The sequence below is a fragment of the Agelaius phoeniceus genome, chromosome 2 (assembly GCF_051311805.1).
Source record: "Agelaius phoeniceus isolate bAgePho1 chromosome 2, bAgePho1.hap1, whole genome shotgun sequence".
In the NCBI taxonomy this organism is placed as follows: domain Eukaryota; kingdom Metazoa; phylum Chordata; class Aves; order Passeriformes; family Icteridae; genus Agelaius; species Agelaius phoeniceus.
In genome coordinates this window covers 66,231,206-66,303,294 of record NC_135266.1, presented here as the reverse complement: position 1 = coordinate 66,303,294, position 72,089 = coordinate 66,231,206, and the positions used below count along the sequence as shown (strand labels likewise).

The window sequence follows — 72,089 nt, the reverse complement described above, 5'->3', positions numbered from 1 at the left end:
GAAACTAAATTATGAGAATAATACGCAATTACATGATTGAATACTTACATTTGAAAATTATTTTTTCCAGCATTTGCTAAATACATTAGCCAGAATGACTCTTCACAATTCAATATACACAGGGATTGCTCATTGATGTCAAATTATGAAGTGATTTTATGTTATTTTCTTTTCTTTTATGGATGAATGGAGTTATGAGAACAATTGCTCTTAAGAAAAAGTAGTGATTTTGACTTCCCCACACTCTTTCTTTCCCTATCAAAGTTTCTAGAACTGTTAAAAAATACATTGTTTTTTTTATGGCATTCACCAAAGCAGTCAAGACTTAAAATTGAACTCATGATGTGTTAAGGAAAATGACCAAGACCAGTAGTTCTCCCAGAAAATCTTGCATTATCAGAGCACTGCAGAACCATAGACAAAAGTATTTTAAAAAAATTTAGGAAAGGTATCCCTGCAATATGAAGTTCTGTGCAATTTGAAATGATCATTCCAGACAAAGAAGCTGTTCCCTTTATGAAAAAAACAATGCTTTCTACTATTTCATTTCATAAGTGAGTGGGGTTTATGTTTAAAAAAATGCAGTCTAGATTCTCTCTAATTCTTTTCTGTATTCCAGAACAAATTGAATTTTCTCTTGGTACCCCCACATTTGTTCTTGGTTCTCTGTACAGACAAAGCTAATTCCTGATAGAAGTCTTGTGCTGGAGATACCTCCAGAACACACTTTTACTATCACACTTTTGACTAACATTGGAGCCAAGTGTGAATCCACTCCTACTCTAATCATTTAAATTAGCAGTTAGGTGGGTTGATTATACATCAAAACTCTTCCTTATTTTTCTTTCTGTTATTACACCCTTGTCTCCTAGAACATAGATAAAGTGTTGAGTCTTGCAGCTTGTGTTTTGTAAGAATATTCTGTGATAGGTTAGGTATGTCTTTGGCACAGTTCTGTTTGCTCATAAATTTTGCATGAAGCTGTGTTTTCCAGACATTTTTGGTGAGAAAAAGCAAGAGTAAATAGTTCCTTCACTCACTGGTCTAAGATTCTTTCAGTAGGATTCCACCAAAATAGAGGAGGAAGTTTAGTTTTTTTCATGTCACCCTACAAGTGTTACCCTAATCATCATCACTGTCATCATTATTAGTTATCATCATCATCATTTTGAAAGGAAAATTTTGCCTCCCTAATGCAAAGGAACTGTTGTTGCCAGGGTTTTTGTTCAACTGCTAAACTTGATCTGGAATCCAGGTGGACAATGTTGGACATGAGGCATCTTGATACTTTTGGTTAATGGAAAACCCACCCCTAACATTCACCTATTGGCAATTAGGTATTACTGAAATCTAAATTATTTAGAATCTAAGCATAAGCATCTCTTTCAGAACACTGAAAGCTGCTGAATTTCTTCATATACTTTCCATTAACTGTTTCTCTATTTGCTTCCTTGCCGAATTAATTCCTTCAGGCAAATCTGCTTGAGGAAATATTGCTTTAAAATGTTATTAATACAACATCTACTTTGAGTTAAAAGGTGAACATAGCTACAAAAACACTTCCCTAAGATTTGGTATTCAATGCATGGTTGCTTTTTTTTCTTTATGTTCAAGAAGTTGTGTTCAGTTTGAAACCAGACCACCCAGACATTCTTTCTATTTATGTCTATTTATCTATATTTATTACTATCTCTCAATTTATTTCCAAATCTCTCCCACGGAAATTCCAGGGAGACAGGAATGGTGTCCCATGATCTTACTGGAAAAAGAGAAAAAAAAATACATTTAATGAACATGAGTTCCCTCCTTTACACAATACACTACGGAAAAATTACATGTATATTTTATAAAAGAAAACAAAATCCTTGGGGTCCATGAATTAAGAAGTGTTTGACTGTTTCTTGTAGAACTTAGAAGTTTATAACTGTGTTATAACTGTAAGCTGTAAAGTATCACTTCTGAATGACCAGTTCTGTTCCCAAGCTGAAAAAGTCCAGGTCTGTAGAGTGCAGTCTAAAATAATCCAGACAAGGAACCTTCAGAATCATTGCCATCATGTGAGAAGACTGAATGGCTGCCAGCCTGTATTTTTATTGTAGTAAGAGTTGTAACAATGTCTGATTGTAGTAGATAATGGCATTTTGTGATTTGAAGTAAATTGGGTGTGATTCATTTATCTCCTCTGAAAAGTGGCTCACAAAAAGTGTCATACACTAAAGAGCTACAGTTTTATGCATCATGTACACAGCTGGACTGGTTACTTCTGATGTGCACTTTCCTCCTCCAGTGAATTCTGGAATATGATGGGTATATCTTAAAGTTTAATTACAATTTAGGTAACTTCAGCTGTGGTTTAATCTAATCTCTTCTGAAAAGACTTCAAAAAAGTGGAAGAACATTATAAAAAATGATGCTCTAAAATAACAGCACGTCTTTCTAATTGCTGAATATTTTCAAGTTAAATTTCTCTCCGAAACACAAGGATTATGTGTCAGAAATAAACTGTTGTGGACTGAAGAATGGAGGAGATAAAGATCCTCACAGTATATAAATTTTAGGTGCTCTCCCACAAGACTTAAATTTCTAGCTAGAAATAATCTGATAACTTCTAAAAGAGAGATGTCCAGCAAAAATGGTTCCATGAAGAATTACATATGAAAAGAAATATTTGAAGTCTGTCAATCCTCGGCCTTCCAGGCCGCCTCCACCTCAACTCAAAGTGACTTTGGGACCTAATTTGCTTGTCCCAGTAGTGATGTGGATTAGCAGGGATGAGCTCTTGGGTTGTTTATTCATTGAAAGCCTCTGGTGAGTTCTTGACTTCAAATACTGCTCTGAGATACTGTCATTAAATCAATGATTAACAAACAAATGGGTCAGTATAACTGGAATCACATTGAGCAGAAAGATGCAGTAATGTAGAGAATTTGCTTTTTCTTAACGGCATGTACTTTTTAATAAGAAATTATTTTGCTTTATAGTTAGGCAAAAAAACCTCATGCTCTAGAAAATAGTTAGCAACAAAGATGTTCAAAGGTATAGCACAACAAAGCATGGAAGCCATTTTGCCTGGGGGAAATTAAGCTCACAATGGAATATGAGGAGCAGGCCTACCATAGCACGCCTCCGGAGTTGTCATGCTGTGCCTATCATTATCTGAGCATTGCCATGAGACATATCCAGCTGCCTCATCTGTCCATCCTCTTCACAAGATGATTCACATATCACACACATTGGGAGCAGTGTAAGTGCCTTTCTCCCATTTGGTTGACCTACTTTGTTCAGTATTTGTTTTCCAAGGTGATGTCTCAAAAGACTGGAAGAGGTTGTTTATTGTTAAATTTTTCTTCACCATTATTGCAATCTTTTTCATGCTAAAGAAACAGCACTTTATTAGAAGAAGGCTGCTATAGATTCCCCGAATAAGAAATGTTTGGTAGCGAGGATCCAGTGTTACTGCTGCACTACAATTCCACTTTCATGCAGACAACAGCAGACTTCAGAATTCCAGAGGAATCCCTCAACAAAGAAAGGAAGTCCAACTAAACAAGTACCTTCCCTGAATTAAGATAACTCCACCACATCTTCCACAGTTTTTGTTTTGGCAATTTAACCACCCAATTAAATTAATCCTTTCAAGTGGGAAGGGCAAATCCCACTGCCTCTGTGTTGCCTGTTATAACTTCCTTCTTCTTTTCCATCTTCCTGTTTCTTCTACCATGTGCCTTTTAAAATATTTTAAGCACTGCAGGATAGAAACCGATGCTGCTGTGAGACCCAGGGTCTACTTAGCTGACCTACTTAGTACAATCACTGCTAGCAACTAAATGTTGTTCCCATGAAAAATTCAGCGCTGAAGATTATCAAAGCAGATTTACTTCTTCTCGTATAGTAAATCCACATTTTCCTATAACATGCCTGGTCCCTCACAGACGGTACACGTGCCATTTCTAATGTATTTTAAAAGGCTTTTTTTTCTGTGCAAGCCTTAGGGTGCAATTAAATAAAACCAATACTACCAAGACTAGTGTATGAAAGCAATGCATTAAGCACTTTGTGTCCCAGAGCTGTACTACATATGAATACTTCTTTTCAAAATTCCCATATTTGCCATAAATATAAGTGGTTTTGACAGGAGGTAAATGCTTGAGCCTGTCCTTTTTTTGACCTGAGCATCCCTTGTTGTACAGAATATTCTTGCTGTGCAGAAATAAAGATAACTAATAATGCACAGGAGAAAAGAGAAGTTCTAGAAACTCTTCTGTATACAACTCAGAGAGGAAGAAATCTCTTGAAAAATTAAGGCTGAACTACCCACCCCAAAGTTATGAGCGCTTCTCTTTGAACACAATTATTTTTGCTCTTTTCTTCTGCTTTTCTTCTTCTTGGTCTTGGGAAATTCTCATGTCATCAATTCAGTAAATGTCCTGTAACTGTCAACAATTTTATTTACCCAAAGATGTTTTAAAGAGCAATTAGTTCTGCAAGAGGAAAAAAAAAATCCTTTCCATGTTCTTTTCAGCATCCCACTGATTTGACAGACAAGGTATGAAAGGTACATATATTAACTAAAAGTTGCAGAATGACAGACTATGTTGAGATAGTAGTGAGAAAGGCTGGTGAAAATTAGTAGGGTTTGGACACAGAAACATTGTGCTTGGAGCTCTTCTCAACAAATTTCTAGTCTAGAGTAATATTATCATCACACAAAAAGTGGCATCTTCCTTATATTCTTTGACTGCTGAGGCTATGCCACCAGAGTAAAAAAATCTAACAGTCAGTTGAAATCCAAGACTTGGATTGACATGGAACTGCTCAAGCTCTAGTGTGACCTAGAAGTTACACTGTACCTGGACATTGTTCCTCTGGCCCTATTCTCTGTCAGTTAACATCAGTCTGTTCTGCAGTGCCCTGGATGTATCACTGTGACCTTCCTCACTCCCACTCACCTGTAAACTCCAGGTAGAATAGGAATAGGAAAAAACTGGCATGGCCAAGGTTTTCTTCCAGATACCCATAGAAAGCACAGTAAACATAATTTACCCCTTCAGAAGGTAGGGTGAGAAAGACACTAAAAGACTACAGGGACTGAGTGTTTCCTAGTGTCCTCTCCCTGGAGGAGGCCTGATCTGAAGAGTGCTTGCCTTAGCAACGAGGATTAAGGATTTCTGAAATCCTTGTCAACTTTTCTCCTGTGTAAAAGACAGACGAAGAACAGTACTGGGCAAAGCCTAACTAAAAATTAGAGTTTAATGCACAATGCCTTTACAAGTGCTAAATTGATTCACTTCAGTAAGGAACAAAATGGTTCCAGCTCAATTGGTTGATTCACATTTAAAACTGAAAGTCCATGACTAGTCTAATTAAGCCCCAACTAAATACTTCTCCAGCTGACTTGACTCAGTTTAATGATGGAGAGAAATACTTTCAGAGGTGAAAATTTTCCTGTCCTGCTTTGTATGACTTTGTTTAAAAAAATAGTCTGGCCAGTTCCAGCTGAGCCAATTGCATGAGCTAACTTATGGTATTTCATTAGGACACAAAACAAGGGCTAACCTGAGTTTTTCTGAAGTTTTCTAGTGAGTCAGTTTTTGTTTTGAAAATATGACTCACATTATAAATACATAAATTCATCTTCACCCAAAATTTTGTGGAAGAAAAGGAATCCTCTCTAATGAGTTCAGCAAAAGAGCAAGTAGTTTCAGCATCCCACTGATTTAACAGACAAGGTATGAAAGGTACATATATTAACTAAAAGTTGCAGAATGACAGACTATGTTGAGATAGTAGTGAGAAAGGCTGGTGAAAATTAGTAGGGTTTGGACACAGAAACATTGTTGACTGTTTTCAAATGTTTTGACATGTTTTCACTTGAAGGTAAGGCAGAGGCCTTGTCTAGTATAAATCAGAGACTAGGCCTCGTAGCTACTAAAAGATCAGATGAGTTATTAGGGCCACATGGTAAAAACAGAGTGATTATGAAAGAGATTACTATGGTTTTACTAAGGAAATGTGTAACTTCACATTATAACCTTCAAAGCAGCAAAGCTGCTCCCAGCTCCTCTTCCTCCAATCATCTGCTATTTGTTGTGGAGTAGTTCTGTGTTTTACACTTTGGATTTGCTGGTAGAGAAATAAATCTCCTGTATCAATTCCTCATATAAGCCAATTTTCTTTGTGGGAAATTACTCTATTTGCAGAGGAAAAATGAGGATGACTTTTCCTTTCTTGCTTGCTTCTTTTTTCTGTTCAATAGTTCATTAATTTTCAGGAAAGATCAAAAGCTTGCTCAGTGTGCTGAAAAAAAACTGATGGGCACTGTCAAAACATCCATGAAATTACTTTTTTTTTCACATGGGTATAAAAAGAGCTCATCATGCTAAATTATGAAGATATATGAATCTGCCACTTACTCTAAGGTAAGCATCTTGCAATTGCCTGCTTTTAAAAGCTGAAGGACACAAGATGCTGCTCTATAGATGAAATATTACAAACAACAGTGTACAAGACTTCTGACACAAAATAAATCTGTTCAGGCCAGGTATGACTTCAGGAATTTTTGAATAATTGCATGAATAAACTTTTAAAGGAATGAGAAATTAAGGTTACCACATTCATATTCTGGTTTTGTTATACATAGTTGAACTTCTTTAATTCTCTTTTTGATTGCCATAATTCTAGAGAAGACATCACATGAACTAGCCTTTGCTTTCAGGGACACTTTGTCCCTTTTTAGGTTGTCATTAAAGAAAGTCAAGAGGTGACTTAATCACACTTTATCTGGGTGTTATTCACCTCATCCAGTTTTAAATATTGCTAATGTATATGCTTAAAGAAAGCTGTTAAGGTGCTATTCATTTGTGTTGCTCATCTGTGCCCTTCAGCTATGTGCTGTGCCAGTAGACAGCTCTCCCTTTCCAGAGGAGTAGCCACTACACAGAGAGCCCCACAAAAAGCTGTAAAAGTAGGGTGTGAGCAGCTAGCAAACCTCCCAGAGAGTCTTTGAGAATAGGCAGGTAAATACTAAGTTTCATAAACTGCTTCACAGCCATGGGTAACCGTGTGATCGCTAAGATTCAGCTACCTGCTAACACTTCAAATAAAACTCTGTGGAGGTGCTCTTAAACAGTGTATGTGTTGAAGGGAAAAATATTGTCTTTCATTACACTGAGTTATATCAGCAGATATATAGACTAGTTTTCAGATAACCAAGAATTTTCTTCAGGCTTCATACAAAAAAGGTCAATGCAAAACGTAAGAGAAAAAACAATTGCTATAATTTGAATTTAATTATGTCCAATTTGCATTCATATTTTAGCATAAGCATTTGACAGCTTCTGAGGTGGTAGGTGAGTGCTGAGGAGGCTGAGAAACAGGTATTGCCTTTACACATGTTAGCAGGAGAGCTGAGAAAATTCACAGTCAAAGCAGTCTCAAGGGTCCCAAACATGGGTGTGTGATGTAAAGTAGCCTCTGGTTACCACACTGTAGCTTGCTTTACAAGTCAAACCCTGGTAGACTCAGCTGCCAAGCTCACATTACAGGTTTTGAACTCTGAGGGTGCATTTCACCCTGGGTTTGGGTTTTGAACTGTCAGTAGCGAGTGCATGAAAGCTCCAGACCTCCAGACTAGGCTTGTCATCAACATCGAGTCACCAAACACTGCACTTGCCTCCCAGCAAAGGCTGAGTGTACACACACAGACAGTAAAAATGATAGGGGTTGCACCTTTAAGAACAGCAGTGTATTTAAAGAAATTAGATCAGTCAGAATTGTGATCCATTTTCATCTGGCATTTCAATCAGACATGGATAATTTACTCCCCCAAATAAATAAGTACTTTCATGTATCTTACTCTAGAGTGTTTGAAGCATACAGTTCTATCAGTGAAATGTAGTAGTTATTTATTCTGAACTGGTATAACATAAATAGATAATGACTAGTGACCCACTTAAACATATGGGTGAAAACTAATCAAGAAATAATATTCAGCTCTAAAAAGACAACACACATGAAACCATACTCCTGCTCTGATAAATCTCTGCTAATTTAAAGTAAATGTTCTATGACCCATAGAGGTGCTTGCGTACATATTTGTGTTTCAGACACTTTGAAAAATTTCCTTTGCACAACAATTTATATGGCAGGCAATTCAGTCTTCTCTGCTGACAACAATAGAAAATCATTCTGGAAATGCATTTATCTGCATGGTGGTCTTTTGTTTATTTAGGAAAAAATGAATTTTATGAAGTTCACATATCACAAATTTAACCTTTGAAAATTAAAAGTGTCAAGATGAGGGCTACAACAGGGCACAGTGTCTGTGCTTCAATATATTACCATGTTTGCTTTCAAGGAGTCAAGGGAGTCCAGATAATTCTTAGAATTTAATCACACAACTTTGTAATCATAAATACACAACTCTACAGCAGAAAGCATTAAAAAGACAAACCATCTTCTGGGTAAGTGTTATGAAATAGTGGAAGAAAGCCACAATGTCCCTAATTGATACTGGAATGGAAAAGCTTTTAAGAAATGTAATTACCCCTGTACTGATACAAATCTGTCTTGTCATGACAGAATTTCTAAAACATGTTTTTCAAGGCTATTTTTCTTTATAGAAAGACAGTTATCATCATTTGAAATGGATTGCACAGAAAGCTAATAGCTTAGATTTAATACACTAAATCAAAGTACTACAACATTGGGATATTTAATGAATATTTGCCACAACTGAGGATATTGGTAAGCTTAAAAATATATCATATATTTGTGGCATATGTAGAGCTATTATTACTGAGAAATAAACCACACCTATGCTTTTTGATTGATTTATTTTCAAAGGTTTTAGATGAAGAAAAGGATTTTGACTTGTGGTGTCCAGGAAGGGGATTGTAGGCTCTTTTCAAAAGCTTACATAGTCATGGACAGAATTGCATTAATGGAGTAAGGATATTTTTATGGTTTGTCTGAATTTAGGAATTCCTGGAGGAAGCAATGTTAAGGAGTCAATAGGGCATATATAAGGTAAAGAAAACATATACTATAAGAATAAGGAAAACACTCAAGAAAATAGAATTTCAATGAAAAACTAAGGTCAAGATAACTGTCTCACTGTGTTGCATGGATTGGATAAGAAGAATTCATCACACCTGCCTAGAGACATATGGAATGCAGGTCTTCAGAGCTGAACTACTTTGTTATGTGGAGAGCTAACTAAGCTATGTGGAGTAGCTGAACTACTTTTCTATGTGGAGACATTGGCACTTTTGGGGAATTTGTCTCATCCTAAGGTAAAAATGTAACTAGATCTGAGGAATCATGTCCTGAAAACTCTTGCTTTTTCTCCTCTGGCATTAAGAATGCCTCCTTTGGATGCAGTATCTACAGTTAGGCAAGACAAAACACACTGAAGCTGCTCAGCCCCAGAGCACTGATATGCAGGAGAGCTCTCCCCAGGCTAGGAGGGTAAGCTGCAGCACTTCTGATGGAGCATCTGCTATCAGGTCTTGCAGTGCAGTGTTGAGATCCCACTTTGGTCCAGAAATAAATTATGCTCTTCAAGTATAACAATCAGGTGTTGTCATCTTATTGCAAAAGTTCCACACCTTCTCAGTGATTTCTCATGTACAGCTCCCCACAGCACAACCAACAAACTCCCTCTCTCTCCTCACCCTGCAAACCCACTCTTCTATAGCACTCATCATTATTGGACACAGCCGTGGCCTGCTAAGGGGGGCAGGCCTGTTCCTAATCTCTGGTAATTAGCACAGCTGCAACTCCTCAGGTGTGAGATTACCTTCTGCACTATCTTTATTTTCTTACATTCTATCCCCCCACAGTCAGTTAAGTGCAAGGTCTACAACTTCCAATGATTTTGTCCAGTTCTCTTTCTTTAAACAGTTAAAGCATGGCTGTAGGCTACTGACATAAGTGATGAGACTATCCTCTAGACTTCCAAATGTGAGGTATCAACAATCCCCCTGATAGACAAGGGAGAGAAATAAGCTTTTTAATGGCATACCTTATTTCTTTCTAATATGGTCTTCTGAGACAGGCCAGATTTGGCTTAGGAAATTGTTGTAATTGTCCTTTGACAGCATTGTCCTCAAACTTGGAGTTTGAGGTAGTAGCTCAGATGTTTGTCTCTAGTCTGTAGACTTGATTGGGTGAGACAGATGTCAACCCAAGCTTGAGTGAAAAAAATCACTAAAGTCAAAGGAGGAGAAGATTTATAAGAGCACAGATGTTGGAGACAATTTGAACCCTTTATTGTGAGAATCTCCTTTTTCTAATTCATACATATTCTTCCAGATAAAATGTACAGAATGATGTGACTAGTTACTTCCACTGACAATTATGTGAATGTATACAAGGCTAAGAAAAAGAAAAGTGAGTATATCAACAAGAGCCAGAAATATGCAATTACTGAAATGGAGAATTTCTATGTTGTTTATTTATAGTACTGGTTGGAAAAAAAGGGAAGCTGTATCTCTAGTAATCCCCATAGCCAGTCCACCAAAATAAGGTTTGGCTCCATATATCAGTTTTACAGGCTCTACCATTATGAACACACTGAACTTCATTAAAAACTCAATAAATGTACTCAGTAAATGCATGACTGGGAACTACTAGAAACTATTTAATCAATATGAAAGACAGAGAAAAACTAACTTCAGATCTTGACATCATGGCAGGCGTTATACTATTTTAATATAATTTCCTTGTCTGAATGACCAGGGATGTGACTTCTTAAATCCAAAAAAGGGGTTTAGCCCAATAATTTTTTTTCTAAAATCCTATTTTAATTTTAGACTTCACAAAATTCAAGCAAATATTTTCAGGATGACACAGAATCACCGAAGATATGGATAGATCTCACAAAGTGGCCTCCATTACAGCCTCTTGGTGTTACAGAGGAAAATAAAAATAAAATACAGATAATAAATAAAATTAAAAATCAAGTACAGATGTAGCAAATGCAGTAAAAGGAAAAGTTGCAGAATTCCTATTCCAGCACCTAGCTGAAGCCTGATGAAATGTGAAAGAAAGTTGAAGATACTTTGAGATGGACCACAGAGGAAAGAGACTAGCAATGTGAAGACAGAAATCTACAGCTTTTTTAAAACTATGCTGTATGTCAAAAGAAGGCTATCTTATTAAGAACAAGCATTCTAACTTTGCCTTTTTCACATCAAGAAAGATAAATCTGATTTGGGAGGCACTTCTGCAGGTATGGTCTTAGTGACATTTAAAATCAATTACAAAGGTATGAATAAGACTAACACTACTGAAAAGGCCGAGAGAAACAAAATGGATTTTACTAAAACCTCACTTTTCTAGCAATGTCTTGGTGGGTCAGCAGTAATATAATTCTCTGACATCACTGACATTATCTAGATGTACCATGTTTGAGGATGTGGCATTTTAATCCACTGATGTTTCTTCAAAGCAGAAAAATCACATCAGTTTGTTTCATGAATCCACTCAGGGGAATGTGTCAACACTTGTTTTGCTTTGGGGCCATGTTCATAGCAATAATGAAGTGCGAAGTAGTCGGCTTGTTTATTATATTGTACATTATACATACACATTCTTATTATACATCCTCTGAATAAGAACTGCTATTAAGAATGAAAAATTTTTCTTTTTCCACAGAGATAGAAAATTCAAAAACTTTTTTAGTCATTTAAGTATTTGTCACCTAAATTTTATTCAGCACACTTTACTCCTATTTAATTATAAATAGTCAGTAAAACTTCAATGCTGGATTTCTTTTTCAGCAGGTAAATGGATAATATTTTTTTCAAACATTTTTATATTACCATAAGAAAATTACAAGGTTTTCATGAATTATGTTTAATGAATTACATTAACTAGACTTCTACACTTCTGTATTTAGTAGCATAATTCTACTTGAAATTACTCTGGAATAATCATTGAGTGAATGGGAATCCTTCATATGGATTGTAAAGCAGTGTTTATAAAGTTACAAAACCTGTCATGCATCAACTCAAGAACATTAAATAAGTCATTATTTACTTAATTACTGATAATTGCAATTTTTTTCCAGAAAGCTAGCGAGCTGCTTTGCACACTAGCTGATCCTTTTCGGGGCTGCAGTAATTTGGAATTGTTTTAGCAATAGCAAGAGGAAAGTGACTCTTCCTTTGATGCAAGGAAGGTACAAAGTCATTGCAGTGAAAATATTCCAAGGAGGCATATGCAGTTTCTGGCACACCATTGAGAAAGAGCTTTGAAAACAGCCAGTCCATGCTCTGCTGCTGCCCCAGCTTCAGGCTTTTGTGCACAGTGAGGAAATAAGGGATTAAAACCACAACTCCTTATAGTTCTTACTTCACTTTCTCTTAGTAGCAAACATCTTGAGACAGCTAGTGAATAAGCTGGTGCCTCAACATAAAAATCAAATGGAGTCTTCCACCAGTAGAAATAAATTCAGTAACTCTTCACCTCAGAAGTGCAAGTGGGAACATGGCAGTGGTTGAAACAGCAGTTCTTTCAGAAGAAAAAAAATTAACTGATGCCTGAATTCTGCATCTCAGCTCAAGGGAGAAGTTTTAGCAGAAAATGGCAAGCATCAGTAATCACCAGCATAAAATTATGAATCCTTCTGCCACCAGTGCTGCTAACTGCCCTTCAGCTGTCAATGTGATGTGCTTGGGTAAGGAGGCAACTCTCCAGATCACTAATGCCAGCTGCACTGTGCACAGACTATCCACTGTCACTGTATGCAGAACCTGTAGGATGCCTGAGCTCATTACTGCTCTTAATTGCTTGTTTGTCCCTCTATCATCTCCTATCTTCTACACTGTCTGGAAATTTTGTTTTCTAAAGTGACAGGGAATTTTGTTTCTGAAAATATGGGAACTTTAAATGTTTTATTTTTTGTGCAGAAACATAGGGGAAATTCCAACAGCAAAGTTGAAGAGTCCTTTCCTTCAAGGCCTCAAACACAGAGACACCTCTGTGGCCTTCTGAGAAATTTAGTTGAAAAAGGATTAATTTCAGTGAGAATCAGTTCTAGTGCTGATCAGTCTCAGACCAAGGATCAAGTTCAACAATTCACAATCCAATCTCCTGGATTAAGAATACTCAGCATTTCAAACAAAATGCTAACTAGCCCTGTTACTTATCATAATAACCCTGAATTTAGAATCTGGTCACCAAAGACATGTTTTGTTGGTTTTTTCTTCCTTCTTATCCCTTGTACCTATTTCTCCAATTCACATATAACATAGATAGGATATAGATGTCCCCTGATGATGTTGCCCTTCCATTAACTATGGGAAAATAATAATTCTGAGAAATAAAATTAAAAATGCGAATTTCAGGGAATTTCAGGGAACATTTCCTAGCAGATGGAAATAATATGTCTTTGCTATGCACTTGAGAACATAGCTATATATCACTAGATCATATTTCACATTTGTTGAAAGAGACAGAGATCCACTGCAGAGTAATTGCAAAATTAAATTCCTTGTCTACAGTGTTTTTAGTGTGATAAAAATGCCATTTTCTTTCTTGGTAGGATTTGTCTGGGCCTACAGTTTATTACTGACTGCATAGATTGGTGCCTGTTTTTGGAAACTTTTGCCAAAATGTTTCTTATGCTAAAAGTCTGTTACAAGCACAGAATTTCTCAGATTTATTGTCCACTCAGTAACTAATTGAGATGCAAAAAATACCATAGTAGCAACTTTTTGTTGGTAGGTCAGCCAATTTTATTTCTTTTACTGTTATGTTAGGAAATTTTGAGTATGTGGTGATCTCTAGCACCAGAAGAAACCACTCATTAGCTTAACACTGTAAGATATGCAATATCTTGACTAGTTTCTGCTTGGATGGCAAGTTAGATCAGACCTATTTCTTGGTTTGATTAGGAAGTTCTCTAGCACAGAAACTCACAAATTAAATGACTGTATGAAGAGTTTTTAATAACCAAACACTCACTTTAAAAATTATTTATCTACTTTAAGGACACTACTTTTTTGCATTTATACTGATGCTCATCTTTCATAAAATGTAAGCATGAATAAATAATATTGAATCATGAATAAATAATTTATTCTAAGTTAATTCCTGCACAGTTCCAAGGGATTCCATTATGTGAATCAGTTTTTAATTTCATTTCATGATACAAATAAGTGTGACATGCTTAGGTTAGATTTTATTTTGATAACCTATTCTACAATAGCAGTTAACTCCATAATTCAGCAAGTGATAGAGCAGCACTTGCTATGCTGTATTTAAATTGCCATTTGCATTACACTCTGGACTAGGAATGTATTCCTTCTTCACTGACTATGCACATGCATTTGACATTTACCAAGTGTACATTAACTGAATTATATTAATTAAAATACAGACTGATTCTTACGTGCCACCTTGTGGAAAATCAATGAAATTTTCTTACCCAGCAGCTGATGCTAAGAATTCTGAACTCACAAAGTGCTGTTGGAAATTATAGAAATAGCTATTAGAAAGAAGAATGGAATATTGCTGCAACAAGATATATGTACTGATAATTCATTTTCTTAGCATATCTCAGCTATGACAAATAACTGAATCAAAAAAATAGGGGATATCTCTGTGTGAGGCTTCCTACCATCATATTTTCACCATGGATTTCTCTAAATGTGGAGAAAGCACACTTCAGAGCTGAAAGAGCTGCCATTCTTATCCAATTACCATAAAGCAAAAATGGGTTAATTTTGTTAATAAGAGGTCGATTTCAAGCAAAAAGAAAGTTTCAAATACAGTATTTTAAAGTCATAATTGTAGTACCATTGTTCTAATATCTTTCCAATATCTTTTACTGTATTTCTATAGCACCTCTGCAATGGCTCAAACATAATCTGCTGGTAAAATATTGAACATCCATAGTTTACATGTTAAACACTGCAAGCTTTCAGTATTAAATTTAGAAAATCCAGTTTCCATGAGAGAAATCAGAATTATTTCAGCAGACATAAAATCTCACCTATTACATGTAAAATTTAAAGTGTTTCCAATTTTACTTTTTCCACAAATTTGCAGCACCTTTTCCAAGTCAAATGTATGGCCTTCAAACAGGTATCTGGAAGGGAGTATTTTGCAAAATTAAAAAAAAAAATGTCCTTAGATTAATGCACAGAAATGGAAATAGGGATACTTAATGTAAAGGGTCTTTCTTAAAGGTCTGTGGGATAATGATGACATATTAAGAGGTGTAGTGAAAATGCAAGGAAGATTATTATCCTCTTTTCAGAGGTTTTGATTGGAGACTTTAGAACTTCGTATTTCAAAAACTGTTTAAAAAACTGCTTAGTACAATATGGATGGTATTGTTTGTCACACAGTTAATTCCCATCAGCTTTGGTGCCATCCCTGACAGTAGTTAAGATGGTAGTTTAGGTAATTAAAGGGGCATGTAGGTCTTTTAAAAAACATTAGGTAAATGTTGTAAAGCATCACAGCAGTGACTCAGGCTGAACCTGCCAAACAATGTGCTACCATATAAACAAGAAAGACCAGAAAGTTCTTGTTTTACACTAGAGGAACCTCCAATGAAACTAATGGAATAGTTCTGTGGTAATCAGAAGAATTTACTGGTTCAAACAGTGTATTTTTTAAACTACTTTCTAAACAAAAAATGCATTATTTCTCTCAGCCTAAAAGTATTTTTTTCCTAATTACATATATTTAAAAGTCTTTGTGTGCGCCCTGTGACTACTAACTAAGTAGACAAATCATGGCAAATTATGGGGAAAATTTTATATTCTTCACAAAAATCATGCAAATATAGAATGAAACATATCTGATGCTCATGTAATTTCACACTCTTCATGCTATGGTATGAGAAAAGATTCAAATTTCTCTTTGACCGCTGCGCTTTCTGGGAAGGGGGAAGTTATGTGGGTTTTTAACTTGTATTTTTCATAACAGTACATTGCCAAAAATATTCCAGTCTCCCTAGGGCTCTAATGAAAGGCTATGAGTAGGTTAATGGATTATAATGAAAATCCAGCATGTTCAAATGTGAAAGAGGGGGGGTGGTTTTTCTCTTTTATTCCCTCACATCTTTTATTTTCTCTGAACCAAATGGCTCACTAATGCATTTAGAGCTCTCTCCTGTTGGAAAAAGCTGTTGCTCTAGCTGTGAAACAGCCCAACCCACTCAACAGCAGGTCTGCCCCTCTCCCACCTCCTACACCTACCACTCTTTCCTTCCCAGAGAGCCTGTTTCACCCAGCTGGCTGAGCACAGAAGAATGGAAGAGTTTGGGTCTCTTTTTTATTGGTCTTCCTGGAAAAAGAGATTTATCATAATCTTCAGCCTCCCCTCCCCTGAAAACGCAGAGCCAAAAATCCTCCTTGTTTCATTTTGCTCATATGTCTTAGCACAGATAAAGAAGAAAGCCAAACAAGACAGGAGGATTTGTGAGGAAACCTAGAAGGGAAAAGACAGTATTTAAAAGCCAGGAAAATACAGAGAAAGACACAGAAATCCTCCTTTGGAAGACTAACACCCCAGTCCAAATGCATACAGCCTCTCCACATCCTATTGGAGGTGGTCCAACACATCCTGTTGGACCTATTGCAAAGGGAAATAATTTCTTCCAAAGCAGCTACACATTATTGTGCAAGTGGTTCTAGGCAGATTCAGCCCCAGTGCTACTGAAAGGTCTTTCCTGAGGTGGCAGCTGAAGATATAAACTATAGAGTACATAGTTTTAAAAGGCAGCCAAAGAAATTTGGAAATAATTTTTCAAGATTTTATCCTTACTACACTTTGAGGTGCCAGTAGGATTTGTTTGGAGGAAAGCAGAAAAATTAACATTTGACAGACACTTTCAATTTTCATACATACCAATGACAGAAGTTGTAACTCTAGGGTAAAATAATCTTTATGTATCTTCAGTAATATGTCCATTAAATAAAATTATTATTTTCTAGGTGATGTGGAAAGTTCAACCCTGTAATTTGAAATATAATGTACCTATTTATTTCTCATTTTCTCTGGCTTTGTGTCCATGATTTACAGTGTTTACTTCTGAAAATAGAAACTCAATTCCCAAAAATGCATTAAACTTCTCACTGGGAAGCTCTTAAAACAGATTGACAAACACTGTCTTTGTCTTCCAAAACATAGATGAAACTGATCATCACTAAAATGCTTCTCTGTGAGTCATTGCCTTCTTCGGTGACTTACCCTTCTCAGAGAACCCCCGGTGATGAAACAGCCTGACCATGCCCTGGACAAGCTCCTTTATAAATGCAGGCTTTTACAGAGAGCTGTTATGTACTGGGAACTTGTGATCAGATCTGAAAAAGGGCAAAACACCTTCAGCAGAAAGGCATCTAAAATATAATTCTAACCAGTTACTGACCTCCTTCCTGAGCTCTGCCACTTTATTTGCCCTGATGTATTTTCCCCTTGCAGAATCACAGAGCTGGAAGAACTACACTGTATTGATGAAAAAAAGGCATTTCATTGTGAAAGGTCTGTAAACAACAGGACATTAGAGTGGTTTCAATAAATTCCCTGACAATCCTGGAATGTGGGAGGTGGGAATTTTCAAAAGACTGTCAGCAGCATCTTTATGAGGTTCAGGAAAGAAAACCCTGGACAGATATGAAATGGTAGATGATATTTTATTCAGCTGCCCTCTCTCCCCCACAATCACATGCAAAGAAATAAAATGTGGTTGAAAAGTTTTGAACCTGGGTGTCTGTATATAGGGTAGATACTGAACTGACCACTAAAAATAGCTTCCTAAATCACACTCACACATTATTTAAATGCTGCTATTTGAAATTTCACTATTAACAGCAGCAGGAAATCTGAACAATAAATCACTTATGTAAAGACAGTGTCACATATTCCATACAGGTCTGTAAAAAAGGGGAGGAAAAATGAATAAGCAAAATCATTTTCAAGGTTTGCCGACAGGAAGAATTCTGTATTCTCTGACAAAATTCTGTAACTTTGCTTAGTGTGCCATGACGACCTAAAAATGTGTGTGTGTGTGTGTATGTGTATATATATATATATATATATATATATATATATATATATATATATATATATAAAGATGTGATCTTTCTGACTTTCTGATTATGATTTGTAGTACTACAGGCAACCTAGCAGAATTTTTCAATATGCTGAGTTATTACAGAGAAGGCTGTTCAAACTGCAGCTTTCATTTGAACAATAGGGCTACTTTCCCTCACTGATTGCAATTAATCATACCCCTGCTCTTTATTTTTACTTGAAATACCTTTGACGTAATGATCTTCAAGTAAACAAAACAAAACCATTTTCCTTATATAAAAGGATTACATTTATATGCAATTTTTATTGTATTACAAACAGAAATTTTATAACCATCATTCTAGGTGTTGTTATTCATAAACTGAACTACCTCACAAATTTTCATTTACACTGGGATAAACTACTCTAATGTCTGTTACTTAAGCAATATTCCCTATAAAATATATTCAGAGTGACTAAATGCCTGTGCCTTCCCAGGTGTTAGCCACACACAGCAAGACTGACAGGCAAGTGAGGAAATTTGTTGTCCCTTGAAATATGACTTTGGATGTGTTCCCTCAGTTGTTAATAGGTTTTCCCATTGTACTTTCAGCAGCTTTTTTAGGAAGACATCATTTTAACAAACACTCTTCTTTTTATTGATTCAGTCATTCACAAACTTTCCTGCCATGATCTGGCTTTTTAAACAAGTGATTTAAATCTTGCGTCCAAAAAAATAGTCATTTAAGCACTCAAAAATCACTGCACCTTTGACTCAGTTTAATGTTTTTTTCCTTAAAAATCATGGTTGCTAAATATATCTGTCTGAAACATACACACTCAATCTGCTTTTCCTCTTATCTGTATTCTTTACAAGAATTCCTGGTTTCCAGGAAGCCAGACAGAATCTGAAGAACTCATTTTGCTGCCCAGGCAATTTCACTTTCTTCCTTATTAACTCAAATTCCCAAATCTTTTATTCCTTTCTGCCTCTCAGATGTACTTCCAGTCTGCAAAATATTTTCTATGGTATTTTGATTTAGTATGTGACATCATGAATTTATCACAGTGAATCTCACATTTCGCTATGATCTGCTAGATTGACTTATTTTTAGAAAGGGTTGTCTACAGCTCAGTGACATATATTGTGATATTCACAGAGCAAATACTCCTATTCTATTGTGTTGTTATTACCAGTGGCAAATGCAGGTTCTGTGGCTCTCTACTGGTATTTCTTTATGTTGACTGGTTCAATTGCAATAAAACAAAACCATTCCAGTCCTGCCTGGAAGTTTGGATGCCATGCAAACTTTTTAGAAGAGTTCAGTTCATTAGATCAACGGCTTTTTCTGAAATAAAAGAAATAGCTCTTGGTTCCTTTGAACAAGAGAAGATTTTAATTTTTTCAGTTGTACTTTATGTGGGATAAATCTAGTGGATCAGGTCAGAGAACTGGAACACATTAATTCTTGACAGAGATGATGATATAAACAGGGTAATACCTTGGAGATGTTAACAATGGAGACAAGAAGCTTGAATTTAAGGCTTGAAAAAAGCCCAAGAGTTATGCATAAATTTTAGGTATCTTCTTTTTACTGGACTGTAAAAGCAAAAAAGAACAAGACAGAAAGATAGGGCAGATAACCAGGTGAGTAAAAGCTTAAGGGTTTAGCTCAGCCTTGGATCCACAGAATCACAGAGCAACTGAAGCTGGATGGGATCCTGCAGGTCATCTGCTGCAAAGCCTGCTCAGATCAGCATCAGCAAGCACAGGGCCTTGCCTCATTGTGTTCTGAGCATCTCCAACAGTGAAGATTTCTCAGCTTCTCTGGATAATCTGTGCCAATGTCCTATCAGCCCCACAGAACTATTATTTTTTTTCAATACCTGGTCAAAGTTTCCTCTGTTGCAACTTGTGGCTATTGCCTTCTGTTCTGCAGCCATGCTCTTCTGAGAAGCCTGGAGCACCTCCCCTACACACTACCACAGGAAGAAAAAAGCTCTGCAGAGAATGATGTACCACTCAGCCAGAGTGTTCCTTCCAACTATCTATGCTTAAAACATCTAGGTTAAGATAAGGCAGCAGCACAAATGCTGGGAAAATCTGTTCTTTGAATACATCAGTATTTATTATTAGTAGTAATTCTCCTTTTGTCTTCACATCACAGATTCCCAGTCAAGGGCAAGGTAGCTGGTATGTGGTCTCACACTTTCCTTGTCAAACTGGACTAACAAGTTGAATTCAAAGGTGTTTCAATTTTTTCTGCCATTACAAAAGAAATATTTCTTAAAAGATCATACAAAACTGCTACTTTCCAGATTGCCAGTCTCCGACTTTTTAAACAAACCTGTCTCAGCTCAGAATAATTTTCTGATTCATAATGAGCATCTATTGTGTTTTTGTCAATTTAATTTCTTAGGTAACTTTGCTTAGAATTACTGCAGATATAAAGTAGCAAATGAATTCCAGTAAAACTAAGCCCTTCCTGTGGATTTGTTATGCTTCACTGACACATCTTAGTTTCTGTCCTCCATCTTCATTCAGTATTAGCATTCTTCAGCTCAGGGAGATATCACAAAAACAATTATTGAATTCTGTTGTACTAAAATGCCATATCTTGCTCCCTGATTTTGACATTTTTCTTGATCAATAACTTGTCAATGCAAAATAGACACAGCTATTTAACTTTCTGTGTGCAAAGAATATGGGCTATTACTGGATTTCTCATGTGTGGGACATGAAGGAGGCAGCCCATAATGGTAGGGAGACTTAGTGAGAGAAAATGGGACAGACAAGGCAGTCATACGCCACAATTGTAAATAAAGAAAAAAACCAAAGTTGAGAAAAGTGTTCCTATCTTCTAAGGGCTTCTATGGATAAACAAAATGTTTTTTCCTCTTATAATACAAAACACAGTGAAAAAGGAGGCAAGTCTGGTCATACAACCACAACAAGTAAGATTTGATACTTTCTTTCTTCTTAAAAGAAAGTATCAAATCTTACTTGATTGTGGGTTGTATGACCAGACATACACAAATTTCAAAATTTTGGGTCATCCATACACAAATTTCAAAAAACTTGCGACACATGCAAAAACAGCTGCTTATTATCTACAGTATGTGCACTATAGAGTTATCTGGCAATTCGAGGAAACACATAGCAGTGATACCTATTACTATCTGTGGTACAAACATTCACTTGGGTTTTTTTCAGGTAGCATTATCAAGCAAAAGTCACAGCCAGAGAACATGCTTTTCCCATCTGTTTTCAGCCGACCCTTACTGGTGCAACAAAATGGAATTTTCATCTCTGATGGTTGTGTTACCATTACAGTAACCAGTTTCTCTGCGAAGACCACTTCGTCACTCTCAACAGAATCAATTAAAGCTGCTGATTTTCAGACAGAAAACATCAAAGCATTTTGCATGAATGCCTTTCAATCCTTCATCGTAAATCAGAATTTTAGGTTTGATCTTTATTGTTTTAGTTACTTTAGATGTCAACAGTAAAATAAACCATGTGTGTGTAGTTCCAACAAAGTGATGTCCCATTCTTTTGCAGTTAGAAAAATACTGCATCTCATTCCCACCAAGGTCAGCGAGTCCTTGGAAAGCAGCCTGTGAAACAGGGCCTTTGGACAGGGAGAGACTTTTCCAACTCCATCTAAAGAATAAAAAGGTAACAGCAGAGCTCCTTCATTACATTTTCACCACTGTAGCTTACAACAAAAAGCCTGATTACACTTGTAAAATACTTGTTGTGGGGTTTTGCTTATTTTCTTAAAGAATAATTGCACTGCATTATTTTCCACTCCCATATGAAATTCTGCATGAGATTTCTCTAAAGCAGATTTATGGCATTCTGCATGATAAGCCTGGGATTTTTCTTATTTTATCTAAACAAGGCAGTGCTTGCATTCAAAATTTAAATGAAAACAGAACATGCAGTTCTTAAGGAGAATTATGCCAAAAACTTCCTATGCTAACTGATTTAAACAGTCTGAGTATTTAAAAATGCATTGGTTAATCAATCCCTAGCACTAAGATAAACAGGGAAGAACTGGTTTTAGAAATGGTAAAGGGAAATGAAGTAGGCTGAAACACAAATCTGTGTTTTCAGTCTTCACTCTTACTTGTTTACCATTTCTAATGGAGTAGGATGTGTTTCTTCACACAGTGTTTTCTTCTTCAACTTTCTACTGATGTTCTGATCCTTTGACTACTGGCAAAGCTGCTAAATCAAAATCTGTGAATAAACTTCACATCATAAGTTATATACTTATTTTAATTACTTTTAGACATGCTGAGAATATCTGCAAGGTGATTAATATAACCTGCTTTAATATAAAATCATGCTAATGGCAAATAATATATTTCTTGGGCTTTCTACACAGAGAATATAAATCCTTACTAATGAAAGAAGAAGCTTTTACATCAGAGTAGGATTACTGAACAAAAACTACAGCAGATATAGATATATATATATATATCTCAGAAATCATTTGCATATTAAGAAACTTACAAATCCTGAATATACCTAGAGAATATAGTTACATCTTAATACTATATATATAATAAAGAAGAAGAAAAGTGAGGAAATTCACTCCTCACATTCCTCTAGATTATTACAGTGGATTTAATTTTTGAATGCAGGTATATTATATCCACTTCTCCTGAGCTAGAAATTTATTAAGACTTTAATGTTTGATGTTTGAGCAATGACTTTTCTATTCTTCTTTACTTATTTTCCAGTCCTTTTTAGCTACAGGAAAGGGCCAATTTATTGAAACATCCATATTTACTTAATTACTATGCTGCACAATATCAGTATTACCCAGGGAAGATTAATACATGCTAAATATGAGAGAAATCAGAAAAGCAATATAACTAAACATAATTAAGGTGTGATAAGTAATAATAGCAAAGCATCACATCAAAAAATAATTTGAATGCATTTTGATCTACAAAACATTCAGCTAGGTTATGACAGACTCTCTTTCACTCATTAATTGGAAGACAAATTATTTCATGTATCATGCATCTTGTTGACAACAAGATCCAATACTTTCTGTGTCAAATCCAATCTGCATTGTTAAGCTGCACTGCTGAGCCACCAAACACAAATGGGGTGGAATACACAAAAATCAGACACATATATGTGGCATCCCTCAAAAACAACTAACAAGAAACAGGAAGTTTAAGGACGCAAAATATCTGAAGGCAAAAATATCAAATAATACAGGTGAATCTCACTTGAGAAGAGTCGTCTTTAATGGGAGTCAAGGCAACCAGAGTGGGATTCATTTAGAGGTTATAACCACCAAAATCTAGCTGGTTAAGCTGCTTTACTCAGCACAGATGCAGGTGGTATCCCTGAGACTAAAGAGTGATTCAGGTGTCCAACTGCTTGATATAGGATTTATACGTGCAATTGTGGAAGTTTGGACCATTTTACCTGCCAATGGTATCCTGGGTTTCATACTGAGGAGCAGGAAGAGTAAAAATCTCTCTGGAGTGTATCAACTTTTCGAGCCCCTTGTAGTGGGTTTAGATCAACAGAGTGTTTCAAATGGCACGAGCAAAATTACTTTTAGTAACTGAATCCTGTTCTACCCAAATGCCACCACCTGCAATGATCTAGTTACATGAACAGATGAGAGCATAGCAAAATCAGATGTTTCAGTGGTTTCCACACTCTTTTTTTTACAGTGGGAAAGAAATGTGTCTACTAGACCATTCTGAAGAATTCTTTGAGACTCTGGAAAAGGTCTGGAGGCACTTCCATAAAACACACCATTGCTAAGAAATTTGCCTTTCCAAGCAGGATCTTCAGTACAGGTTTCAGATTGACTGATTGGACATACTCAAGATCCACAAGAAGGAAGTCCATGTGATAGGCAGGGCATAAAGATGGCATATGCCATGCTAGTCCATGATAAAAGGTGCTTTGTCTCACTCTTCTTGCCTAGTTCCACCATGCCAGCTAACAAAACAAGACCTGTTGCTTCCTAAGGAAAAGTTGATAAGAAAGTCACACCATCACTATTAGTTTTTGTATGAAAGTGCATGGTGAAAAAAATTCTCCAAGCTGATCAGAAAAGCCTTAAAACAAGGTAAAATAAGCATTATTTGAACAAGCAAAGGAAATGTTAACACATTGGTTCTAAATATGTTTTGCAGAACTGAAGTTTAAAAAAACACATCTTAACTAAACTGTTGCCAAAAGCAAAAATAACTCTTCCCTACTAAGCAATTTGCTTATTAAAATATTAAAAGTAGGATGTGTTCTTTTTCGGTTCTTATTTAACAGACTGGATTAAGAGCCCAGTTGCTCAAGCATAATCATTTCTACGTCTTTTCAACTGGATTTACTATTTTATGTGGATCAAAACTAATCCTTTCCTTTTCTAAGGATTTGGAGATGTATGTCTTACAGATCGGTAAATGTGACTAGTGGAGTATATATTTAGGAAACATTTTCTTTCTTTTTGTTTGCTTAGCTGTATCTAGCTTGAGTATTAACCAAAGTGATATGAACAGAGTCACATGAATGGGTTAAAATTAACCCATCATAAAGATCCACTGTCAATAAAAAGTTGAAATGAATTTTTATTAAGGTCACACCCAATTTTTTTAACAGAATCAGACAAGAGTTTACAGAAGAAAAAAAAAAACAACTGTGAGGGCTCCTGGTTTTTTGCCTTTTGTTTTTTCCCAGTTTTAATTACTTTTTCTGTCTAAAACTTTAGATAAAGATTCAAAGAAATTTCTACACTTAGTTCAAAGGCAGCTTTAGGTTCCAAATTTTACAGTCATAAATGTGTGTGAGGGAAATTTTTGATTGATTGAAGCAGATTGCAAAGGTCCCTTCAAAAAGTTCAGAAATAAAAGCTGAGTTCTCTTCTAGAATTTTCTTGAAGATCTATATTTTTCTATCACTAGCTTGGAATTTCTCTACATTAACCTGTACATTTCTCTCTTTCTTGATATGTATGTTTACAGGGAGGAAGAGAGAAGCAGAATTACATATGCTAAAGCACAGCATCTAAGATGAAGGATTTTTTTAGTAAATAAAATAGTGCTGAGGGAACTGGCCAGTGTCACTGCAAAGCTGCACTACAGGGCCACTTGTGACAAGCATGGGAGGTTCCTGTGACTGGTAAAACAGAAACACCAGATCCAGGAAGAGAAAGAAGACCTGAACAATTACAAAACAAACATTCTAATGTCTGAGGAGTTTATGGAGCAAATTCTCCTGCATCCTTTATCTGAGGCATATGATGGACTCAAGGTGACTGGGTGCCAATTTAATAAATACCAATTTAAAGAGGGCAAAGTCTGTTTGAGCAACTTAATAGCTTTCTATGATGAGATGGTCAGCTATGCAGCTGATGGGAAAGCACTGGATGTCATTTACCATGTCTTTGCTACAATTTTCAGGGAAACTCAGAAAGTTCAACAAGAGCAGAAGCAAGTCCTGTGTCTGGGATGGAATGCCATCAGGTAACAAAACTGGTTGAGGAAGATCAGTTTTACAGAAAAGTGAGCAGTGAAGGTCAAGTGCTGGGCTGCATTACAAAGTGAGGTCAGCAAAATGTAGGAAGTAATTTTTCTGTACACAGCACCTGAGACTGCATCTGGAGTATTGTCTTTAGCCAGAAAAATATTCTGATTATTCTGTTCCTCTAGATGTCACACAATTAAATGTTTAACCCAATTTTCTTCATATTGTTCCAGGTTGTAAACACTGATACTAATTCCTGCACCAGTAGGAACCAGCCTGGTCTGGCTGACTTGAAAGCAGTTTTGCAGAAAATTACTCACAGAGCTGCTGGACAGCAAGCTGACTATGAGCCACCGATGTGCCCACAGTGGCCAAGGACACCAACTGCCTCCTGGGCTGCATTAAGAGCATCACCAGCACATCAAAGGAGGTGATCCTTTTATTCTGAGAGAATTCAAACACTGGCATAGGTTGTCCAGATAGGCGGTGTAGTTTTCATCCTTGGAAATATTCCAAATTTAACTGGATAAGGATCTGGGTGACCAGCTTTAGATGATACTGCCTTGAGGAGGAGAAATGAAATAAACCATCTCAGAGGCACCTTACATCCTCAAATACTCTGCAATTTTGAAAAGAATAATGTAGATAACAACATAAAAATCTTCAGCATGCCAAAAAATAGCAAGATTACCTCTTTCCTGTAACATTCATGTTCTAAAAACCATACAAGCAGCTTGAACAGAATAATTGACTCAAGAAGGCAATAAGGTTTCTTAGAAAATCCGTTTCCACCGTCCTGATAAAGCCTTTGATGAAACATGCCTTCATGGGCTTTGAAGCAGAGTTAATATGATTCTCTTTGAAGTGAAAAAGACTAGTTTAGTCTGACAAAATATCAATAGCAAGCACAACCATTTCACATGTGGTGCTTAGTCATTCAACAAACACAGTCATTCTACTTCAGAAGATCATTCATTTCCACAATCATCTTCCTGTCTAGGGACTCAATAGGAGCTTTACCTGGAACAGATATGTTCTACCGCATGCAGCATGGACTGTGCAAGAAAACAGGCAAAACAGAGCAAATGCACTCTTATCTGTTCTTGGGGGTTTTGGCTAATCTAAATCTGTAAATTAGACCATGGACTTCACTTACTACCTACAAACACACCTCAAACACCAAAACTCAACTGATACTTCTCTGACATTCTCCCTTTCAAAATAAACACTTCTGATTAGAAGTCAAACTAAACTATACTAAACTAAAATTTTTCTAAGTCCCCTAAACTATCTTAATCATGTCCTATAAAAATGACAACTTGGACGAACTTTTGAGTAGACAGGATTTCCTTCATCTAACAACAGTTTTCCACAGACACTTTATTGAAGGTGATCAGTTTATTTGTGATATAGGTAGGAAGAATGGGGATTAAAAACTATTATACAAATTTATTACAAGCAGTAAGTCTAACAAACGAGTCTAAATTATTTCTGAGGATATTTGTCTTTAGCTCTTAATTTATATACTATGATTTTGTAACCTACTAAATTCTGAATGCTCAATTCTGTAAGAATATGATTCCTGCTACAACTTGATATTAGGACCAATTACTACATCATATTGAATGTCACATTACCATTTTAGTTTCTGAATTTCCTGCCAAAGCAACATGCTTCATTGTGAATCCCCGAAAAAACAAGGAAAATTGTTAATATGAGACATTTTACATTTTATGATAGGTGTTAATATGATACACTTTATTAAATAATGTATAGTTTTTCCACATGGTATTTTTTATTTTTTAGAATAGGTCTTCTGTGTTTGAAAATCTGCTGTTTTTACAGTAGGTATAATGTGATGTATTGCAAAGGAAAGACACTAATACTCTTTTTTAGGCAACATTTACATTGGCTTCTCTGTACAGGTGATTCACTTGGAATACATTGTCTGAACCTGCATCACTGATTACTCTGTATAGGAAAACAAACGAGATCCAGGAGTTTATTATCCACATAGGACAACACATTTCATTGTAACAGATAATGCTATGAATTTAATGCTGGATAGTCTTGCAGCAGCCATTTCTTGGCTTACATATCAAGGAAAAACAGATGGGAGGTGAGAAATGGCGAAGAACTGGTAATTTGTGCAATACAAACAGCACAGAGGGCATACACCATGGGGAAGTCAGAGAGGTAAGTGGAAAATTATGCTTGGACTGAAAATAAAGTAGGGATAAGCAAAAGAAAGCAGAAAACAAAGAGAAAATATAAGCAATGCTGGAGTTATTCAGGAAAAATAATTAATTTGATATAGAAGAAAAGGAAATAGATACAATAGCATATTGACAGAAGTTTTTTGCTAGACTACAACAAAAAAGTGTCCAAATAGAGACAGTACAAACCTAATCAATAATTAAACGATGGTGGAAAAAAAAAAAATTCAGAGAATTTTTTTCCTCTATCAGTTTTGGGTAGATTTTGCAAGTTAACAATGTGTTTGATGTTATCTCATACTTGCTCATTTCATTTTCCCATTTTATGTAGTTTCAGTGATCTTACTACTTCATTAACAATCCTTGTGGTTTTACCTTTTGGTTCCGCTCTTCTGAACAGTAGAGAGGTGATACCCTCATATTGTGTCCATTATCTTCCAGTCTAATTTGTAGTGTTTTCTTCTTCCATCGCTTTCCTGTACAGCTCATTTCCTTTGAATTGGTGTATTGAACCAGAGGCAATGGGCACAAATTAAAACACAGGAGGTTCTTCCTGAACAGTAGAAAACACTTTTTCATTGTGAAGGTGACCGAGCACTGGCGCAGGTTGCCCAGGGAGATAAGGAATCTTCATCCTTGAAGACACTCAGAAGACAAGTACATGGTCCTCTGCCACCTGCTCAAGGTGGCCCTGCTTGAGCAGTAATTGGAGCAAATGACCTCCAGAAGTCCCCTTCCACTTCAATCATTCTGAGATTCTGTAATATCTTCTTTCCAATGAGTTTATTCAATCTTCCTTTTGCATTTTTTTCCATTTAATTTCTTTTATTAGGTTGTATGCCACCATTTACTACTCTGTACACTACTCAGCCTTTCTAATAACCATAATCCTGATTCATATTTAGGAGTTTTCCCAGAGCAATTGCTGAAAGAAACAGGTGCAATGAAGCTTCTGGAAAAAGAAAATTATCTGCTAGAAATGTAATAGCCTAAACCAACTCCATGTGGTGGAACAACTGATCCAGTCTGAAGCAAAGTCTTCAAGATAGAGGGAATGAAGGTAAGACACCTATGTGAACATTTAAATCAACATTAAAACACTGTTTTCTCTCTTTTCATAGGAGGCAGACTTAAAGAGTTTAATTCTACAGATGAAAGGCATCACATCAGCCTCAACTGAAGTTGCCCCTGAAATGTGAAATGTGGTTATTCCTTTGCTTTTGCATGAAAATGGTAACCAGTACTGTATTTATCCACTGAAATCCTATTTGCACTTTATTCTTCTTCCAGATCTTAATGTGATTTTACTTTCATGCCAAGGAATGATTCTTTAACTGGTATTTTGCTGGGTTTTCTAAAAGATTTATTTTATCTTTTATGCTTTGTCTCCCCATATTCTAATGAAAGAACCATATAAAATTAAGTTGAATTCAACTGGGTATCTGAAGTCATACAAGAGGAACAGTAGAAGAGGGGCCTGAATAATGAGGCTCCAGAACATCTTAGGGGCATGAACAAAGTGTGGGATTTAGGTCACCAAACCCTATTTGAACTAAGTAGATGTCAATATGAGAGCTAGTCAATCTAGGCTCTCCCTGTTGTCAGTTTGGGAAGAAATTGGCACTTTGAGGAAACAGCTCATCTTTTCAGATGTCTACTTCAAAATAATACAACTTGTGCACTAGAAGTACCTTCTTTTCGCTTTGACTATAAAGGGAACACAACGGAACTAGCTTAGATATAGATATTTACAAAGTTGGCATCAAGATTTCTTCAGCTGAACCCTTCAAATTCTGTTGTAGTGTTGGATTTGCAGTTAAAATTTATTGCAGTCAAAGGATTTAAAGGTGTTAATATATTTTCCTAAGCCTTGCTAAGCAGTAGCATTCAGGAGATGGCATGAAGATATTTTAACAAGATAATATGCTGCATAAAAACCCCTACAATGAAAAGCACAAAGTTACTGAAATGAATTAATACATTCTTCAGAAACTCATTTGGCACAAGAAGCTGTGACTCTGGTCTTCATTTGCTAGTTAAGGGTCATTTTCTGTTCTCTGCATGTTTCTTGACTATTTCTAAACAGTGTTATGCTTCAGAGCTTAAAAATCCCTTATGCCAATATAATTTTGCACTTACTAGAATTGATTTTGTTTTATGGGTAATGGTCCAGAAAAAAAACAAATTTCCCACCACGTTTACCACAAAAGCATCCTAAATGTTCAGAAAAACCTTCAGCATTATGCTACAGCAAGCACTGCACAAGGAGACATATTTCCTAGGTCAGAACATTCCAGCTAAATCTTCGATCAATTAATAAGTCCACAGGAAGACAACATGCAGAGAAATACTTGGCTTTGTACCCAAAGAAATTAGAATGCAAATCCTGATAAACAGAGCCACAATTTGAAGGCTGGTGTCCTGAACCACAGCAGGTTAGAAAGGCCCTGTTCTAGATGGAGAAAATTAAAGGTTGTGTTTATCTTTTTCTCAAAACACAAAAAAAAAAAAAAAAAAAAAAAAAAAAGCTTTGGTAATTTAAAAGTCCAGCCTTTGCAAACACAACATAAGTTCTCACTTCTCTTTCATTTTCACAGAGATGCACCACCTTCTGTAAATCTCTCTTCTAATCCCTTCAAACACTAAACCAGTGATCTGTGTAACCTCAGCTGCATGACAGTGAAAACTGTCCTCTTGCAGTAATACTTGCAGATTATATAAACTCTCTTCTGGGCTTGCCATCAAAGAGAACAAAATGGAGAGGAAAAATACAAGAGGTATCTTCATAACACATGACTGAAAAAAGAGAATATATACAAGGTCACTTTGTTTAAAGAACTGCAAGAGATATCACAGTTGAAATCTTGTACTAGGCCTCTTGGAATCACAACTTCCTGGATCCAAAAATAATTTTTTCTTTAGTCTCCTTCTCTTCACCAGTCTTTACATTCAAAAAAGGAAACATAATTTGGCCTAATTTCTTGCTTCACTTCAGCAAGGACCTGTGTAGCTCTTTTTTGGTTAAATGTTAACTGTGAAGTCACTAGAATCACCTGATTTATTTAAAGTTTATAAAAAAGTATTCCTTGTTAAAAAATCTAATAGCCTAGGCATATTAGGAATAATTAAATTCCAGTAGGAGCTGAATCAGGACTCTTGCTGCACATAAAGTATGAAATTCTGGATGAAAAACTCTCACTAAATTTTTCACAGCGTTAGTAACAATTTAAATCTGCATGTAAAGCCCAACCTGCCTAAGAAATGAAACAGCACAATAAGAAAACCACCATGGTAGTATTGGAAAAATGCCTTGGTTGGATTGGTATTTATTCTCTACAGAAAAAAAAGGGATACTACAATAAAAATATTCTTAACCTGAATTTATGCTTCAGCACGCTCTTACATTTTACTGTTGAAGTCTGCAATGTTTGTGTGTATTGTCCAATTCTCTGAATGATATTGAAAATAAGGTGATTTTATCTCCAGCAGCAAGCCAACCCACTGCAACACATAACAGAAGTAAAACTAAATGACAGAACTTCACAGCCTGATGATGGGCACAAGAAAATCAACACACAGAGCAGTTTACTAGAGAAAAGAATCTGCATAACTATATGAAGTAAATACTGGGTCATTTCAGAGCAGTATGCTCAGATCACAGAATTTACTGCTTGCAGCAGACAGGTGATAGAGGTATATGTACTTTCTGAGACTGCTGACTAGCTGACACAATACAATCTCCTCACAATTCTCCAAAGAAGAGTAATAAAATATTCTATCATAATTGTCCTCATTGCATAATCAAACAAAAATATTTTTATAAAGTTAACAATTGCAGTGAAAAGTTTAATATCTAGATCTGGATATGTTGTCTTTATATGCATACCTTCCATTAAAATATCCTTCTTTCCTCACCAGAAGAATGGGTGACCTCCCCTTAGACTTGAATAATTACAATTTATTAAGCAGGTTCAAAAGGAAAGATGGAATCTCATTTCTTAGTGCCCAATTAAAACACGGATATGACTCTTATGGAAAACATTTTAAAACCATTTCCTGCATATAAAAGCAAAGTATCACAAAAGCTTTGCCATCACTAAAAGCATTCATAATTGTCATCATGACAAAAGAGAGATAAATCAAAATATTTTTAAGATGACTGGCATACCCAAAAACCTATTCACCTGGAAAATTATTCAGAAGGAAAATTATTTCATACAAATTCTTGAAAATAGGACACTCTATATATATCTAACACATGAATCAAATTCCATGACAAAAAAAGTGAGATACAAGAAAGAGTACACAATTTTGGTTCCTCCTGACACTTTCACCCTGATAAATGCTTATTATAATAGAATAATGGAATTGCTTATTATAACAGAATCATGGAATTGTTTAAGTTGGAAAAGACTTTTAAGATCATCAAGTCCAACTATAAACCACCACTAGTCCACCACTAAACCATGTCCCTCATTGCCTTATCTACACATCTTTTAAATACCTCTAGGCATGGTGAGTGAACCACTTCCCTGAGCAGCCTGTTCTAGTGTTTGACAACCCTTTTGGTGAGGAAATTTTTCCAAATGTCTGATCTAAACTTCCCCTGGCACAACCTGGGGCTATTTCCTATTGTCATATTGCTTGATTCTTGAATTATCATTTTGATTACTATAAAGATTCTTTTACTTTTTCAAAGCATTTGGGAAAAAAAATCAAGTGCTGGTTCTTCAGAAGATTAATCTTTGTTTTGATATGTGGTTATCTGTACTATTTAACCACATACAAGCATAAAATAAAATTTCTGGAGTCTAGATACCTAGCATTATGATTTCTATATGACTAATACGACATTTGTATGTGATCATCTTATTTTGATGAATTATTTCAGTAAAATGTTTGTGACACAAGAGAACTGTAATAGGTTTTAATTATTGTTTTGTTAGAGGAAGAATATGAAGACGTGTCAAACTGTCTGATGATTAACTTTGCATGGCATTTCTAAAGTGTTATAATCTTCCTCTATCTTTGGCTTAACAATGTTTTCTTAAAATCCCTATGTATGCCTATGTTTTACAGAGAAATGCCATCACACAACAAGGAACAAAAGTCTCATGTGGGCTGCAGGCTCATGTAAGTAGAAATTCCCTGTTTAAAGAAGGTTAAAGTTTTCTTACTGGGGTGTAACAACAGGCCAGTTTAAATAGGCTAAATTTATGTGGTATGTTACACCACTAATTCTGTTTGAAAAAAAATAAAAAAGCAAAGAAAGAAGAAAAAACATAGAATCTGTAACCATTGACGAGTAAAAAACAGCAACAAAAACAACTTAAGAGATTATGCAGTGCCACTGCTTCCTTTCTGGAGGGCTGAACTTCCTACAGAAGCTTGAGAAAGGCAGACCACTTCTGCTGACATAGGAGGATCTGGTACCCAAGCAGGTACCTCTGTGTACTGGGATGGGTCACAGAGGCTCACATTGATGAGCTTGGAAAATCAGGCCAAGAGATGCCATCATGCTGAGCCAAAGGAGAGTTAAGGGGATGTACCAGCCAAAGGAAGACTCCAGCATCCCAAATATAGGAAATGGTATCAAGGGGAAACCTTATTCCTAAGACCTTTAAGACCATCAAGTCCAAACATGTTAACACTTGACTCAATGATCTTATGGTACCTGCTTGTTGGAATCCTGGATGCTGAGAATTTTAAACTTTCTGTGCTAAAGGTACAGATCCACAAGAGAACATTGCATTTGACCTGAGGCCATGAAGAAGGCTTCCAAAATTGATTGATAGTACTGGGGTTACGGGTGTGTAGTTGGTTAGAAGTGCGTAATATCACAGGGTGAAAAACTTAGAGTTTGGGATTTTAGAATATAGAAATAAATATGAATCAAGATGGAGGTTTTAGAGTGGAGGCAGGTTGTTCTTCTGTACCTTCTTCTTCATGGGTTCAGGTGATGTTTTGTAATTGGACAGAAAAGTGTGCATTGCAGGCTTCCAGGGATCAGTTATTGGGTTAAAAGGGAAAATAATCTAGGTGTCCTTTCTTAATTGGATAGTCTTAAAAGACCTTGTAACAAGAGATTGTGAGCCATTTCGTGCCTTGCTAATGAAAAGCTGCCGAACTCATGGTTGTGAGACTGTTTTACTGATAAGAAATAATAAACACCTGAGTCCAAACACGAACTAACATCTCAAGTGCCTTCAATCCAGACTCAGAGAAACCAATACCTGCTAAAAGGCTAAACTCGGTACTTTTTCACTAAAGATTTCTGGAAGTCAAACATTCATCATTCAGTCCAAAACTGACAAGCTAAAAGCAAATTTGGCAGGTGGAAGATTTTTTACTACAATTCTTAAAATTTCGTATTTGATATTTCCATAGAATACTTAGTATAGATGCTTATGTAATAAGCTCTTCCTCCACATGGGCACAAAAACTGGCATTCTTCAAATGGCACATGCACTCATGAATGTAGAAATGCAATGAAGGTTAAAAGATTTAAGTTACAGTGTGCGCTTCCGAAACAAAGGAGAAATCTTTCAAAAATACAAACACTTAATGCTTAGTTTTATGGCCAGACTCCAAACTGGTCATGTTGACTTGTTGTTGAAGAGTAGGAAATTTTAATTCCCAGTTCTGTATCATGGGGCAACTCCACTTGAATGCTCAGCAATATATTGTAGCTAACAGATTACAGCAAGGGAGGAAACAAACTGGAAAGAATAAAAGCAGGCTAAATAACAATAAACACAGTTCTCCAGTACTTTCTACTCTGTGCTGTGGCAATTGATCTGCTTATTTTTCTCAACTCAAATACACTAGGCCCAGCCAGGTGGAATATAGGCACGTGGGATGAACAGCTTCTATTTACTGCAGTTATTTTCTCTTGCAATGCTATTAACAACTAGGTCTTGCCCAAAGAGTTGTCAGAGGTATTCTAGCTCATCTTACAAACATCCACAGCATCCAGGGGGCTATATTGTTATTTTCTGGTTTGCAATTTTTTTTTTTCATTTTCTTAACCTAAAAGCTTTCAGTTGAACAACTGTGTTTACATATTGCCAGATCCCAACTGTTTTAATTAATTGCTGAAATTGTCATTCCTTTTGTCATTTACACAGCTAGGAAAGTCAAAGTTAGGTCTCAGTGCTGTAACACAACATATTTGAGTATGGGTAATTAAGAGCTGTAGAAAAAAGAAATTTTATGAGGAATTAATTTTTTTTTTCTGGCTTCACTCACAGGGAAAGGAGGGCAGACTTTTTTTTTTTTTAAATAAAGCAGTTTTTCTGGTGTTAAAGAGAATGTTGTTGTATATAAACACATTAGTGAAATGCAATCCTCTAATCCATCCCTGGCTTGTTTGCAGACAGGACAAGTCCCATTAACTCTCCCAATTAAAAGAGAAAAATCATGCACATTCTCCTTCCTCTATTTACTGTAAATTCTCATAAAGGAAAAAAAATCAACCCTGCCAGCTTTTTGAACAGGTTGAGACAGCATAGGGAAATTCTGAATTTGCAGCACTGAAAAGGTCTTCCTTTCATGAAATCACTTGGATGCCTGACTGTACATCAGAAGATCCCGACCCTGTGTGCTGGGTTTGCCTGGCAAGGTTTTGGCAGTGGCAGGGGCTACAGGGATGTCTGTGAGACTCTGTAAAAGCTTCCCCATGTCCGACAGAGCCAATGCCAGATGGCTCCAGGATGAACCTGCTGCTTGCCAATGCTGAGCCCATCAGCAACAGCTCATCAGCATCTCTAGGACAACAGACATAAAAAGGAGAAAAAAAACCCCAAAACCACAGAACAGCAGGGAAAGGAGTGAGAATATGTGAAAGAAACCACTCTGCATGCACCAGGGTCAGTGGAGGAGTGGGAGGAGGTGCTCCAGGTGTCACAGTAGGTTTGCTGGCAGGACTTCTGATCCCTGGGAAGGACCCATACTGGAGTAATTTGTGAAAGGGACCTTACAGGTGGAAGAGGTAGAGAACTCTGAGGCAAAGTTCAGTCCAGAAGGGGGGGCGGGGGTATTTTTAAGATTTCATTTTACTTCTCATTACCATACTCTAGTTTGATAAATAATTTCCCCAAGTCGAGTCTGTTTTGTCCATGGCAGTAATTGGTGACTGAACTCTCCCTGTCCTTACCTCAACCAATGAGCCTTTCTTCATGTTTTCACTCCCCTGCCCAGCTGAGGAGGGGAGTAACAGAGTAGCTTCCCTGGGCAGCTGGCATCCAGGCAGGGTAAGCCCACCACCCCCTGGCATTACCATGAAACTCCTGATGCCTGCTCAGAATACAGCTCCACAGCATCTCAAGCTGACCTAAGGTGCAGTACAGTATCACTGCCAACTAGCTGTGCTTCCTCATGTCAACCACGTTAAATCACCTAAAGGGAAATTTTTGGAGATTTTGCCAAATCAGTTTCCTGAACAGATCGTTTACCTGGTCACAAGTGTTGGTTCCTTTGCTTGACAGAGGACAAGACCACGTGGCCAGAACACAGGACTAGCCAGGCCTAGATTTAGACTGTTCTCAGCACTATAGCACACATATGCTCAAACTGGATTTAACCAAGTAAATCTGGATACTTACACAGTCCAGTTCCAACAACACAAAGATTTGAATCTCTTATTTCCTCAGAGGGGAAGTACTTATAGTTAGAGGCAGAAATTAAGTGCTGAAAAGATCAGTCTTTTATTTCACACCTGCATTCAACACCTTGGAAAACAGGAGACAGCAATGTATTAATGAAAGCTGCAGATAAGAGAGCTACATAAGCCAAAGCCATAACATACGTTAAAAACCAGCAGATTTTGAAAAGGGCAATGATAAATATAGGATGACATTTAGCTAAATGCACTAAATGCAGGGTTAAATACTAAGAGATGACTATTAAAATTAGCTCCAATTTCAGGTGTGATCTCTTAAAAGCAGGGGGATGAAAAAGCCACGAGATCATTAATGGATTACAAGATGTGTACAACTCCCAAATTCAATACAGCTATGAAAAAAGACACAGTAACATAAATGCAGGAGATACTGGGAAATATGAATGCCATTGGACAAGCTGATAGTGACATTCTTGGGTTTTTAATTTTTTTTTTTCAGTTTGGTCCATGTTCATATAAGAACAGCTCAAGAGTGAAAAGCTGGATTTCATATGTGGACAAGAAACCAGTCCTTGGGAAAAAAACTAATGACTAATGTACCACCTGCCTTTTGTACAGCATCTACCTTAATCCTAATGAGACCCCAGTGAAAGTGAACCCAATGAATGCTTTTCCATGACCAGTTTGGCAAGCACTGTGTGACAACAAACACTTCACCTGCAGTGAATGCTGTCCTTCCTGCAGACAGCAGAAACTGGGGAAATCTTACAAAATGTCTTCTATAAGGAAAATACTGACACATCAGAGTTAAAAACTCACTCATCACCTGCACTAGCAGATACATGACTATTAAAGACAAGAACTACTTAGCAGTTCCATGGCACCTAATTAAAGGGAAATTGATTTGTCAAAAGTCACAGATAAACAAAACTGGAACCTGCTGATTTTCTGCCATAAAAGTAACCATCACTATCCAAACAAAACTCACGTTCTAGTTCCCTCATCACAAGAAAGATATGAACAATTTTAAATATTAAGGGGATAGGAATCAGTGTTTGCATCCACTTTTGCCTGCATAATGTTTAACAAGCACCTGCAGACCATTCTGATTTAAGAGCAAAACAGGATCACAAAATTATTAGGGTTGGAAAGGACCTCTGGAGATTATCCACTCCAAAACCCTGGCAAAGCACGGTCCCCTAGAACAGATTGCACAGGAATACGTCCCGGTGGGTTTTGAGTATCTCCAAAATGGGAGACTCCACGGTCTCCCTGGGCAGCCTGTTCCAGAGCTCTGCCACCCTCAATGTAAAGCAGTTGTTCCTCATGTCGGGATGGAACTTCCTGTGTTTCAGCTCCTGGCCATCGCTCCTCACCCCGTCGCTGGGCACCACTGAAAAGTCTGGCACCATTCTCTTGGCACTCATACTTTGGGGTATTCATACGCATTAATGCGATCCTCTCTCAGTCATTTCTCCAGACTGAACAGGCCCAGCTCTTCTCTCTCCCTCTCGTAAGATGCTCCAGACCCCTCACCATCTTTGCGCTCTTGCGCTGGACCCTCTCCAGGGGGAGAGGAGCCTCTTGCACTGAGGAGTCCACAACTGGACACAGCACACCAGACATGGTCTCCGGTTACCAAACCCCCCATTCCTACATACTCCCGGTGTGACCACACCAATGCCCCCAACCCCGGCCCTGCTCCCTTCTCGTCCCGACTGCGTCTCCCTGCAGCCCCCGTGGAAGCGCCGGGTTCCACTACCGGGGTCCTACCTCGGCCGCGGAACACCGAGCCGACTGCCTCATTAGAAATCCTCCCTGCCGTTCTCCGCTGCGCCTCACCCACCCTTTAGACTCTCTCTTTTCCAGCTGCAGTGAGGCACTGAGGAAGAACACGGCCGCTCCCCGCCTCATAGCGGGTCGGCGGGACATGTTGTCTTCCCTTTGTGATCAGGCGCGCTTCGGGCAGCTCAGGGCCGGGGAAGGCCCCCGTGCGGCGGGCGGCGCTGACGTGTCGGTGGGAGCGGCGGCGGCCCCGGCAGCACCATGTGAGTGAGGGAGGGACGGACGGACCGACAGACAGCCCGGGGGTCCCGGGGGTCCCGCAGCCCCCGCGCTCCCTCACCCAGCCCTCACCCTCTGCTCTCTCCACAGGTCCAAGGTTACCTTTAAAGTGACGCTCACCTCGGACCCCCGGTTGCCTTACAAAGTGTGAGTGCCGGCGCTGCGTGGGGCGGCGGGAAGTGAAAACGGGGCACGTCGCGGGCGGCCTCTAAATGGGTATCCCGGCGGGGCATTCCGCCAGCGGGAACGGTGCTTGTCTCCCTCCCTCTGTGTGGAGTGGCAGGCGATGTCCGTGGTTAGCCCTGCTCTCGGGGCTCTCCCGCTTTGCCCGACTGCCATGTGTGTCCCAGAGTCATTCAGGTTGGAAAAGACTTCTGAGATCAATGAGTCCAACCTTTGCCCGATCACTGCCTTGTCGGCCAGGCCGTGGCACTGCGGGCCGCCTCCAGGCCTCTCTTGAACAGCTCTAGGGACGGTGACTGCACCCTGGGCAGCCCGTTCCAATGCTTGACAGCCCTTTCATTTCTCCTGATGTTCCACCTGAACCATCCCTGCCACAGCTTGAGGCCGAGTTCTCTCCTTCTGGAGGGGACATTGCTATGGAGCTTAATCCCACACCTCCTGAGACTTGCCACGTCTGCTGACACATACAGGTGTTCCTGTTCTCTGCTGAAAAGGCTTCTCTTGAAGCATCTCACACCTGCCAGGGATCTATCCTCCCCCTGAATAGAGCTTGCACAGCTTTGGCAAAAGCATTTCCATTGGTAAAAGTGACGTTTCAGTCAGTAGTTTAACAGCAGATAAAGTTGCTTTTTGGTTTGTTTTGACAGCCACGTATTTACTTGTGTTGTGATTTCAGGTTAAGCGTGCCTGAGAGCACACCTTTCACAGCTGTCCTCAAGTTTGCTGCAGAAGAAGTAAGTAGAGAGTGATGATGTTGGTTTTTAACACTTTGCATGTTCTTGTAAGCTAAAGCTTTTTTATAGATAAAAATGCGGTGGTTGATTCAGCTCAAGGAACTGCTGTTGGTCACAGATGATCAACAAGCTTTATTGGTCTCAGTGGGGGCCTGGCAGAGCTTGCAGAATCCTAAACTTAGTGATCCTTGCTCAATTTATGCATCAGCAGATGACACTGAGGTCATTTCTGGTTCTGTAATTAACTATTTTATAGCAGTGATTTAAAAATTTGTGACAGTGAAGAGAATTAAAAGGTACTGCTATTCAATACTTAATACTGAAATTTCTGATGTGGAATATCAGAAAAGTTCTTCAGAATTATCAGGAAACTCTTTTCATATTCAGTTCTAGTAATCTCTGACTTTGGAAGACACAGAGTTTTTGATTGTGGAAAGTATTGAGATCAGCCATATGGAATAGAATCAAAAAACTGTCTTAAGGGAAGATGTGGATAGTGTGTTCTTTAGTTTCTGTGCTGATCTTTCACATGGAATCCTATATCATTAGGTCTTTAAATTGCCCACATAATGTGTTTAAAGGAATGTATTATGTTGTTTCAGATTAAGCGTGGAAAGAGACATTCACTGAATGTAAACAGTGAAGTCAAGTGCTCAGAAGCATGATGAGTCCCTTCATCTAACTGGCAGAAAATCAGCTGAGAGTCTGTTCTTGCAGTTCTCCCTCTGTCTTTTTAGGAAAACTTGGGAAGTTTTGGGTTATTGAAAATTTCTTTTGTTTGAGGATTGCAATTGCAATAAAATAGTTAGGAAGGATAAGAGACTCCAGGTCTTGAGTCTCCTTATGTTGTTACTGTTACACCACGATGTGACAGAAATTATTAGGGAAACACAGCTTGTGGGGGAGGCCGTGGATTGGTTTTGTTGTAAATTTGCTTGGAGAGAACATTATACAGAATATTGCTTGCTGTTAAAGATACTAGATTATTTAATTGGGGGTTTTTACTATGTTTTCCCAAGTTATTTTTATTCTGTATTAATACAGCTGTGCCAACACAACCCATACACAGAGACCTAGACTGAAAAGTCTAACAAGCAAGTATGAGGTACCAGAAATGAGTGTTGGACATGTTGAAAGGGAGGTGCCATTTCTGGTGGGGATTGCCATTAAACCTGTTAACTTCACTTACTCATGGAACCTAATGTTAATTAGTGGTAGGGTCACTCTAGGTACTATATCTGAGTAATGGATATAGAGAGTCATTACTGACTTAAATATTCACATTTGAATGCCATTATTTTAATTGGTGTGAGTATTTTGAGTATCTATGGGAGTTTGACCTCAGGCTGTTCTGGATCAGCACTGAAGATTTTTGCATCTCTTTGAGACCAGAATGAAGTGCTTTGTTAGCAAAGAGCAAAAAAATATTGTTAATCTCTTCCCCCGGAATGAAGCCCCTTGTGAACTGGCATTGAAAAGAATGACAGATACTTTTGTGTTATATGAATGTTTTTTCATTCCTTGAACTGCATAGATTAACATTAACTTATGTAGGGGGTTGTGATTCAAGAACCAGTTTCACAGTACCTTAAGTTATACATATATGGAAAAGATCAAAATTTGGGCAAAGTTGTGAGTTGTTCTTCAGGGGAAGTGCATTATCCTCTCTGTGATTGAAACTCTCAGGGCAGAGAAGTGTTTAAGTTCTGGCTATTTGGCCTTAGCCACTTTCTACTGAGACATCTCTCAAAAACTTAAAATTTGCCAACTCATAACCAGACTTGCCCTAGTTAAAAAAAACCTCATTTATAGTGTGTGGTATCTATTGGGTTTTTTCCTTCATATTTTAGAGCTACCTGGTACATGTCTCAGGTGTATGTTTGCACAATAGTTAGAAAAAAAAATCCATTACATTTGTGGAATTACTACTAAAATAGTCATCCATTTCCATTAAAGTTACTTATATCTATAAATCTCAAGGACCTCTTTTCTTATATTTTGTATGTGAACCAGCTAAAATTAAAAATTTAATATTACCCATGTATTTTCTGCTTTAATTATGTCTCTTACGTTGTCCTACTCTTACTTCTTTTAGTTCAAAGTTCCTGCAGCAACAAGTGCCATTATAACAAATGGTAAGAATATAGTTTATATATATTTTTAATAGTTTTTGTATTGAGGTTTCAGTGAAAGTTTATTGATAAAATCAAGACTGTCTCATGTCTCACAAACTCTACTTACTGCAGATTGAATTTAAAAATATTGCAGCATTATTTAAATTTCTTATGCATGGGGTGAAGATACTAAACCACTAATTCAGTTTTGTCCAAATATATAGCTTAAACTCTTCTATGCTGAAGCTTTCTTGTCAGTTCCCATTTTTTGGCTATAGGAAATAGCTGCATGATGACTGATGTAATAGTTGTATCTTGCTGGTATGTTTTTTGAGCTGCAAGTTTAATGTAATAAATTGTAATATGTCTGTTTTATCTTCTTTTTTCTATTTTTTTCCTTCTTCCTAGATGGTATAGGAATAAACCCTGCACAGACAGCAGGTAAGTTACTGTGTATGAATCCCAGTATTTAAAATTTGTTATCTTTCTCTCAGTCGAATGTATAGCACATGAGGTTGTATTGCATTTTAGGTTTTATCCTCTTAAATGGGGAGGAGCATTTCCCAGTAGTTGAAAACTAGTTATTGTAGTGTGTAAAAGCTTAAATCCAAAAAACAGTGGGTTTTGTGTTCAGTGTTTATTTAGTTCTGTGAAAAAGTAGTGAGCTCCTGATCTTCAGAGCTTTGCATTTAAGGTGCAGTCTAGAAGCAATAACGTATTACATGCTACTGGAGTAATAAGTAACAGCTATATTTCCCCCCCTGCTCTATCTAATTCAGTAATACTTGCTGTTCTAGCAACACTTCTCATGAGATGTGTTAAAAAAAGTAAGAGTTTTAGAGCAGGAGCTCCAGGGGCTTTGGGGAGTGTGTTTTCAGAAGAGTGGATTGGAACTAGGTGGTCATAAAAATCTCTTTCAAATCAAACCATTTTTTGATTCTTGCTGATAGTGCTCGTGTTCTCAGCAAGGGGTTCCATGTCAGAAATCCCTGATGCCAGATGTTAAGGCTGGCTATGAGAGAAGAGTTCATCTCTGTCACAGGAATGTGTAAGGCCCTTTCCCATCACCTCCTGAAATACATGGAAACAGTACAGAGGTTGAATTGTACCAGTAATGGTCTGCTGTCCTAAGGCAGATTGTGTGGACTTGTTCTTGAAAAGCTATACTTTTACACTAATAGGGAAATAATTACAGTACTCTAATCTTAAACCATTTGAGAAGAGAGTGGAACAGAGTATCTTCATAGAAAGGTATGAACATTTCTTACCTAGTAAGTACTAGTAAAAATGGCTGTGCTGCTTATGGAATCCAGTCATCCAGTGAAAACAGAATAATTTTACTCCTACTTGCAAACATGATGAATGGTTGAGGGAGACATGCTGCACTTCTGGTTTTTGCATGAAATCCATGCATCCATCCATCTGTCTCATTTATGCCTTTTGACTGCCAGTCATTACTGAAGGAGGTTGGAGGTTTTTCATTAGACAGGAAAAATAAAACAAAGTATTATCAGCACACTTAGCTGTGTAAACTAGAGAGTATAAAGTAAATCCTTGCAGAGCACAGAACAGTATCTGATGGAGAGAAGAGCAATTGCTTGACATTAGTTTGGGGAATTTTTTGAGTTGTAAAAAAAAAAAAAAACATTTAAGTGTAGAGACCTGTTTCTGAGGTGTGTGATTGCATCAACAACATTTGAAAATAAGGATCAAATAAGTTTGGCTTTCTGCTCCACCAGAGACTTCTGTCCTGCCTTAGTACACCTGGATTATGATTTCACAGGTGTAGTGCCTCAGGCAGACTTCTCAGCTGATGCTGTCCTTATCATGATTCCCATGACCAAATGCATTAAAAACAGATGATAAATCTAATAATTTACTTTAGTTACTAGATCATCACCCGCACGTAAAGCCGCATTTTCACATGACCACTGATGAATACTTAGGCAAGATGGTAAAATTGCTTAAGGTGTACTTAGGCTGTTTCTCTTCCTCAGCAGTATGCTTTCATTTTGTATTATGTAACTTAAATTAGTTGTAGCTTAATCCTTTAAAGTAAGTGTATTTGGAACTACGTGACTGCTGAATGAAGGCATCCACACAGTAGTTCATTGTTCTTGCATCTGTGCATATTGAATTCCCGTCTCCAGTTGATTTGCTTTACCTCTCCTAAGCTCTTATAAATATTGAGAAAATATTCAGTAGTATAAGAAACATCACATGATCAAGAAACAGGTAAATTGAAAGCATCTAGATGCAAAATGTTGTCATCACTGCCTTATTCTGCAGATGTAAAATTAGGCACATGGATTATGGTTTTTTTAGCATAGGTGTTCTGGCAATGCTGTGTGATGTTTCCGTTAACTGGAACAAAATGAACCAGTCCACAATAAAACAAACCTCCAAAATCAACCCAAACAAAACAAGCAGAATACAGCCTATACCAAACATAGTGCTCAGACCAAAATCCCTCCTCAGTTTACAAGTAAACGTCCATAATTTAGGTTTAATCTTCTGTTCAGCCTCACTAATTGGTATCTCAAAATCTACTTTTTTCCCCTTCTTCTTTCTATTTTTTTTTTCATATATCAGAGTTCCTACAGATTTTGCTGTTACTCTAGTCTTCAAAAACTTCCAAAATAAGATACATGGGAATAAAATTTTAGTAATCCCTGGGGATTTCAGAGGTTTTGTACTGTTGCACAATTTCCCTTCCTTTCTGAAAAAAAGCACTCAAGTATGACTTTCATTTTCCTTACATGATTTCATGGAGCAGGGGAAATGAAAGTGAAAGAGCTAGGCTTAGCACTTAATCCCTGTATTGATTTCAATTTTAAATCCTTGATAGTTCAGGGAGTAGTATGCTATAACTTCAATAAAACCAGTGTAATATTAATGATGAAAACAGACCAAGGTGAGGTGAGCTGCTGTCTCCGTGAGGTGCAGCTGAGGCCTGTTTTAAAATGTTCAGAATTTTTTGATGGCCATTACAAAAGGATGTTTCCAATCTAGAATAGTAAGGTTAGTAGGCAGTTCTCTGTTTTGCTGGTGAGGCAGGTTTGCAGTCAGTGGGTTTTATAGATCTCTCAGTACGAGGGCTTGGCAGATCTGTAAGATCAGAATGTCTTCTGATGATATGTTATTTTGAATTGATTTTCTAAGGGTCATTATGTTGAATATATACAATGATTTTGATCCTGATCCACTTGCTGGAGTTCAAAAAAGGGTAGCTTTGTTCTAATACACAGACAATTTAAATGGATGTCAAGTATCTTAATCTTATTTGTGAGAGCACTCTACATCTCTGGAATGGGATGCTCAAGAAAGAAATAGAATTACTCTGTTTTAGAAGTTAATTCAAGGTTGAATAAGGAATCATATATAGTTGATTCTGTGCAGTAGTATAATGAAGTAAAAAAGTAAATATTCCATATATTATTAAGTAAATACATCACTTAGTGATGTGGTTTCATTTTCAAATGTTACATTTAATAAAAAAAAAAGGCAACCTGAATATATTAAAAAAATCACCACATCTAAATATTAGAAACTTCTAATATTTATTATGTCTTCTTGAAAAGACTATGATAATTAAAGCAATACAGGAGTAAATAAGTAGTTGAAAGGGATTTTTATCCTTTTCAACTAAATGAGACTAAAATCAGACTAACTTATGATTGGACATTTGGAGAACCTTTCTAAAAGAAAAATACAATTGTGGTTCTGAAGTTAGAAGTCAATAAGTACTGAACTAAGGAGAGAACTAAAAATGAATGCATGTATGAATGACCTCAAGAGAGCAAAATAATTGTGGAAAAGTAAAACTTTGTTTCCTGTTCTTGAAATTATTATGGCTTATAAGTGAAATGAGGCATTTGAATGTGGAACTGCACAGTTTGAAAGGCTGCACTTCACAAGGCCTAGTATTTTTATTTAAAATAAAGAGCTCTTTGGAAAAAGAGAGGCAAGGTAAAATTATGTGGAAGCATGAAAACTTATTTATGGCATGTCAGAGGAATTACCATGAAGCTGTTAAACACTGACTTAACACTGTTATCCTTTAAATGTGCTATTGAGGGAACATTGTATTTTCTTGGTTAGTAATACATCCTGTTTTCTTTCTTTGTTTAGGAAATGTGTTTCTAAAGCATGGTTCAGATCTACGGCTCATTCCCAGAGATCGTGTTGGGAGCTCATAACATTTCCTGAAAGCTGGGGAATAGGTGACATTGATATGCAGCAGAGGTCTATTTATTTTGGAACTCCAAAATGCAACTGATGAATTGGACTTTTTTAGAGCAAGCAGAAATGACTTCCCAGGATTTTATTTTTTCTTTGGAAACAGATATAAAGGTTCATTTTCCTCTTAAAGTACAATAACTCATGCACTGATTCTTCCCAGACTAGTAGAACAGGCTGATTGCATATTATGTTGCTGTAAGAAAGACAGACTTCTCTACAGGTGTTACTGACACCACAAGAGTAAACACAGCCACCATCAATACTATAATGATACTTAAAATACTGGATATTGTTGAGCCTACTTCATGAAAGGGAAAACTGTGTTATGACGTTGCTACAAAGAAATTCCTACTGTGTGCTAAAAGTTGGGGTTTTTCCTGTATTTTTTTTCCTAAAGTTATTCCCATATTTAGGGGAGCAGCTTTTACTTGGCTCAACTATTGATCTCAAGTAGAGGGGAAATTTCAGGAGTTTATTACTCAAATAAGTAAACAGCTGCCAAATGTTCCAAAGTAATTCTAAGATTTAATTGCTGCAAGTATTTGAGATAAAGGAGAATACAGGGATTTTTGTGTTTTAAGACTTCATTTTGACATTCTGTGAAGTTATATTAAACTCAATTTCAGAGAATTTGTGAGACCTAGTCTCCTCACATGAAGTGCCATCAGCTGGGAAGGATTGAAGTGTAATTTTGGAATGTGTAGACTGGTCAAATATGCCATTCCTTTTTCAGTAAACTAATGCTCGTTCTTTCCAGAAGTCTTGGTTTTGTTGCTGCCTGTTACATAGAAAGCAGGATAGAATTCACTGAAATATTTTTGTTCAGATTAGAAATTGCCATGTGTACACTATCAGTTGTGTATTTTAAGTAGAGAAATTGCTGCTTTTCTTGGACTGGTTGTCTATGCTGTGATTTAATGTATTTGGCAAAATCTTACCATATTGCATTTTTTTCTGTTCTACTGAGTTGAACAGAAAGAGCAATGGGTATTGCAGTGCTTGGTTAAATGAGTATTCTCACAAATACAACTGTCCTGTGCAATCATCATGCTTTAGAAAGATGTTCAGATAATGTGTCAGATAATGCAGAAGTACAGAATGCACTTCTGAGTGGGTGTAAGCTGAGGAAATAAAGAAAAACTCTGCAGAAATCAATATTTGCCTATAAACAGCTTCCAACTTTAGGATTAACTGTAAACTTCTGTATTTTTCTTTACTTTAATAAACAATTAAATGAAAAAGTGCAAACGTTGTTCCTCTCCTATTCTTAGAGTTTGATAATAATTAAAAACTGTTCCCGTTAATTATTCAGCATGCTTTGGGATTAATTTTGAGCCAAAAGATAGTTATTATGCAGAATTCTACAGAACACTGCCCCAAAGGGCAGAGTGCCTTGTTTTTTGTTAGTATAATGCCACAATATAATTAGTATGAGCAAAATTAATTGCTTGTAATTTCTAGCTGCAAATCTCTTGACTGAATGCTTGAGAAAGCACCTCATATTGGAATATAACAAACAGGAATCTTTTTTTTTTCCTGTCTAAAGGTGCAGTGTTTTTGAAAGGGAATCATGGTTAACTGCATTTTGAAACTAGGATGCTCTGATGTTTACATAATTGAGGGTTATGTAAAAATTATTTCATGTGGTGGCTAACATTTCTCACACTGTTACTTGGGTTATAACAGAGCATGAAGTGTTTGACATACTGCATTGCAGGTAGTTTATGTAACATGCTAAGAATTTCTTCATTTGGAAAAATAACTGGTATTTTTAGTACTCTGTTCATTACACCTTTGTCTCAATATGGCCTCTAAAATCTGACCGTGGCTTTTCTGTTTGGTAGAGACCATTTCAGTGCTAAAACATATTTACCAGTCTTAGCAAGTTGATTTGACCTTTGCAAGTTCATTTTGTTAAGTCATGTTTGACATGGTTGTATAGGAAACTTTAGGTTTCTAGGGCTTGGGAGTTGTTAGAAGATTGTAGAAATGCTGTGCTCCCAGATTTGTACTGGGCTGTCTGTCCATACTTTACTGTGGACTTTGGAAATCAACTCTACCTGGCAGTTGTGTTGTTTTCAGTTCTGATTATAACCTGAATAGGATTAAAGAAAAGATTTTTTTTTTTGGTCTTTATGATTCACTTTGTTGCACCTTCGCTAAAGTTAATTTGAAGAGCCCTTCTTCTGCATTCTACATTTATAAAAGGATGGCTGATTTATGTTACAAAGATAGTCTGTGAGAAAGAATTTGGCAGAAGCATAAATTGTGAAAGGTCCCACCAAAACTTTCAAGTAACTCTAACTGTTCTTTTGGTTTATATGAGTTCATAGAAGTTTTATTTTGATAAAATTTGAAGATATCATGGACATTTTTCAGGGAAAGCACAGTGATCTGATGAAATACAGTAGAACAGGAGAAGTTAGAAAATGGTCCTGATAATAAGTTCTGTCAGAAGTATGGGTTTTTTCCTGTGTTCTTGTCACAAAATCCAGCTTTATTATGTGTTTGAGATGAAAAGGCCATTTTCCTTTCTTGCTGTTACTATGTGAGAATCAAAAATAGTTGACAACAGCTCTCAAAAGTTGAGAATCCTCATTCTTTGTGTTTAGCTTGATCACAAAAGCCCAGCTCCCACTGCTGCTCCAGTGATACGAAGAGCAGTTGGAGTGAGAGAAGGAGCTGTGCCAGCACAGCTGCACAGGGAGTGGATTCTGAAGGTGCTGGGGCACAGCAGTCCTTTGTAGGGCAGCCTCCAACCAAAGGTGGCCTTCAAACAGAGCACTTCAATGGGCGCTTGGAAAAATTCAATCCTGCAGTCATCCTAGCAGTGCTATGGATCCTGTTCCAGCAATTCCAGCAGGAGTGCTAAGCTCCAGCTGGGTGAACTTCAGTCCATGTCCAATGCACAGTGTTCAGGGTTCAATACAGTATACCCAACAGTGCGTCTCTGTAGTGAATTTCAGCTGCTGATGGAAGGTAAATAAATACTGGGGAGCGTTCACAAAAGCAAGTGTGATCTTTTCGAGGCTAATCTCTGCAGGCTGCTTCTGAAGTTAACAAGTTGAAGTCCTCCAGAGAGATTCAGTGTAGCGAAACAAATCTTTAGCTCTGAATGACTCTCTGAGAAGCCTTTATCTCTTCACTGGCTAGAGAAAGCAATTGAGGCATTAACCTGCAGGGGCTAATGTTAACACTTCTGAATGCCTTCCCCAATTGATACTTTTCCCCTCCCTTCAATAATATATGTTATATAGCAGTCTTGTTTGATATTGATTAACACATGATGCAAAGTTCCCAGGGACTTGTTCAAAATCACAAGAACCTTTTTGCATGAAATCAAACTACTTTCTAATGTAATATAATTGCTTAAATATAACCTTTTTTCCTTTTACAGCAGGTTCAGAACCCTTGGTGGTACTGTGAGGAAGGCTGGTCATTTTTCATAGAAAGTTTTGCCAAGTTAAAATTAGTTCTGTTTACAAATAAGAAAATGTGTGTACTGAAGAAGAAAACAGAAGATTCTATTACTGCATCTTTTCAGAGTATGGATTTGGTCTCCTTTATCTCTCTGAAGTGGTTAAATGTTCCTGGCAAGCAGATTTTGAAGGGTTTTGAATGTATACAAATAGCCACTAATAAAAGGACCAGATGCAGGTGCTCCTGTTTACTGCTATGAAGACAATCCTGAGGCTGTGAGTGGGAATTGTCAGTGTCTCTCACTGCTGAGAAATACCAGATGTGGTAACAGCTATAACACCCCTAGAGGCTTTTGATCATTGTAATGGAGAGAATTGCTCTTTGATTTTGGACAATAGATAAATTTGTTTACAGACCTTGAAAGTAGTCTTAATCTGGTGAGAGTGAGATCACTGTCCACAATCCCTTTCCCTGCTCGTGATATTTGACAGAAAGTAAGTCTGGGACAATCTGGCCATTAAATAACTGGACTTGTTCCTGTGAAATTCTCTCTCAAAGGTAAAGTGTGAACTGAGAAGTGCAGCATCTATATCTTCAGAAGACTCGGCTGTAATAAAAATCCATTGCTGTCTGATAAAAAGTTTAAAATTAATTGGGGGGGGCGTGGGGAATATTCTTTGTCTTACCTATTGAATCATGAGGTCATTTTGCAGCTCAAGGATCACACTGTGTGACTTCTCATAGGAGAAGTGACCAGGTTTTAGTAAATGTTTGCTATTAAACATCTTAGAAATTTGACTCAAGAACTGAGGGCTATTTGTAAGACGGTAAACGTGAAACAAATAGAAGCATATCCACATCTAGGGAGCCCTTGCTATGGATGATCAGAAATAGCAATTGGTTTTAATTGGTTTTAATAATGATGCATGCTTTTAATGCTCTAAAAGCATCAGGCATTATTTTGAGCTGCTTTTCAGGTCTGGTTTTTGTGAAGCAGTTTGTAATACTTTTGATTGCTTGCTAGTCTTGCCAAAGTGCTGTTAGTTTTTACTATGGGCCATGATTTTTGTAGAGTTTAGAGACAGAAATGCTGCTTATGCCTCAAGCTGGGTTTATGCAGACCTTGAATATATCTCCATGTGAAAGTGACTGACATAAGCAGCACTCACAACTCCCCTGAGGAGGGGACCTTAAAGATCATCTAGCTTCAATCCCTCTGCCATGGGCAGGGATGCTTTCCATTAGGCCAGGCTGCTCTCAGCCATTCTGTAAATTAAATTTTTTATGTGTAAATTGAAAACAAAAGGGCAATGCTGGATGTAGCTAATCGGCTGATGTTTATTGCAGTAGCTTTTTAAACCGTGGGAGGGGGAAGGAGTCAGTAACATTGCTGTAATAAAGTGCTGTCAGACCATTCATGTTGCTTGAAAAATTAACATCTTTAAATTCATTTTTGCATTGACATTTCCAGTTAGTAGAGACCCATTAATTTGTGACAGGGTTCTGTTCTATTACTATAGGCTCTTGAATAGTATACAAATAATAGTGGCTAACAATAAGAGCAGGCAGGCATCCTTACCAGCAGCACGAAGGGTGAAGGTTTGTACAAGCACTCAATGTCAGTAAAGCACCACCCATGCAGAGCTGCTTATTAGTACATGAGCAAGAGCACAGTACATCTTGCCAGCTGTTCTGTAGCTGACACGATCCATTATTGGTGACAGTGATAATCAAATGGTCTTATTATTTATGTCAGGTTCATTTAATTCCCACTTCTTGGCTAAATGCTGTTCTAGATTAATATGTGTGTGTAGCACAGAGTGTCCACAGTGACCTCAGGTACTCATCATTCTTATTTCATGATTCTGTTTTGAACAGCTCCAACTCTGTCCAAGAGAGGTCTGTTCCACAGTGTGATTGCAGGACACTCAGTTCTATGGGGCCTCACATCTCAGAATCTTGTTTAAAACCTGAAGTTTATGCCTTTCATTTTTATTTCTAATCCTGTGGCCATGAAAATTTAAGGTGGAGAGCTTCCACTGATTTTCAGCCCTTATGGTCAGGGATTGCTGAAGTTTAAAGTGCCATATCTAAATGTCTATAAATAACAGGAAAGCAGTTTTAGCCATGTGATTTTGTAAATTAGGCTTAAATGTCTTCTGCCCTACTGAGATGCCAGAGGAATTTAAAAATGTCAGAAAAATTTGCAGCCATGAAAAATATTAAGGGAAAGTTAAAAAAATAAAGAGGATCTAAAAATAAGAGCATATGGGTTTTACAGGGCCTGATGAAACCTGACATCCCATTTCAGTTTTGCAGTTCTCAAAATTTTTGTTGTTGACCACTGCCCTGTCATCATTCCATTAACCTGATTCCAGACACTTCCAGTGATGAACTGAAGAGGTGATTTGTCTCTAAACGTCTCTAAAGAAACATCCTGCTTTCAATTCTGATCATTCAGGGCTGTCATCTCTCTGATATCAATTATACTGCACTCACAGACATCATGTCTTTTGTCATTGCAGTAGTGTAGAGTAATTTATCTCTAAATGATTCAAGTAATGAAGTTTACACTGGGAAAGTGCTTGCATCTAAGGAAGCATAACAAATATATAAATTGTCCTATATTTTAAGTTAAAGTTATCAGGTATTTTTAGTCCTCTAAAATGAAATTGAAAGAAAACCTGTAACTTTACCACATCATCCTGAAAGTGGCAGCTATCAAAGTTATAGTATGCATTCTTCTTCATATTATGCCTTGACTGCAAATTTTACTTTTAGTTTGAACAGTAAGATCACCTGGAAAATGAAGCCTATTAAATTACTGCTGTGATATGCCTGCATTGATTGATGACCTCAAATTAGAATGGCAGGGAAAGGCTGTAACAGCCTCTTATGTTCATCACAAAATTAGGATAGATATTTATAAAGGTGTTATAACTCGGGTTTGGCTGGTTAGGCAAAATTATTTTAATAAAATCCTGCACAGGTTTTTTCTGAACATTTGACAGTTGATGATGCTTAATGCATAACAAATTCCTGCTTATTAGTGCTCAAATACTAGTTTTAGTAATGCTTCTCTGATATGAGTGAGGCGTGTCACTGCACCCCAAATCTTGTGCACTGTACTGCAGTTCATGTTCCAGTGTAAAAGCTAAAGGAAGACAAATAATTATTTCCATTATTTAGTGATGGTGGACAGGAACATCAGTTCTGTTCAAAAAAGAAAAAGAATGAATACTGAACTGTGAGGTAGCAGATAAACAGTTATGATATCAATAAAATGCATGATCATCTACTTGAGCTCATGCAAAATTTTTAGTATTAAAAAATGTAATAGCCTTATGGGTGGGGAAGATCTGCAACCAAAATGCACTGATGGTGCTCCATTTTGGTTTGCCAGAAGAATCCTCAGCACCATTCCATTTGATTTAATGCAGAAGACAATTTCTTTAATTCTTCAACTATTTTTGTTGTTGAATTGTGTGAATTATTTACTTTCTACATATGTAGAATTTCCACAGGGATCTAAAACTGTTCTGGAAATTTGTTAGGGGTCCAATGTTGAAAAAGGCAGAATAAATGTGATCTGGCATTACTAATGGTCTTGCAGTATTTAAAGAATAAGGCAAGAATAAGTCTAACTGTACTACAAAGTGTTTCTGCAAGCATGGTTCTCTAAAATGTACTGCCAGGCTCTGGAAATTTTCTGGACCAGGGTTCTACACTTATATTTAGAAAGTTTTAAACAAGCTCCATTTTAATTTGTGAAAATTAAGCCTGCTTCTTCTTCCTCCTTTCCCAGCATATATCTGGGACAGCCAATGGGACCAATGCTTGCAGGTGCCTATTTCTACAGACCACAGGAGAAGCCTGGTCAGTAAGTTCATGCTAAGTGACCTGCTAGCTCAGGTAAGATGGATTCCAGTCAGGGAGGCTTTTACAGAAAACAAGCATGAACCAGCACAGATGGGGAAGATGATGCTTCCTGGTCCCTGCAGATCATTGGTTTTATGAGTTTCTTTAGCTAACCACAGTACTGCTGGTCATAAACATAGGCAGCTTAAGAATCTGTTTGAAACCAAGCTAAAAAAATCTCTGTAGGTTAGTCTTTAATTAAATTCCTATCAGAGGTATTCAGGCAATAAATGAATTTAAGATCTTATAAATAACTCTGTCAATTCAATTAATTTCTTGTGTCATACTTTTAAAGATGTTAATTTTTCTTCTCCAAGGTAATTTTTTCACTTGGGTTATGCTGCCATTTTCACACTTTATCACAGGATATGCTGAATTGGTAGGGATCCACCAGGATCATCAAGTCCAATTCTCAGCCCTGCACAGGGCAGCCCCAAGAGTCACACCATGTGCCTGAAATCATTGTCCAAACACTTCTTGAACTCTGTCAGGCTTGGTGCTATGAGCAGTTCCTGTTTTAATCCAATTCAGATTGTCTGACATTACCTTGTTCCATCACAGCTCTTTGAATTCCATTTTTCCCCTCTTTTCCTGAGACCTTTCCACAGTCCTGATTTCTGTTAATTAATGTGAGGAAATTAAAGAAGTCTGTTTGGCTAGCTTATTATGGATTGCTGAACAACCCTCCTGGCTGTTTTGCTTTCTTAATCTCCGTCTAGCTGATAACCTGACTACGTTTTTGCTCTTCCTGGCCCCAGGGCTAATTTGGTGTGTGAGGATGTGCTAGAATATTAATATAGGTAGCTGAAAAAGTCTCCTCTACACCAAATATAGTTTCACCAATAACAAAAAAAAAACCAAAAAAAACCAAAAAAACCAACCAAAAAACAAACAAACAAACAAAAAAATCTGGCATGCTGAACACAGGCTCCAGTATTCTGGAAACATATTATATCAGTCTGGACACCTCATGTATGAGCTTAGTTTTGTCTTCATATTCTCCACATTGCTTCAGTAGAACTAAGTCTGTGTTACTCAAAAGATTGGAAGCTGGAAGGCTGTTGTGTGAGCTAGGAAACCTAATGCTGTTGTGCCTCATTTTCCTCTTTAGCTTTCTCCTTTTTTTTATCTTTTTAGTCTGTTTATTTTCACTTTTTCCTTTTTTTAGCATTTTTTTTCTCCTGGAATAATTCTTAAAGCATACTTTAATCTCATTATCCTACAAATCCACCATACATTATTTCCTTGCTAACTACAGCAGCTGATAGTGAGTACAGCCAGCTCATGCAGAGCAGTGAGAAAGACAATAAACAGAGCATAAGAAACTGTTTCAGCATTTTAAAATAATCCTAACTGCAGCAAGAGACTGTAAAAATTGTGATTTACTCAATTAAGGATTTTTGTGTTAATGGAGGCATGAAAAAACCTTTGTCAAGCAGTGAGGGTCTTCTCTTGGGCAGATGCACAGAACTGTCCTGTTGTGAGGATGGAGGGAACCTCTCATGAACGTTTCTGATTGTAAGTGGGAGATGTGCTGGGTGAAATGAACTGATCTAGGAAAAGAAAAGGAGGTGAAGTTGCAGTAAGGGCCTCAGCATCCAAGAGTCTGCATATCTTGAAATAGGATATCTCTAAACATGTGTGTGAGTTCCTGACTTACTGGTGCTGTGCCCCCACCCCCAGGCACTGCCTTTTCTCCTGCTAAATATCATCTCCATCTACTCATTGCTGAGCAAAGGTCAGCTTATCTTGAATAAGGGGAGCAGAATCTGACAGATTGGCACCTTCCCACCCCAAACTCAGTGCAAATCTGCCTTCCCTTCAGAAATGTGGGATCTAATGTAGGGTTTGTGTTGTTGGAGGGTACAGCTCATGCATTTCATCCAGTGTGTGCCTTGCAGGAGTGCACAAATTGGTGGATTCTTTTTGTGTTTGATCTTGGAACTTTGCAGCACACTTATGCTATTGTTAAAGAAAACACTTTTCAAAGCTATGTGGTTTGCTGAATAGCAGCCTTCCTGTTATCAGTGGATTGTGGAAAGCAACCTGTGTTAACTTTCAGCTTTGTGGCTTACTAGCTCAAACTGTGGGTGAATGATTTGTTGCAGAAAACTCTATAGCAATTCAGCTGTCTGCCACTAAGAAATGCTAACTTAACATTTTAATCCAATTTACAGGGAAGAGAACTGATACACAAGCCTTCTCTTTAGTTATGGCTGTTTTCCATCTGCTGCACTTGGAATACCTGCCCTTGTCTCATGCATAAACCAATATGGATGTGGAGAGAAGGAAGGCATTAGACCTGGTCCTATTCCAGCTCTGTTCCTTTCATTTCTAGTATTCCCAAGGTAGGTCCCTTCTGCCTATCACAGAGGAAGGACTGTAAACTGCAAAACTTCCTCCCCACCCCTAAGAGAACATGTGTTTCCCCAGAAAAGAGGGTAAATGTAACATAAGGGCTCCCTGACGCCAGAGGTATGATAACCCTGGAAGAGCTTTGCTTTTCTTTCCTGACCTGTTTCCTTCAAGGGCTCTACTGAGACAGACACTCTACAAGACAGACACTCTTGTTCTAGCAATGAAAGCTAGATTATCTTGGAAAAATGTTTATTGCCTGTAGTGGAAGGCGCAGAAAGTTTTGTCTCAGAAGATACAGTTCCAAGCAAGTAGGTAATAACATCAAGCAGGAGAGCCAGCAATGCTGGGACCATCAATGTAGGTTATATACAGGTGAGAAACCAAGCAGAACTCTGTGTGTATCAATCCAATATAAATTGCTTTTCTGGTGCAGGATGTACACCAGTCAACAAGACAACAGGAATTTTCAGTTTCTAATTCCTCTGTGAGCACTTCCTGTTGGTTCATACATTTTTAGGGTAAGATTTGAGACCAGTCTTGGTTTTGATCACAGGGCTTTTTTAGTCAGGAAAAACACAAAATTGATGGAATGGGAAAACTTTTTTCTTAAAATCTCAGGGGTGTGTGAGAGGGGATAAAATCACCCCGGAGAATGAAAGGCCTCAAGTGACAAAAAGTGGTATGGCTGCCCTCCTGTGTGTATGGAAGGCACAAGGTCATTGCAAGATGAAAAGTAGTTGAGTAAGAACTTATTTTATTCCTCTGAAAATATTAGGATTTATTTATATGGATCTATGACTCCAGAAGGGGATAAAAGTGCATTTATTATGTTCTTAAGAGAAAGCAAGGCAAAATAATTTAATTAATCAAACTTTATTGCTTTATTAAGGCTGCTTTCTGAGTTCAGTTTTTGTGTAGCAGAGGGCAGGTGAGGGTTTAAATGAATGCCTCATGATGTAGCTTTCTGGGAAGGAAAATACCTTAAATGGCTAGAAACTCAGTACACATCTGCTTCTTCTCTTAAAAACATAAATTATACATTTTGACACTATGTAACATAATACTTCTAAGCAAGACTGCCATAGCAAGAAGACAAAAAGTGTCTATTTAAGGACGAGGTAAAACTTTCTGATACAGTATTATTATGTAGAGCTGCCTGGGAAAATTGATTTCTATCTAAAAATCCAGAATAAATTCCTGTTTACAAAACTTAATACCTGAAGTTGTTAAAAGTGCAGAGTTTGGTACAGACTCTTGCTAGCAGCAACATTAAACATAGAATTTTCTTAAAACTGTGGGGAGGGAATTCTGACTGCACCCCTGGCAACAAGGTGGCATCATTGTTTGACCAAGGCCTCATCTTGTGTGTCTGCTTTGTGAGATTTAGGGGAATGTGAAACACACCCTTTTTGACTAAAGTATATATTATTATTTTTTAAAATATTGAAAACTCAGGGGCACTAAGCAGACTAATGCAAAAGGAAACAGGCTTTGTTTACTGTCTTGCTCATCTGCTGTACCTGGTGAAGCAGGTTTTTCTATACAGACAGCTCAATGGTGCTCTGTATTGGAGACTTCTCTGCTCCATCCCTCTGGCCTCAGGGAAGCTTTTTACCTCTTTAGGCATCTTCCTCTTCCTCACTGCAGTTTCCCAGCTCTTGCTTCTCCCACCCTGGAGCAGCTCCATCGACCCAAGCATTAGGTCTCCTGGGAAGGTGCAAGCTTCCCATCCTAGGTTACAGTTTTCCAGGCAGTGTTTAAAGGAACAAAATATTCATCTGGAAAGACACACTGTGAAGAAATCATCAACTATGCCACTGAAAGAAGTGACAACAAGGTACCTTTGTAGTTTAGAACCAGATCATGTATGGAAAATTTAAAGATGGCTGTCTGTGAAAGTGGGCATGCTGATGCTGGAGGTCTCTGTCCACTGCAGTTCAGAATGTGGCAGCAAGAAGGGAAGCTGATTCTTTCCCACATTTCCTGAATAGGTGCTCAAACCAACACAATTATTGAAGATGTAGAAGGTACCTACCTGTACTCAGACCTGACCCTTATATTCAGTTTCAGTGAATGTTTGGCTTATTAATTACATGTTTTCCTGTAACTGGGCCAGAGTGAGTATGTTTCTGTCTGAATTCCCATTCATTTTAAAGATAACTCAATGATCTGAATCCCTTGCACATGCAGTAAATGAAATAGATGTATGTGAGAGAGATGATTTCTATATTCAAAACTATCTCCTGGAGGCAGAAATGGGTTACATAAGCAGTCCTAGTTCTGGCATTCCCTACTTTGACTTTGCTACGTTAATCTCAACTATATATGTACTTCTATATATATATTTTTACTAACTTCCTGTGGATGAAATGCAGCTTCAATCTTCCAGACAAAATATTTCTTTGAAAACAAACTCATGGAGATGAAATCGTAAAACCTTCTTCCAGTCCTTAAAATTTCATAAGTTTGGTTGAGGCTCAGTTTTTGCCAGCACAGTTTTATCTATCCTGTGTTTCTGTGCAGTCTGATGCACATCTGCTCTTGTCCATCCTTAAAGGAGTTGTTCTGTTCCTGTGACGTGTGGAAGGATGTACCTTGTCTGTTCTTGGGGAGCTGGTCTTTCTGGACTGTTGTTTTCAAGTCCAGTTCCTGCCCAATAAACTTTTATGCTTTACTCAGACAACCAATCCCTTCACAAAATGGAATTTCATTTCTGATTTAAGGTTGCATGTATCATACAGTTTATTGGGTCCTGAGGCTCTGCCAGCCCTGACCAGCCCCTGTCAGGCCCTGGGCCATCAGTCCCTGCACTGTGATGCTGCAGCAGGGCTGGTCTCCAGCTCCCCACAGCCTTGCCCAGCCATGGCCATCACTGCTCTCTAACAAAACCTGCACAGGATTGACTCTGCTCCACAGACTGACCCTTCTGTAAAATATTATTGATTAAAAATTCATACTTTAGTTAGTTTACACTGCTACAGATTTATATTGACTTGACATAATTCTTACGTCTGGCTGCAGATTTTTAATTTAACTTATTAAGAGTAAGGGATTTAAATTAACACACCTTTCTAACTTCTACTATAGCACTACAGTAATTCCAAATGCTGAACTGTGTTTATTTCTTTTTAAATATTAGTTTAATTAATTTCATTACAGATTTTCAGTCTATGCAGAAAGTACCACAATTAATTATGAATCCACATTCAAGTAATTTTTTTATGCTGGGCCTAGTTTTTTTAATTAGTGTTTAAATAATTTACAAATCTTTATTTCAATATGATCAGCATTTGACATGTGTTCTTTTTAGCAATTTTTAGTTTTTCAGTGTCTCTATTTTTTTTTTAAATATGTCCAAAAGAGTAAGGAGGGTGAGGAGCAAAAGAAAAGTTCCATTTAATTTTAGGGTCTGTTAAGTCCTGGTAACATTCCACAAGGCTGTGACTGGCTTGTAGACAAGGAAAGACCAGTGGATATTGTCTAACTTGATTTCAGCAAGGCTTTCTATATTGTTGTGAGACCCTAATAGAGGAAGGAGCTGGTGATGTATGGGCTGGATGAGCCCATGGGTTGAAAACCAGCTGAATGGCCAGGTCCAGGGGGTGGAGACCAGTGATTCTTGCTGTGCCCCAGGGATCAGTACTGGGCCCAGTCCTGCTTACCACCTTCATTAATGATCTCTATGACAGGATAAGCCTCTGCTGTGTTGCAGACAGCACAAAATTGGGAGGAGTGGCTGATACACCAGAGGGTTGTGCTGCCATCCAGAAAGTGCTCAGCAGGCAGGAGACATGGGTTGATAGGAACCTCATGAAATTCAGCAATGAGAAGTGCAAAGGTTTTTTGCAAAGAAAAAGTACAGGCAGTTTCACCCACACTCCAGAACAGCAGCAGACCTGTCCCAAACCAGCTACTCTACTTTACACGTGGCTGACACAAGGGCTGTAATGTCCAGAACACAGAGCTTATTCTGCACAACACTACGTATTTCCTGTAGTGACCTAAGTGTATTATTAGGAGGAAAATAAATCATTCTCATGTTTTGGTTTTTCTATTCTTCACGTTACAGCCTGGAACAAGGAAATCATTATAGTTTTTGCTTGTGTAGGAGTCACACAAGTGGGAACAGAGCCTCCTGCTTTCTGCAGTCTCTTATGATGCACTGCTTCTAAGATGGAGGATGCATCTTCAGCATCATAGTTAGATATGATTCATCACACAATTGGGTTTTATACTGCACACAGACTGCTTGGCAATAAACTAGAAAAATAACATCATACTGGTTTAATTTTCTCAGGAAAGAAAGTCTATTTAATCACAACGCAGTTCAGCCACATGCCTACATTTCTTTTTGTACTGTAATATTTGTAGGAGCAGCACTCTAACCACCTGATATATTTCTACACTCAAGAAAAAAAGGAATGCAAATCTTGTTAGAGGGAAATGTTGGTCAGAGGTCAAAACATTCAGAGAAAGTTTCTCTGCTTTCTTTTAGTAGCTCTAAAGCTTCATATCAACAACTGCAATTCCCAACCATATGCTCCTCAAGCAATTTCTTGCCCTCTGCTACAGTCCAAGGTCTTAGGAAATGTCATGGTTTTGCTTCTATGTCACCCATGTAAGTTTTTATTCTTTTGGGCTACATGTGTGTCTCCACACCTTGCTTTTATCCATTGCTGCACCTGAACTGGACAATCTTCAATGTAACCACCAAGACATGCACTATATTAAAATATTTACCTAAAATTTTACTATCTAATTAGGTTTTAGTCCCTCAAATGACTCATGTCAGTGGTGTCCATTTTCTTTTCTCTTTTTGTTTGTTATGATTTTTGTTCCTAGAATTAATACAGTATTTGTGAACAGGAATATCATCACACCTTCCTATTCATGGTTACTATCTCTTACCTCCTTGCAAGTGATCTCAAAAGGGAAAAAATCAAATTTATGATTTTACATGCAATATACTGAATACCAGTTCTGATCCTATGGTGCCATGATATCTAGCACTCTATGTTTGGATTTTATCAATCTGCATAATGACATATATGAAAGCTGTTCAGGTAAGGACTCAGTTATACTGGAATCAAAAATTCCATCTAGTCTTTGCTAGTCCTTCCTGCTCTTTGGACAGTGCCATTCTTGGCTCCCTCAGAAAAGAAAGAAAAACCACAGGTTTTTGGCAGAAGATCGAGAGTTTATCACAACTGTTCTGTGACACTTTTTCTTCCTGCTTTCCTTACTCTTGCTACCTGTTTTCTTCTTTCTTGCAATAATTATTTTCAGCTGTTCTTCTCCCTTCTTTTCTTAGTCTCAACTCTCCTTATTTTTGACACAGGCTTCACCCAGACTCTCTCCATCCCTTCTTTGAGGTGACAGGAATCTCAAGGGTTGGGACCATGTTCAGAAGTATATCCTGCTGCTTGCTTCTTATTTATTTTTCCTCCTCCCTGGCAGTGTTCAGCCTCTTTGGGGATGTCCCCACCTTTGTGTGGATTGCCAAAGAGCCAATTCTCAGGAATCCACTCCAAGTTGCTGAAACCCGTCCTCTTTTACCAGCTCACATTTTTAGTAATACACTTGGAAAGTGCAAACCAGCTGTTTGAGGATGTTTCTGAGAAGTGTTTGTGTATAGGATTGAAAGGCAATGCAAAATAGCCTCAAGCTGTGGCAAGGGAGATACAGGCTAGAATTAAGGAGGAAGTTCTTCACAGAAAGAGCAGTCAAATACTGGAATCATCTACCCAGGGAGGTGGTGGAGTCACCATCCCTTGATGTGTTTAAAAAAAGACTGGATGTGGCACTTGGTGCCATGATCTAGCTGAGGTGTTAGAACATGGGTTGGACTCGATGATCTTGAAGGTCTCTTCCAACCTAGAAATTCTGTGATTCTGTGATTCTGTGAAAATATTATGGTCTTCTTGGGTTTTGCTTTTTTGAGGGACTCTATATTTGGGGGTGATTTATTTTTTTTATATATATTGAGAGAGAAGTGATAGGTGAATGAATGAAAGAGAACCATTTTGCACTATTATTGAAAGAATACGATCAAAAGAATATAAATTCTGTGTTATTGAAAAAGAGCTGTAGGTAGGATTGACACACAGGCAGTTTATATTCACATATAATATTAGAAAATCACTAAAATAATAAAAATGCTACTGCTAGGCTTTACCACAGAAATTAAAAACAAGATAGATCAGCTGAATCTCCCAGAAGGAGGCTAAAAGAATAAGTTCCTCAAAGAGAAAATTCATATTGCAGTTATTGAAGAGGGGAGTTAGTTACTTGGTTGGCTGATCCTGTAACAGCTGTTCATAGCTCCTCTGTCATCAGCTCTTCTTCCTCCTCTTTCTGTGTTGGCCCTGATCCTGCATCCCATGCCCTCCCTAACCCACCGTGGCCATTCTGCCCCCCTTGCTGTGCCAAGTAGAGGGATGGAACAACTGTGAGAGCTGCAGCTGGAGGAGTCTGAGGCTGAGGGCCTTTTCCTGCATCTTCTGTGAATGTGGGGTCCCTCTTGATCATATCCTGTGCATTGAACTATAAAATAAAACCTGTACGGTGTTGCTAACTGAGTAGGATCTGTGATGTAAGTGTGCTGAGGACAGGAAAAGTGATGTTCTAGAGATATCTGGGGCAATTGCTGCATCCTCTGCAATGGCCTCCTTGGAGCATTTTTGCAGTGATGTATGTTAATATGAGTATTTCAAAAATATCTGGAATTTGAAACATATCTGTGTCCATAAAAAAAAGAGAAAATGTTCCTTAACTACGAATCAGAGGAAATATAGAGATCAAAAAGGGGAAAATACTTGCTTAAAGAGGAGAAATTATGTTAAATGCAACAGAAGAAATTAGTGGGTATTTTAAAACATAGTAGGGAAAGTGCTTTGAGATCAATAGGTAATAACTGGGTACGTAACCACTATCTTATATTCAGCCATAAAACACACCTTTTGGAACAAGCTGTCAGAGCTGCTGTCATGTTACCAATAATTGTTCTTGCATTACTTACTCCTGACAGGATAAAACAGTCAGAGTTTAATTCCCTGTAATATATTTGTCATAAACTTTAAAATAAAAAGTCAGAGTCTGTTTATGACACCACTTATGATTCAGAATGAAGACTGAGGTTCAAACAGTTACAAATGAGAAATGCAAAATGCTTTAGATATTGGAGGAAAACACGATTATCAACACAGGCTGCTTTAAAACGATCAGCCATAAGTAAAACAAAAGTACTATATAAGTGAATGGAATAAAATACAAGTACCAAAATAAGTACTCAACATTGCAGGTCAGTGAAGGGTCAGACCTAGGATCACATTTGCTTGTTCAGGGGACTTGTCTTGCATAGACTTGATAAACACCAGTTTCATTCTTCTGCAAGTGTTGGATTGGTTTTTACAGGACTTTGTGTTTTCACCTAACCTGATATAAGCGATCCCAAGAGAGAAGACCTAATTTATCTGTTTCAGGAGTTTTCCATAGACATATAAACTTTTTATAAAGAAATATTATTTTGACTTCTTTTTTACAGTCACTTCTAGTGATACAGAATTGGCTTCTGCATCAGTTTACATAATTCAAGACTCCCTATTTTATCCTTTTGGTTCAGCAGAAACACCATGAATATGATAAATACAGAAGAAGTCTGATTGCAGCTGGCCCACCAGTGATAGGTCTGAAGTGTGATAAGAGTACCATACAATTACAGGGAGCACAGAACACAGCACAGAGGAGGAAGACTTGTAGTTTACACTGAGCAATGGATACAGACCTGCTCAGCTGGGCTCAGATGAGAAGCATTTTCATATTAAGGCTAAGATGAAGGAACAATGTGTCCCTGATTTTGTGCCAAATTAATTTCTGTTTCTTCTGGACACTCTGGGGCTTGGCAGTACTAAGGTGAGTAAGTGCTTACTTGTATTTGTTAGAATATCAGAAATTAGATTGAAAGACTCCTGTACTGTAGGCAAAAGGCCCATAATAACTGTGATCTTGGTTACTGTCATGACACCCCTATATCCCTAAATGAGAACCATAAGTAAGTTCTGTAAGACCTATTGTCATCACTACTTTTCTTCAATTATTTTTTCTCTTTTTTTTCTTGTCACACTGATCTCTAAGGTTCAGACCTCAGACACAGACAGCTAGATCTCTCTTAACTAGAGAATGATGTTATTGTATAATGCAAGAATTACGACCAAACTAATTTCATTTTTTATCATTTTGTCTTATTCTCCAAAGCATTTCCACACCCACATTCTACCACCTACCTTTTGTTCTATGTGAACACATGAAAAATGGAATTTTAAAACTAATTTTCTTTATTTATATTATGGAATAAAACAGCAGTTACTTGGGGGAAAAAAGAATTCTTCATAGCTATTGGTTCAAAAATGCAAAGAAGTTAGTAAAGCTTTTCTCTTCATACATTCATCTTAATATATCAAATGCGGTTATCTTACAAGATTTTTTCCTTGTAGCTAATAAAATATTTCTGTCAATGCTTTAGCTTGCTTCATCTTATGATTTGTTTTATCATTTTATTGATAAGCAGAGGACTGGGGGTTTTTCGGAGGGATCTGCTAGCTGATAACCTTTCCTCCATTCAAAGATCCTGACTCTGGCAGCAGGAATGGTATGGATAGCAGTGTCTGGCTGCCAAAGCAGGTGCTTGGGCTCATTCATCTGTCCTGACTCCAATCACAAGCCACTACACTGCACATTACACCCAGCCCTAAGTGTGCCATGTGCTGAGTTCACTTAGATACCAAGGAGAAATTGCTAGGATGAGAGCCTGGAATTAAGCTTTACAAAGCCTGGAATGAGGCATCAGAGCTGAGTATCTGTGGCAGTGAGTGATACCAGTGAAGGATGGTGTGCATCACCCTCCTCTTACCCAGATCTGCCTTAGCCTCCTGACAAGTGTTTGGGCCTGTAGTAGCCTGTGGATTGTGTCCACTGACTGACTGTAAGCCACCTTAAGGTGAGTTTTGCCACTTTCTGAGTTGTATTGGTTATACAAGTTCTGTATCTAGGAGGGAACTTTCACAGCCGTAAGCTAGATGAAATACCTGATGACACCCCAAATGATGCCAGATGCCTATGCTTTAGCAATGAAATTCTGCCCCAGGTCTCCACTGATAAAGGTAGGTGCTCACACACAGACACTATTTCTAATCTGTGGGTATCCATACTTAGTCACCCCAATGCACCAAAAAAGGCGCTAAGGAAGATGGTACATGAAAAGCCAGTGTATCTGCAATGGGAGCCCAGGGCTGTATGAACATAGATCCTATTTTTAAAAAAATTCTGTCAATATTCAGTACATTCAAATCCAAATGACCAGCAATCAGAGGTATTTTGAGAAAAGGAAGACAGACATCACTGATTTCTAGGCTGTATTTGTGTCAAAATACTGTTCAGGTAAATGCCGTTTGCAAGATTATGTATCTGTAGGCAGCATCAATATAATGAAATGCTGTTATCTCTTTTATTTATAATAAAAAAATCAAACTATTATTTATGGTCTAAAAGCACATTTCACAAGTTCATGTTTGAGATACTCAATAAATTCCACCATTTTATTTTCTCTATATATGTGTAGGAAAACAACTGAAAGATGTACTCTCATTAAATCTACAGCTGCCTTTTAATGATGTTTTTCCTCACCTGAGATAACCTTACTAAATTAATAAATTATTTCCTATGTGTTTCAGGTAAGTGGAATAAAAATATTTTTTCAGACATGAATGACTTATTTACAGTGTCTCATCACTGATGGCAGGATTCCTCTTCCCTAACTTTAGACATCTGCAACATAGAACACCTGATTTATTTTCCCTACTTCACCTTTGTCAGAGGGGAAAAGATCAACATTTACGATGTTGATCAATGCATTTCCATTTTCCTTAATTATAGAAGGGTTTTGTAGTGACTAGTTCAGACAGGGTCTTCTACATGATAAACATCCAAGATCTTTGCTGCCAGCAAAGCACATTCTCACCAGGACTAGGGTGAGATGTGTTTAAGGAAATCTCATCAAGTTGGAAGAAAATATGGTCTGTCAGCAATTCAGTCAACCTACACACCATTTCCTGTTGTTGTTTCAGGACCAGGGTGCTTTTCTGTCAATCCAAAAGGTCATTTCTTCTATTAGCTGTGATATATAGCAGGTGCTCTTGAATTACCATCAGTCTGCAGATGAAACTTGCGCACTGGGAAGTTCTGCGTCACTGACTGGTGAAGGAGCTGTGGGAACATGGCAGGGAAGAGACTGAGCTTTACTATATTTATTGACTTGGTGATAAATTAGATTTGCTTTTGCCTCGAGTACAGTTTTCCATCCTGCTGGCTAACCCAAATTAGCTGTTTCAAAAGCAGTGTGGTTTTTTTGTCTACCAGTGACATATATTAAATATAAGGTAACAGCTCTTATGGACTCCAGCAAGCTGTATGCATTAATAATGTGCTTACCATTACCAGATAGCACATGCAGTCTCTCAGGCCTGCATGAGTGATCTGACTGCACTAATAGCTGTTTTGTTGTGACAAAAAAGCCTCATGATTTTTAAATTATTGAATATTTTTCAGTAAAATTACTTTTACAGTTAATGTGCTTCTGATGTTGGCATCCATTATTTTCTGACAACACAGAATGAAACCATGGAGGAAGATCCCAGTTCTCCTTTTACTTTCATATATGTCAACATGAAAGAGCTGCAACAGTGTAAAATGGGAACAACATAAGGAGGCCAGTGTCCAGCTCAATACAAACTTGCTTTCTATATCTCTTACGTGTACTATGCCATGAAGGAATTAGTAAATGCAACATAGTCATTAGTTACTTGAAAAAAAACCCAACTTTTTTCCCTTTGTGTAACAAAGAGCATTGTTTTAAAGGTTACTTTCAATATTACAAGTTTAATGGGAAAAGCGTCACCCCTCTTTTAAGAATAAAAACAGTAAATTAAGACAATATTTACTGTTGGGTACAGGTTTGTTTCTGTATGTCATATACATAATGTGTTGCACAACCTCATGAGCTCTGAAAAATGAGCTTCTAACTATTTCCAAATTATCATTCAAAATTAGTGAAAACACTCCATCTCATCCTAGTTCCAGAGCCATGAATGTGAGGTTAGCATCACCTCCTACTGCTCTGAAGTTTCAAAATGTATTGTATTAGGGCATGGAGCTATCTATACAACAATAAGGAGAAAATAAGTGTAACTACTCATCAATTTGAAAATAGTAACTATTCAATGTTGTGCAGGAAACAAAGGATGGTGACCTTTCAATTATATGCAGTCATATACTTACAGACAAAATTGCTAAAAAGACAATTCTGGCTGTCTTCTTTCTGGCACTTCCCTGCTTTTGAATACTCAGCTTTGTGATTCTAATCTTGTTCTTTTGAAGTGGGGGTTGGGTTTTTTTTTTGTTCTGCAGTTTCAGCTGCTAAGACAATAGGCTGTACTTTGTATGAAGCTTCTGTTTTCCTATGATGACATGCTGGAGTTTTAGGTCCTCCTAGGACACAGTTTTAGTAAGAGACAAAGAGAGAAGAAGGGGTCCTTAATTTAACAGCCACTCAGACTGGTTCACCTCTTCTTTACTGTCCAAATAAGTGGCCAGTTATTTGGGGGAATATGGTTCTGACCCCACCAGCCTCACCTCATGGAATTTCAAGAACACTGCTGTTTGTATTGGTTTTGTTTGTTTGATTGGTTTCTATTTGCTTTCTTCTCTTAGTTCAAGCACATGTACAAACTTGTAAGCATGGAACTTATCACTCATTCTCTGATTTAATAATGTGGTTCTATAATTTATTGGATTGTATATAATTTATAATGTATAATGTGATAATTAAAACAAAATTCAGTGCATTTCTCTTCCAGGCGAATGCTCAACTCAATCTACCTTTCATTTATTTTGAAGTTCAAAAGAACCATTTTGAATTTATTAACCGAATTATGATTCCAGTTCATGTCTCCCAGTGCTTTTGTCAGGACTGTCATATAAATCATGAGGTTTATATCTTCCGTCAGTCCTAACAGAAATGAGAATCCATTGTCATTTTCTCTGCAGACTTTGATACTGCGCATTCGTGCAGTCTTTGGAAAGCATCTGGTGGATACAACATTACAAAACCAAAGGTTTGCTTTGAAAGTGAGTTAGGGCTGAGTTGCTAAGATAAGACAGTTCAGAACAGACTTGCAGCCTCACAGGGACATTGAAGCAGAGCACAGATGCCTCTAGCATTCAGCTGTGACACATTTAAGATGCAGATAAGGTATTAGTTGGGTCTGAGTGTTTACATTCATCTCCAAGTGTTCGTTGTCTATCTGTTTTGTGTTTATTGTCCTCTCTTCTGCGCCAAGAATTCGCAGTGTTGCAGGTGGAAAAAATTTCCCAGACTGTACACCAAGTTGGCTGGAGACAACCATGAGATCTTCAAGCAACTTTGCTGACTCTGTTGGCTCCACTAATGTAGGCAAGTTGAAGAGTGCACTGTGTATCGGGAGTGTTTGGAGAGTGGACTGTAAATCCAGGAGCCAGGGGTGCTTGTCACAGCCTGAATTCAAAGCATGATATCTTTTTGTTAACACACAGAAATAATTCTTGTTGGTTGGCCTTCTCTAGCCTAAGTCACTGAAGTTTACAAGGAAAGGTACAGCTCTCTAAGTCCAGAAGTGCAGTAATTTAGGCTGCCTACTTTAAAAAGTACTTCACTGCTTTACAGTGATCTTTAGCAAACAGCTCACATTAGCAAGATAGGTGCATCCTTAAATCTTACTGGCGCTGTTGGAACTGCTTGCAGCTCTGAACAAACCCATTATTTTGCTTGTGATGGTAATGGTTTTGGCCCACCCTTTGTACGTGTCATGAAAAATACTACACTTGCAGGCTGGATTTAGAAGAGTCCAGTGTAGCTACCTGGAATCAGTGTGTATACCCACACAAATTATTAACTGAATTTTGTTCAGGAAAGCGAGTACTTTCAATCAGAAAGTATTCTGAAGTACAATTCAGGATGTACTGGTATCCTAGATACAAAAGGGGCTTAATGATGCCAATCACAGTTCGTATTGAATCCTTCCACATAAAACCCACACAAATAAGAAATAAAAATCCTATATTTTTTCAGGCCCATTTCTGACAGAAAATAGTGATATAATCACACTGTGATAACATGTTCCAGAAAAAACAGCCAAAGGCATAATTTTTCAAATTAGTGGCATTCAACTTTGTTCCTTGCAGGGAGCTTTAGACTTTTACTCTCAGATAAGTCATTGTACTAAAATTTCAGGTCATTGAGAAACCGTTGTTTTTAGATCTATTAGCTGCAGTCCCACACATGAACCCCATCAGTCTTGGTTTTTTGTTAGGTATAATAAATGTTGAAAATGTACCGTGCTGAATAAATCATATGACGCATTACACACTTCACAGTTATTTGTATCCATCTTCCATTTACTCTTTTTTTTGAATAGCAACATGTTAATCCATTCAGAGGAAAGAAGGAAAGGTCAAAAAAACCCCATGAGTGACTGCAAAATAAAATTACTTTGTTAAAATATAAGTGAGCCACAAGCTTCTGGCAGTAATCTGAGATATTTGACAGTGGAGCCTGAAAGGCAGAGGTCCAGGCATTTGGGAAGAAGCCAGGGAGCAGAGAAGGAGTGAAGAAAGGGATTCTTGAAGCAAGGTATTACTTATTATATGCTGAGAGAGGTTCCCCTTAAGAAGTCAGTATCCTGTATTAGAGATAGGATGAACTTGCTGAACAGTCCCTGTTTAATTTTAAAAACACAATTTTAATTATTTTTAAGCTTATGACCTTAAAAGCCTTTGACAAATTTGTGTCATGTAATTGACCCAAATGGCATCAAATCCAGACCCTCACAAAAATCGAAAGATGCACAGAGTTAACATTCCAACTCACATTCAGATCAAATTTGCCTTCAACCAATAAAAATAGCTTTTGGGCATTTTTCTCAAATGAACAGCATATGAAAAGCTGCACTTCCATATGATTCTGGGTCAAGAAGCAAATTATTTGCAATAACCCACACTGGTTTGCCAGGTCAGCAAGCTATGAAAAACATGTGACAGATCCGTAACGATCCTGCTGCTCTGCCATTACATGACCAGACCCTGCAGCAAGTGGTGTTCGCAGGGGTGAGGGAAATAAAACCTTTGTATATCCCAAAGATAATTTAACCTGACCCTACAAGCATAGTGGTGGTGATACTTCTACCTGTCCTTGACACATCCCCCCTCCATAAAGTCATACAAAACTGTCCCTTCTTCTAAAAAGAGCTTAAAAAATTTTGTGACTCGTAGAAATTATCTATTTTACAGTCTTCTCACGAAGCTGCAATTTAAAAAACCTCAAGATTCCAGATTTATATATATATCTATGTGTATATCTATGCACCACTGTGCATTTCACTGGAACTGAGATTAAATGCTGTGTCCATTGTTAAGCACATGTACAAAGTCTTTGCTATGTCAAAATCTTATTTTTCAAAATACTCTTTTTAAAGAAGTATGAGGTGGAGATTTAAACTGGGGTTTTAAATTGGTTTGTAAGACTCATTCGTATTGCTGAGTTTTACTTTTTGAAGTAATGTAATTTTTGAAATTTTGAAGGTTGTAAGATTCCTGTATACATATCTACAGAGTTGAAAATGAAAGGAAGGGTTGTTTTTTTTTTTAATCTATCCTGTGCATAGAAGCTGAAGAGCTTTTTGGATGAGGTCTCTATTCCCTATTTTAAGTAGGGTAAAGTTGATCCTTTCACTAATTGTGTATAGAAGGATTAAAGAAGCGATCTATTTGTGGTATCTATTTAGATGGGGACAAGGATGATAGACACTATAGGAGACACCTGTAAGAGAACTCTTCAAACCTCTCATAATCATATGGAGCTTACAAAGCATTCTGGAGACACAGACTTGATGAGGAGGAAAGGCATTTTGGAGAGAAAATCCCAGGCTATGGATGAGAGAGACTGCTATCATATCTATCCTCATAGGCAAAGGTGTCTAGCTGGCCTACAAATCAATCACAGTGTTTGATTTTGAACTTCTAGGCAGCAATCACTGCAGCAGAATTCTGTAGAATTAGTAGAATTAGTAGAATTAGCTCTGTGCAGAGTTGCTTGTAGCCTGACTGTTCACCATTGGGCTGGTCAGGACTGGAGTTGGTTCTCCCACTCCCTTTATCTCACATTTCCCAGTGCAGATCTTCAGGCATACCCAAGCAGCCAGTGCCTACCTGTTACACTCCTCTCCTCAGGTCCTCCTGATCTTCCTGCCACGCTGGTCTCCCTCTGCTTGCACTGGATGAGAATTCCTGCAAATAGCAGAGCTTCGCAGTGGGGAACCACTGCTCTACCAGAACATTACAGGCTCTTTACTGTCTGGGCTTTTTCCCCTTCTGTGAATTTGTTTTCTTACAGTGTTTGCTATGCATTTCCATGAAGTTAACTCCTATTTGTTTCTTCACAATGAGTGATATTTATTTATTTTTTCATATCTAAACTCTCTGCTTCTGTAGAGGGCAGAGAACTGTTAATACTAAAAAACCTTCCTGTACTTGGAAAGGGGCTTATTCGCAGTAAAAATATCTGGATGCAAATAGAAAAATTTGAAGCTCAATTGATTAATGTAGAATTGGTGTGGATAGACCTATGTAGGGCACTACCACTGGCTAAGCAGAATCAGGAAGAAGCAGGAATGAGGGTCAAAGACTGCCTTGGGACATTTGGCAGCTGAGGTTTAATAGAATGTGACTTAGAAGCTACACTGACCCCCCTCCACAGTGGCAGTTGGCTACAAGTCGAAATGCGGCTCATATTCCAAGGCCTCTACTCTGACATGTTCCAATATCTGTGTGGTTTTTTCCATTTGTTTCCTTCTTTTAAATCTCAAAGTTATTTGATTTCATTTCTAGGGGAAGAGATGAATGTCTGAAAAAAACAGGCAAAAACACAGCACTGAAATAACTTTCGTTTATGATAATATTTTAAAACGTCCAAAAAGTTCTACTCCAGAAAAGGGACAACTTTCCTCATACAAATGTTGGAATCATTTAATACATTTTCAGGATCATGATGCACTTTGGTTATGTCCCTATTGAATGTGAGAATATCTGCAAAGCAAGCTATACATAAGGACTGACCATAAGGTATCTAAAATGCACTTGAAAATAATAAAATTATTTCATTTGCTGCTACTAGAGTTATAGCTGCTAGTTTGGGCAGTGGTTTTGGGGGTGATTCTATTCTCAGGACTAACAATTTAAATTAGCTCAAGAAAGTTTTATGTTCCCACATAAGAATACGACATTAAAGGCAGAGAAAGAAGAATGGGCAGCACCTTCAATGTATATTCTGGATGCAGGAGTAACAGAGAGGAAAAGAAATGTTTTGGGGAAGTTTCTGTTATCAGTAAAATGCTGCACAGATAATAAAGTTCAAAAATTTGACAGCTGTGTTGAGGCATTATCCCTGTTTGCATAGAAGTTTTCTCAAGGAAGAGAAGAAAAGCATTTGCTAATCTTGTTAATCTGAATTAAATTCTTGTGTTTAGAGGGAAATATGCAGGCTCTTCAGCCACTGCTGGTGTGAGTCAGTCACTGTCTCTAGAGATTCCTTCTGCCGCA

The 72,089-nt window shown here is 37.6% G+C and overlaps 1 protein-coding gene across 1 annotated transcript; it reads left to right on the top strand.

Annotated features, from left to right (window-relative positions):
• The first annotated feature begins 38,323 nt into the window (after window positions 1-38,323).
• Window positions 38,324-46,958, top strand: UFM1 (ubiquitin fold modifier 1). The gene is made up of 6 exons (XM_054654321.2): window positions 38,324-38,421; window positions 38,528-38,584; window positions 39,297-39,354; window positions 41,450-41,489; window positions 41,877-41,909; window positions 45,600-46,958. Coding segments are annotated over exons 1-6 (258 nt in total). The 5' UTR covers window positions 38,324-38,419; the 3' UTR covers window positions 45,668-46,958.
• The last annotated feature ends 25,131 nt before the right edge of the window (window positions 46,959-72,089 follow it).

Excerpts from the sequence above, each read along its gene's own strand:
- UFM1 (XM_054654321.2), top strand. Across the intron at positions 38,585-39,296 it reads CCCCGGTTGCCTTACAAAGT|GTTAAGCGTGCCTGAGAGCA; the intron begins GTGAGTGCCGGC and ends TTGTGATTTCAG. Across the intron at positions 41,910-45,599 it reads AAACCCTGCACAGACAGCAG|GAAATGTGTTTCTAAAGCAT; the intron begins GTAAGTTACTGT and ends TTCTTTGTTTAG.